The sequence below is a fragment of the Tasmannia lanceolata genome, unplaced genomic scaffold (genome assembly GCF_043159265.1).
Source record: "Tasmannia lanceolata isolate RefF3 unplaced genomic scaffold, GAP_Taslan_0.1 ptg000013l, whole genome shotgun sequence".
Lineage (NCBI taxonomy): Eukaryota > Viridiplantae > Streptophyta > Magnoliopsida > Canellales > Winteraceae > Tasmannia > Tasmannia lanceolata.
Window position 1 is genome coordinate 46,916,120 of NW_027518690.1, and position 72,089 is coordinate 46,988,208.

General features: G+C 37.9%; 2 protein-coding genes, 1 long non-coding RNA gene and 1 pseudogene across 7 annotated transcripts in view; 1 reads left to right on the plus strand and 3 right to left on the minus strand.

The window, feature by feature from the left end:
* Positions 1 to 4,519: 4,519 nt before the first annotated feature.
* Positions 4,520 to 27,089, minus strand: LOC143890329 (putative LRR receptor-like serine/threonine-protein kinase At1g07650). Of its 4 annotated transcripts, none has more exons than XM_077394975.1 (19): positions 26,869 to 27,089; positions 18,244 to 18,409; positions 15,736 to 15,807; positions 15,567 to 15,635; positions 15,416 to 15,487; positions 15,241 to 15,312; positions 14,851 to 14,922; positions 14,671 to 14,742; positions 14,494 to 14,565; positions 14,336 to 14,407; positions 14,170 to 14,241; positions 11,514 to 11,585; positions 11,336 to 11,398; positions 7,443 to 7,508; positions 7,263 to 7,298; positions 7,096 to 7,136; positions 5,784 to 6,163; positions 5,509 to 5,704; positions 4,520 to 5,059 (listed from the first exon to the last, which is right to left on the minus strand). In XM_077394975.1, the coding sequence occupies exons 1-19, from the start codon at positions 26,960 to 26,962 to the stop codon at positions 4,857 to 4,859; spliced, it is 1,962 nt and encodes a 653-aa protein (XP_077251090.1). In that variant the 5' UTR covers positions 26,963 to 27,089; the 3' UTR covers positions 4,520 to 4,856. The 4 variants fall into 4 exon arrangements, with proteins under 4 accessions (XP_077251090.1, XP_077251089.1, XP_077251091.1 ...); XM_077394974.1 differs by having other exon boundaries at positions 7,096 to 7,139; positions 26,869 to 27,088; XM_077394976.1 differs by lacking the exon at positions 14,494 to 14,565 and having other exon boundaries at positions 7,096 to 7,139.
* A 7,880-nt stretch (positions 27,090 to 34,969) lies between these two features.
* Positions 34,970 to 38,451, plus strand: LOC143891339 (serine/threonine-protein kinase PBS1-like; annotated as a pseudogene).
* Positions 38,452 to 51,717: 13,266 nt separating this feature from the next.
* Positions 51,718 to 67,197, minus strand: LOC143890332 (putative LRR receptor-like serine/threonine-protein kinase At1g07650). Its single transcript, XM_077394979.1, has 24 exons — positions 66,980 to 67,197; positions 66,508 to 66,679; positions 66,210 to 66,281; positions 66,039 to 66,107; positions 65,888 to 65,959; positions 65,714 to 65,785; positions 65,428 to 65,499; positions 65,230 to 65,301; positions 65,047 to 65,118; positions 64,886 to 64,957; positions 64,712 to 64,783; positions 62,841 to 62,912; positions 62,661 to 62,723; positions 58,768 to 58,833; positions 58,338 to 58,373; positions 58,148 to 58,191; positions 55,318 to 55,700; positions 55,043 to 55,238; positions 54,749 to 54,889; positions 53,714 to 53,832; positions 53,397 to 53,607; positions 53,050 to 53,287; positions 52,492 to 52,642; positions 51,718 to 52,113 (listed from the first exon to the last, which is right to left on the minus strand). Exons 1-24 carry the CDS (start codon positions 67,071 to 67,073, stop codon positions 51,742 to 51,744), a joined length of 3,003 nt encoding a protein of 1,000 aa, XP_077251094.1. The 5' UTR covers positions 67,074 to 67,197; the 3' UTR covers positions 51,718 to 51,741.
* Positions 67,198 to 70,524: 3,327 nt separating this feature from the next.
* The window catches only part of LOC143890333 (uncharacterized), a 4,922-nt gene continuing 3,357 nt past the window's right edge, over positions 70,525 to 72,089 (minus strand). For both annotated transcript variants that reach the window (XR_013255172.1, XR_013255173.1), the window contains exons 2-3: positions 71,104 to 71,252; positions 70,525 to 71,005 (exon numbers count right to left, since the gene is read on the minus strand). This is a non-coding gene — a long non-coding RNA (uncharacterized LOC143890333). The remainder of the gene's footprint in view (positions 71,006 to 71,103; positions 71,253 to 72,089) is intronic.

Genomic DNA, 72,089 nt, shown 5'->3' on the forward strand with positions numbered 1-72,089 from the left:
TACCTAAGGGGGCTTCTCAAGGCCAATAGAGGGGACCTATGGATGGTATTAGAGAAGGGATTATGGGCCCTCAAATGGGGTAGGAGAAGTACCCTTGGAGGGTGCAGCAAATCCAAAGATGGTGCTCAAGTTGAAAGGCATGGGTTTTCAGCTACAAAGAAGGGGTTATTAGTACCTAAGGGGGGCTTCTCAAGGGCAACCGAGGGGAGCTATGCATGATATTAGAGAAGGGATTATGGGCACTCAAATGGGGTAGAAGAAGTACCCTTGGAGGGTCCATCAAATCTAGAAGAAAGTCCTGAAGTTGAAAGTCATGGGTTTTCAGCTACAAAAAAGGGGTTATTAGTACCTAAGGGGGGCTTCTCAAGGGCAATAGAGGGGAGCTATGCATGGTATTAGAGAAGGGATTATGGGCCCTCAAATGGGGTAGAAGAAGTACCCTTGGAGGGTCCATCAAATCCAGAAGATGGTCGTCAAGTTGAAAGTCATGGGTTTTCAGCTACGAAAAAGGGGTTATTAGTACCTAAGGGGGGCTTCTCAAGGGCAATAGAGGGGAGCTATGCATGGTATTAGAGAAGGGATTATGGGCCCTCAAATGGGGTAGGAGAAGTACCCTTGGAGGGTCCATCAAATCCTAGAAGAAGTCGCCATAGAGGGGCCATCAACTGCCCAACATGGTCCCCAAGTTCACAGAAAAGGGTTTCCAGCTACCTAGGTGGGGTTACTAGTACCAAAAGAGGGTTTTCAAGGCCAATATAGGGGAGCTCTACATGGTTTTCAAGAAGGTATTTTTGAAATCCCATTTCTCCACTCCACAAATTGTAAAAATAAAAGCCTAGCATTAACATATGTACATGAAACGAAATCGCATTTCTCCATTCTACAAATTAACGTCAAAAATTAAACCCTAGCATCAACAAATACCGTAGCATGCAACTCTATTTTACTCTGTAGGTGGATACGCATATATGAAATGAAATCCCATCTCTCCATTTCACAAATTAATGTACATAATAAAACCCTAGAATAAATAAACAGCAGAACGTTTCTCCATTTCACAAATTAATGTCAAACATAAAACTCTAGCAGCAATAAACAACATTTACAAGCATTTACAACTATTTTACTCTGTAGGAGGAAATGCAGTAACTGACATGTATATGAACTGAAAAAAATTAAAAACATATTGCATGATTCCCCCCCCCTTTTGCATCTCTCTCAACCTCATTTTCCTTTTAAAAAGTAAATAAAAATGAGATTGAATAAAGTAAGGGAAGAAAACGACGTACCAGGCAGGATTTCCTTCAAATGCGAGGTTTGATACGTGCTTCCTCTTGGTCGAGATCGCCGTCGAGATCGCCGTAGTGATTGCCGTAGAGATCGCCGGAGGAGAGGACAAAAAACAGATGGTCGAGATCGCCGACGAGAGGAGAGAAGAGGGAAGAGAGAAGAGGGAAAACTTAAAAGCTTTTTTTATTTCTCTACGTCATTTCACTCGGTTTCTGCCAGAGGGGCATTCTCGTCATCCGAAATTTTCAAAACCAAATTTTGACCCCCTTCGGTCATTTTCAACAAACACTTGACCCCTCTGATATTATGCCTTTTATTTGTCCCCCTTATGTCAAATTTCCTAAATTATTTGATGTCAACGCATATAGATGAGATGATAAATTCGCTCCCCTACTGGATAATTCGCACCCCTTTGACATGAATTATGTGGCAGACTTGAATGTTTTTTTTTCATGTTAAAGAGGAGCAAATTATCCTACAGGGGGCGTGAATTTGTTATCGTCCTTTTCTAAAATTTGGGGGGCCTACCATAAACCCGGTACATCCAAACCATACACCTGTTACTCAAACCATGACCTGTTAATAAAGTATCCAATAATCATCCCTTAACATCCAACAAATTGGGTTACATAAGGCCGTGCATAGCTGCTGTATGAATTTTTAGGAAAAGTTACATAAGGTCGTGTGGAGAAAGAGATTTTATGGCTTACCGTGTATTTTGAGGGTGGTGGGGTATTTCGGTCAAAAAACGTGTCAGGAAAAGCAAAATTGAACCCCTTGACAAGTTTGAAATTCAGAGGGTCCATCTCACTATTTTACATTTTTAGGTACCGTTTGACCAAATTTCCTTATTAAAAAAAAAAAGCTTGCTTATTCTCTTCTTGTGTTATAATTTTGGTGGGCTGCTGTTGGATCAAATATCATGGGTGGATGCCCCCGCCAGTGTACTAACACACACAGCCACGCCCACGCCAAACAGATATCTATCTATATTATATAAGTAGAGCTGAATGTGGGAAGCTGAGGCTGTACCACGTGTCACGCCCACATTCAGCTTTACACCGAATTTATGTGTATAAGAAGAGAATTAATTAAAAACGTCTACAATTTATATAAAGCTTTCTATATATATATATAGAAAGCTTTATTTAATAGAGATATTGTAAACCTTGATTGTAGGCTTTTTTTTCATTTCATTTAATAGAGAGATTGTGATCCTTGATTTTATATATATATATATATATATATATATATATATATATATAGATCTTTTTTAGTTATAAATCTTTCTTTTTTTGGTCGCCCCATGCATCGCACGGGATTGCAACTAGTTTTTAGGATACTATGAGGGTTGGATGAGCTACGGTTAACTCCAAATGCGTCAAAAGTTAACGATTTCTGTTGGGGATATCACTGCCTTTTTTTTTTGTCCTTTATTTAATGAACTGGTAGGGGCCCTGCCAAAGATTTGCAAGCCACCTTCGAAGAAAGCCATTTCGCGCCCGTCCTTTGCATGTGATTACAACGGCCTATATTGACTTTGAGGCAGATTTTGTGGCACCTTGTCACTTTGGGCGAGGGGGGCTTATCTGACCTATAGATCACGCTAGATCACGATTCTACTGTTCATATCGTTGCTGAAGTGACTCTTGGTTAGGGGTGTAAACGGATCGAATTCGGAGCGGATATCGCTATATCCGAATTCGATTACAATATACACTATCCGAATTCAGATTTGGATTCGGATTCAACGGATATTTAATATCTATTACCGAATTCGTATCCGTCGGATATTGTTGGAATTCGGATATTATCCATACCTGTTTATCCGGTAAATTCGAACATTTTATTGCAGCACTTTATCTTTTTTCTCCTACTTACTCGAATGAATTTTCAAACCCTAAAACTAGGCCTCTACATTCTCTTCACAAAATTAACTCTCAAACCCTAAAATATATGAGATCCTCTTCTTCCTTTTAAAACAAAGGCAGAGAGAGAGAGAGAGAGAGAGAGAGAGAGAGAGAGAGAGAGAGAGAGAGAGAGAGAGAGAGATGTATGATAGTGTTGGTAGTGGTCTTTGGGTTTTTCCTTTTTTTTTTTTTTTGTATATGATGGAATGGGTTTGGGTTATTTTGATGGAATGAGTTTGGGCTATTTTTGTTTTTTTTTTTTTTTTTCTAAAAAGAATATTCACTTTTCTTATAGAAACAAAAGATATTGTGTCATTACTAAAAATAAATATTAATGATATTATTAATAATAAATAAAAAGGATTTACTTATCGGATTCGAATGTTAAACGGACCGGATATACCATTTACCAGATTCGCATCAGCTAAGAGCCGGATATCTCATAAACGGATTCGGATAATATCCTCTTGAAACGGATTCGGATAATAGTCGCTTTAAACGGATTCGGATGCGGACGGTAATCGAATTTCCGAATATCCATTTACACCCCTACTCTTGGCCTATGTAAAACCCTTGTCCTCCCCTATAATTGTTAGATCACGACCGATCGTCAATCTGTGGTCTTATTGCACCCGATTAACACTTGATTGTTATATGACTGGTCGTGATCCGATGATCAAGATTGCACCCGATCGAACATCGAGTGTTACCACAAGACCCGACGCTCGACACAGCACCCGATCGAGCATTAGCAATTGGAACACATTCGAGCGATCCTACGGTCTAGATAGCCGCCACCCTGGATCACCATCCGATCGAAGCGATCTTGATCCAACAGCTCAGATCAAATCTGAAAAACACGCACACGCACAACAGTCCCACCAACTTTTGCAAAACCCACATGTACTACAAAAGCAAAAGATAAAAGCGGGTCCTAAACCTTTTGGTTTCCACTCCAAAGAGGCATTATCAAAATAAAATCTTTTTTATTTACAAAACTATTTTCCAAAAACTCTTTATTTTGAAAATCTCTAACACGAACTTCCGGGCTTCAATGTTCTAAATTGCAAGCATCTCTGGGGCATGTGGAAAAGAAATGTAGTCGCAAAGCAGGACCTAATTTGAGGCAGAAGAATCTCGGCAACCAAGGGTAAGACTATCTTTCCTTGGGGATGTAAATTTTATGGCATACTTATATTTTCCCATTACACATGCAATTTATGATAAATTTGCAACAACATATTATTAGGTAAACCTGGCTTTTCTAGAGCTGGGACACTTGAAAAAATGGATGATAACTTGAGAAACAACGCTACATATATGTGAACATAACCATAAAATAGTGCACGTGAGAGAACAAAGTACTTTACATACGCTAATGCATATATGTGAACATAAATCATACAATAATTCGCAGGGGAGAGCAAAGTACTTAACATACTGATATAAGCTTAATATAGATGAAACAAAAGATTTGACACCATCAGGAATCAAGGTAAGCATTGTTATTCAAGAGCTTGCTAAGAAAATTGACTCCTTCTAATGCCACTGGTAGCTAATTGCCAGAAAAAAAACTTCCCAGCAAATGCACGATTTCTTCTTTAGTGGTTGTGATGTAGTACACTTGTTTCAGTCTCACCCTTGTGACTTTGCTTCTCAGGCAGCGTTTTCTCCAGAGAATACTTTGTAACGTAGTACACTTATTTCAGTTTCATTTTGGTCCCTTGTGACTTCGCTTCTCAGGCAGCCTTTTCTCCAGAGGATACCCAAAATCAAGAACACAATGCACAATAATAGAGCAACAATCCCAGCAATAATACCGATATGTATCTTCTTCTTGCCTTTCGGTAGTGGAAAGTCTGAAGAAGAAAAAGAAAATCATTATTAAGGTGATTAATGAAAGAAAAATTGACCAAGAAGATTAACCCAAGAACATAGTACCAAAAATGTTAGGATCAGACATGATTTAATGATCAAGTTGATGAAAATTCAATTGGAAAGAAGAACCTCAAATCCGTCCAAACTTAATTGGATTTAAATAGGCAGAACCAGATTTAACCTTTTTCCAAAAAACACTAGTATTAAAAATAAAAGAATATCATATAAAACTTTCAATATATATTTTTATCATTTGCATGATCTTCTATATGGAGTGGATCGAGATCAGCATCCTCCAAGCAAATAAGAAGGATTTAATGTAAACAGAATATATAAGACTCGTATTAGTCGAGTTAGTCTTTATTCATTGATTTGACTAAACGATAAACAATAATAAGAAAAAGATGCTGACACAAAACATGCTACATACCAGGATCCACCGAAATAGCTGATATGAGAGGACCATAGTTCCCTCTCTCAGGGATGCTTGTTGTTCCTTTTCCACCCCAATAGAAGCGGATCTCCAAAGAGTTACTACTCACATTTGCAGTAAAACTCTTCACAACTGCCTTATTAGAACCACCAGCTTCATCTTTAATATTGAAATCCTTAAGTACTAGTTTTCCCTGCACAACACACATCTCAGCATTTCTGAATTTGCAACCATAACATAAAAAAATGTTGTTTTTTAATGTGATTAGCTACCTGAATATAAACATCAAATATACGCTTCCCGAGGCTGCTAAATGTTTTGTCGTCCGTGAAGATTATCTCCGCAAAGTGGAGTTTCACAATGTAATTCCCATTTAGCAAACAAAATCCGTAATAAGTCAGGGAGAGTGGAGAAAGGCGTGCTGTACTGTACAATTCTGGATTAGAAATATTGAGTCCGGATTTAGCTGTTGTTGTGTAAATGTCATTATCCTTGCCATTGTCCAGGAACTGCCCAGTGCTACTAAATGCCCAATTATTTTTTATACTTAAAACAAATTCTGAAGCAGCACCTATGTGGTCATCTTTCTCATATGTGGCATTCCTGTCGATCACCTCATCTCCACCACAATTTATATGCAAAGAATAATAAACTGCCACAATGAGATCAAACTCCATATTAACAATAAATAAATAAGCGAAACTGAAAAATCTAATTGTTTCAATCAGGCTCTCATACTAGACAAATCAGATGCAGGACTTCACAAAAGTTTACCCTCTCTTTATTAATGTTTACTTTCTTTTCTAATTTCTAGGTATATTTAATTTAAATATAAGGTCTACAATATTTTAGGGATTTGCTAGGGACCATCGCAGAAGGCATTTCGTGGGCGGGCTGTTGCATGAGAGAGCAGCCACATGGGCTCAGATTTTGTCTTATTCATTTAATTCATCTGAGGTGGCTTTTCTCTCATGCAACAGCCCGCCCGCTAAATGCCTTCTGTGATGGTCCCCAGCAAATCCCATATTTTAATAACTTAATATTGAAAATCTCTAATTTGAACAGACTTGATCCCGCAGGAATATCTTATATTAATAGAAGAGACACTCCAAATGAGTGGAAAAATTATACAGTGTGCGCGCGTGCGCGTTGGTGGGTGGGGAGGGTGTTGTGTGTATGCATGGTTTTTCTTTTATTTAATAGTTCAGAGCATACTTTTGCTATTTTAAATTGCATTTCCCTCAAATTTTAGAAACATGCCATCTTTTGTTTCCCATGTGGCAGGGTTATTGTTAGTTCCATATTTGTGTGTGTAACACGGTAACTGTGATGTGTGTGTCTTGTGTTGGGTTATGAAACGTGTGTGTGTGTGTGCGGGGGGGGGGGGGGGGGGGGGGGGGGGTAGCTATGGTTCTGCTCTTCTTTATTAGTTCAGACCCGTTCCCACACTTTTATAGGTGTATGATGCTAATTGCACACTTTGAAAGAAATATCAAAGAATACAAACCCAAAGAAAGGTCTGTGGATCAAAAAGAAAACTACAAAGTACTACATCATGTTCCAATTCCAGAGCAGCATGCTTACAATGTTGACAAGGAAAGTTCTTTGAGCAATGAAAAACTCCACTTCTACACCATCAATATGCGGTCAAGAACATGTCAGAATTATAACATTATACTAAGTACATGTTCTATTACTCCAAATAATACAAATTATACTGAGATTTCACAATAAGGGGTTTAGATGCTTACGTAGTGCTCCCCGCAGAAGAGCTTTCAAACAAGTTGCTGTAGATACACTGAAAGTTTCAGTAATACAATATATATATATATATATATATATATATATATATATATATAGAGAGAGAGAGAGAGAGAGAGAGAGAGAGAGATAAAGCTGGAAAGTTTATTGAAAAACAAAACTTATCTTACACATTCCCTTGTTGACAATCAGATAATCCAGTGCTTCTCCATGTAAAATTATTGTATGAAAGATCGCTGCATGATTTGCAATATGAACCATCAATTCTTGAAAGGAAAAAATAAAATAGTTCTATACTCCAGAAGAAACACCCACCATATTGTTGAATTTCATCATTGAAGCTTCTAAACGTTTTATTCCATATTTCATACCATTAACAAGTATCTTGTTCCAATAAGTAGTTATATGGTCCCTTAAGTTTTGTTTCAAGTCTCTTAAGTCATATCACCCCATCCAAAAATTAAATAGAGTGCATAAAATTAGGTCAAAGGAACCAAAGTTACGTAAAAAAACATTTTCACTATTATATGTTTTCTTCCTCTAAAGTAAATTGCAATAAAATATTCAATGTTTGACGGATAATTCAATCTTCGATGTTGGTAAGCTTCATCGTGCATGAAGGTTTGTGTAGCCAGTGGCAAACAGATATATAGGTTATAATTGAAAATAAATTACAATGGCTGTAGGTTAAATTAACAATAATGTATTAGCAATAAGTGTGGCAATAACCTGGAAATATTATTTTGTTCACCTCATTTCTTATGTAGGATACTTGGGTCCAGTTATATTTCACCATATGTACTATGCTGTAGCACAGTATAATTCGAAGTGGTGAGGTAACTTTCACCATTTGGCATTCTCTATTTAAAGAAGATATTACAAGTGGGATGATAGCATCAACCCCACATAACTGTTAGAAAGATAAAAAATGTGACTGGTGGAAGAAATAAGTACAAAAACTAAAAACCAAGATACAAGATAATAACCCCTTGACGCCTGTTTGCATGAAGAGACGTCAACGACTTGATACTTTCATCTTATCGCATGGGAAACACCATGTGGCTGTATGTGGTGAATTATCCCTTATGAACCTCCCTCAACCACAGCGGGGTAGCAATGACGTTGAGTTTGGATTGCAATAACAAAAACCGTGAGAAGGCAGACCTTTGGTAAATGACTCTGCTAGTTGTTCGGATGTCGAAATAAAATGAACCCAAAGTGCAAACCTTTCCCGAACAAAATGATAGTCGGCTTAAAAGTGTTTCACCTTCACATGTAGAATCGGGTTGGCCATGAGATATGCGGCACTTATATCATCGCAAAGTAGCAATGGAGGTTTGAAGGTTTGCGGAGAAAAATGTAAAGATCACGGAGATGTTGAATCCAGCAGAGATGATGCCTTTAATATAAATGACGAATAAGTTTAACGGCCTCTAGATGGGTAGTCGTAGGAGCTTGCATAAATATAGTTGAAATCGACTGCATAGGGCTATGATGTCAAACCGTGTAAGTGTAAGATATTGGAGGGCACCGACAATGCTGCGATAGTGAATAGCATTAGTAACTATTGTACCAACAAATTTGCATAGTTTTGGCCAGCTAAGAGCTGGGGTGCTAAGGGGGGCTTAGCACCAAGCCTATCAATACATTCCAAGAGGTCCAATGCAAACTTGTGCTGGGTCATAAATATACTTGAAATCGACTGCATAGGGCTATGATGTCAAACCGTGTAAGTGAAAGATATTGGAGGGCACCGACAATGCTGCGATAGTGGATAGCATTACTAAATATTGTACCAACAGATTTGCATAGTTTTGGCCAGCTAAGAGCTGGGAAGCTGAGGGGGGCTTAGCACAAAGCATATCAATACATTCCAAGAGGTCCAATGCAAACTTGTGCCGGGTTAGACAGATACAATTTGAGGTGCGGGAAACTTCCATTCCTAGAAAATAATTGAGTGCACCAAGATCTTTGAGATCAAATTGAGAAGATAAAGTATTAATGAGACGATCAATGCCAAGAGAATCACTGCCAATAATTATAATATCGTCAACAAAAACAAGGGGAAGGACTGAACCAATAGAAGAATGCAGAAAGAATAGTGAAAGATTCGATGCACTATTGTGATAATCAAGCTCAAGAAGAAAGTCCTTGAAACGACTATACCAAGACCGTGATACTTGTTTAAGCCCATATAATGACTTGTGGAGTTTGAAGACAAAATGAGGATTGGATGGATCAACAAAACCAATGGGCTGCTTCATGTAAACATCTTCAGTCAAGTTGTCCCGCCCCGCAAGAATGCGCTCTAGCAATAGTGAATATGGGTGAAGCAAATGTGATAGATCTTTATATATTAAGCAAGCTAAGTCAGGCATGGTGTTGGTCTACGTATATGTGTATGATATTACAATCACAAGTAGTTACAACTTTGACACCCAGGGACTACAGGACAATTTGAAAGAGGCCTTTGACAAGAATGATATAGGAGAACCAAAGAAGGATTATGATCACATAAAAAATACAATGCAGATCTCCTGAACGGATTCGCATGATGAACTGCAAGCCAGTCACACCATTCCTATAGTGTATAACAACAAGATTAGTGGAAAGAAAAGCAGCAAGGTGAGAGATTCACACAATTATCATAGTATTGTAGGAGCCCTTCAATATCTTACCTTCACTAGGTATCGCATAACCTATGTAGATTATTACGTTTGTTGACATCTACATGATCTAAGAGTAGTTATTGACAGTCAAATAGATCGTGAGTTATGTCAGAGACACACTGGACCACAACTTTTTATAGAGTGCATCATGATAAGACAGCCGATGCGTATGGTTTTTTAGATGTTGATTGGAAAGGAGATCCAGAAACATGGAGATCAGTCACAAAGTTTGTATAATAGTGACATAATCTCTTAGAGCAGCAGGAGACAAATGATAGCGGTCAAATTTAGTCCAGAGGCCAAATATGGAGCTATGGACTCTACTGCAATAGAATTTCATTGATAAATATCTTCCAGGAACATAATTTGAGATCATGTAGACACATTCTATCATGACAACCTTAGACACATTCTATCATGACAACCATAGTGCCATCAAGCTATCTCCACATTGAGATTGGCCATCACTTTGTCCATGAAAAGGTTGGGAATGGTGAAGTTCATCCTAGTTTTGTAACCAATTGTGATCAAATTGCAGACGTTTCACAAAGAACCTTATTGTAACCACCATCACAACTTGGTAGATAACTGAACATGTTGCAAGGAAAACTCGAACTTGAAGGGGAAGTGTTAGAGCTGGTCGAAACTCATAAGTAGGGCTATTTTAGTCATTAAGACTTGTGTAGAAACGTCTTATGTTCTTTTGATAAATGGAAAAATGAGTTTGGATTCCTCTGTGTTAGGATCACTTTCCTTTTTTAGAAGATTTCCATATTGCACTAGATTTCTATTTTCTCATTTCCTATTCTCCTGATCTATATTTCCTATTTTGCTATCCTTATTTTCTATAAGATGTAGATGCCGTATGGCCTTTTGAGCAAGAAATAAAATCACGTTTAGTGCTTGGCACATTGGAGGTCGAGTTTCCTCGAATTAACTCATTGGAGGCCTGAATTTCCTCGAATTAGCTCACTTTCTTCTCTCTTTCCTCTCAATCTATCAATATTCTTCTTTATTTTTTGTTTGATAGAACGGTGTTCTATCACTCTGCATGAATCCCATTTCTCATGAGTAATACACTTCCATCTCATTATCATATTTACAGTAGATTTTAAAATTAATTGGAGCCATTTTTCTCCCATTAGCCACACATTTTATTGGCAAGCCAATCGGCATGGTTTCTGGTTTGCTTGTTATAACAATTCTTTATAGGTTCTGAATGCTTTCATCAAGAAGTCCATCAATAGAACCTAGGTCTTCAGTCAAATCAAAGACAACAATCATAGTGTCACTAAAGCAAAAAGGATACATGGATTAACAAAAACAATATATTACATGCATGGGGAACTAATATATCACCATAAAAATTATAACAAGCATGGAGAGAAACATACATGTTATCTCCTTTATGCATCCAGTCTGGTACCGGTCCAGTCAGCAAGTTGCTAGTAAAATACCTAATCAAAAGCCACAATGATTTACTGTGATTGAGCAGTTTGTGTAAAAAGAACACCATAATAGTTTCCATATAAGCTAGTTTGAAAATTTATTGTGATAAATTAGTCCACTCACATGAAATCAGATTTTTGTAGGTTTCCGAAGTTGCTTGGAATATTTCCTGTCAACTTGTTAAAGGTAAGATCTCTGCCAAGAAAAACACAAGGAAGATTAGATAAGAACAAGGTTCTGTCCCAAAACAATGTCTGCTAGGGCATTCAAGTCATTTATTGATAATCAACTGTTAATTCTTATAGTAGAAATTAATACTAAATATACTTCAATGTTGCAGTAAGAGCGTTCCAAGACAAACCTAACAAAATATTAGCAACATAAATAATTGAACATAAGTCACCGACGCTAAACATTTCCATCCAAATTGATGCATCAAAAAGCACCATAGTTTTAAAACTCCCCCGCATCATTGTGGACTCCCCCAAGTCGACTCCCTTTTTTCTTTGGTCATGTTCTACTTTTGCCGCCGCGATCCGCATTTTGCTCTATAGAGTTCATAAAAACTCCTTTGACTCTCACGAGTTATGACCGCATCAACCTGAGTACTCAGCCGTGTCAACCAAGTTACTCGACCACGTCGTGCCGAGTCGACTAGGATTTTCTTCGACCATGTTTTGGTCCACATCCGTATCTTGAAACACTGATAAGCACTACTAGGTTTATCTATGCAACATAAAACACATGTTGAGAAGAAACGAGTCCTTCTGTGGCTCACTTTCCAGAAATAGTGACTATGATTAACTCATGATGAGCATGGAAAGGTCAAGAAAACACAAATAAAAGCAGCATTTAAAACAGATGATAACAGACCAACACGCTAGGAAGTTGAGTCTACGCAAGGCTTGCCAAATGTAGTTGACTAAATGTTGAGAAAATAGAAAATAAACCTACAAATGTACAAAAGAGCATGACAAAACCAGCTCAAGACATCAGGGTTAAACTGACCATGTCTTGCTAGGAACTAAATGAATGCTAATTTTGAGGGTTCAATTGTTACACAATAAAAACTCAGAAAGGTATAAATGATTACTTCCCATTCTTCCTCAAGATAATACGCCAAGAAACAACATGAAGCTAACCAATTTAGAATAAATAATCCATTGATAATATCCTCAAGTTTAGTATTAGACTAGATTTCTTTTAAGAGAATGAATCTTATAGACTTAGAATACATGATCTTGGAAGCTTATTGTTCACCTGTATATGATGACTATAACCCTAGCACCCAGTATATTAGTCATTTTAAGCAAAAGCTCACTCCTGGACAAATGCTTATTAAGCGCCCCCCCCACACACAGGTTCATAAAGGTGACCTATTGGTTTAAGTGGAGCATCACTTGTGTTTATAATGGGGCATTACCCCAATGCATCCATCCATAGTTATCATTTTCGTTTCGTTTTGGTTGAAACATTTCGTCCCCTCCCCTTCCGGAATTTCAGAAAGGAAAACCACCAAATACAGTTTCACCCTGTTTCGTCCGAAATGGGGTGTTAGGGCAAAATGCCTTGTTTTGGCCAAAACAACCTTTTGGCTTTTTTTCTCCTCTTCTTCTTGGCTCTTATTAGTTGTCTTCTCTTCTTCTTGCCTCTTCTTAGAATTGGGTATTTTCATGCAAAATCATTTAAGTAAATGTCCATTTACTTAAGATTTACATGTAAATAGGGGAATGCCTTCCATTTGAATTTATTAAAAATAGTTTTAGCACCCACATCTAAAAGGATAAACAGTCAACTTCGCAGTCTAGTACAAAATTCAGCATTTTCGGTCATTTCAAGTCGGTCAAAATCATAACTGTCAAATGATGGGGTATTTTTCTAATTTTAAAAATTCATAAATTCTATCATGTCCAAACATTATTAAATCCTAAAAGTCCAGCCGAAAAAATATCATAATTTAGTCTCTAAATTTTTGTTCATCTAGTCAGGCACTGGTTAGTACAGGCATTTCAGATGACAAAGATTTTCCTTTAAGTAAATATTAGATCTTTACAACCTTGATGTTATTATGGATTGGATTGCATAGGATGACCCTTTTGTTTAAATTTTTAGGAATTTTTTATTTTTTATTTTTTTTAATTAACTATAAAAAAAAAGAGTTTTCGTAGCGTCTTTTCAGAAACGAAACGCCGAAGCGTTCCGTTCCACTGGCAAAAACGAAACGACGGATAAAACAGAATCGATAAGTAAGCATCCATCACTTGTGTTTAATTCAGTTTAGTTTTCCAGAGCTCTGTTGTAATAATAAACTGCATTTCTTGCAAAAGAGTATATCTTTTCTCTACACTTTTATTTTTCTGCATGAGATTTCATTTGGACCATTTCAACTTTATTAGCTGCATCTCTACTGTTAAAGTTCATGATTACCTGGGCTCCAGAAGTACGTACTTTTGAGCTTCTGGACGTTAAAAATAAGCAATGTGTATGACTCAGTTTGTGGAATCCAATTGATCATTCATTATTCCCACTTGATGTTTTAGGAAAGAGAAAAATACATGAAATTTCCTTCCTTAATTTGGTAAGACGTTATTCAAGGGACTCTAACTCAAGATCATGTTGCATAACAACAGCTCTCTTGGCACTAGAATGACTGCCTTCAAGGAATGGATCGGTACATGAATCTACGTTTAATGAACATATTCTCTCTACTAAAGCAAGCAGATAAGAAGACAACATCAGGTAAAGAACATCTTTACCTTCTCTAAAAGAATCAACTTACAAGGTTTTCAGTTTTGTCATTGTCCCAATATAGTCAGGGATTGCTCCAGAAAGATTACAATTCCTCAATATTCTGTAACATTGGATAAAGTGCATGCACTTCAACAACCCTGAAGAAAGATGAACTTCTGTACAACATACCAAAGACAAGCATTGATTCGACTCACAGTGTCCTCATGCCTGTCATCTTACTCAGTGGTGGAAACCCCAAAGATGGTCCATTTATGTCACCAATCCTCCTGCAAAAAAAAATCCACAAAGACTAATTACCAAAAATTGCTACACGAAACAATTAATGGTGCAAATATCAGTTGTCTCTACTCACAGGTCATATAAATTTTCCAAAAAGGAAATGCCAGAAGGAATAGGCCCCTGCAGACCACTTCCTTGTATTGCTCTATCATGGATGAAATTTGAAAAAAAAAAAAACAATAAGAAATAAAATTCAGAGACACTACTCTAGAAAAAAGAAACTCAAAATTCAAAAGAACAGAATGGTTACAATTTTTCGAGCTGCGTCCAGTTCTGGATGAAATCAGGTATCTTTCCAGTAAAGCGGTTATCCATTATCCTACTGCACTATGCCAAAAGAAAAGAAAAAAAAAAGAAGGAAAAGAAAGATGATGAATTTCATGTCCGTAGAACAAGACAAATAAAAAAATAGAAAAACAAGAAAACTTACAAATCCTTCAGATTTATGAGATTAGCAAGCGTAGCTGGCAACTCTCCCGTAAATTCGTTTGAGCAGATTTGACTGTAGTTCAAAAAACCAAGCACTGAATGGTCACGAATTCACGGTACATAAGGCCTCTTTAGATGGTACCAAAATTGGTCCTAATCTGTGAATAAAACTACTTAATTTTAATCTTATTTGTAAATTGGACATGAACACCTCTTTGGAAGCCATCAACTATATATTTCTAAAAATAATCATATTTGATTTCACAAACATTTGAATATATAAATAATCACTCATCTTCGCCTTACTTAATGGCAGGGGTCATGAAAATTTTTAATTTTTATTTCTTGGGAGGGGGAAATGAGTTCCCTCCTCAAGTTTGCAAGATCTTACATTCTCTCAATATTGACCAGCTTCCCAAGTTCTTGTGGAAGAGATCCAGAAAACCGATTGGCCTCCAGATTCCTGAAAATCCAACATTCTTTGTGATCATAACAGCAGGAAAAAGACCCATATGAAATTCGCAGAGAATAATGAGACAATAAAATAGAAAGAAAATGAAACGTACAAAGATCTGAGAGTAGTAATGTTTCCAAGCTCTTTTGGGATGGGTCCTGATAAGCGATTTCCGAGTAGAGAGCTGTAATGACATTCTCTCTCTCGTTAATTTTAGAAAAGTTGAAAGTTATTCGCAAGGGTGAAAAAAAAAAAAAACTTACACGTTCACAAGTTGCATGGTTCCCCATTGGGGAGGTATAGTGCCGTTGAGGAAGTTGCGACTGAGATCACTGTGACCACCAAAGAGGTCATTTTGGGCGTAATTCAAGCAAGTAATGTTGGGATGATCTAACTTGAGCTGTGGGCGTAAGTGTGAGAGAGAGGTCTTACAGTATCTGGAGGAAGGGCAGCCTGACCAGTTCTGGTGGAAGCACTCCTTGTAGATTTTGACCGTTGAGATATCTGCAATCCAAAACGGACAGAAACCGCTTATTAAGCTCTTTCAAAGCTCCAGAGGTGCTGTTTTTTGTTGTTGGGTAAGCTGGGGTTTAACGGAGACCCCTACCAATTTCTTAGATAAAGAGAAAGATGATACATTAATAATAGCACAGAACCATCCCTAACGTGCTAAAGGGGAAGAATCAACGCTGAACACATGTGTGACCTAAGAGATCTAAATGCTTGTGAATTATATAATCAACTAATATGGTAGGGGTATGATGGGCTCCTAGTGAGCGTCTTGGCCAATTTTTCTTGTGAATTTCCTGCCCTAATTCATTTGATTTCTCAAGTTCTGGATTCTCTTCTTCACTAATACCCTCATGCTCGATTGAGATCAGGTAGACTTTGATTACATTCATCCGCCCAGGATACCTTTTTTTTTTTTTTTTGAGATTCCTTGGGATCTTTTGTTGATGTTGGATCGTCCTCGTTTTCTGAGGAAGATTCTAAGGAGGAAATCTCTTCAGAGTCGGGGTCGTCGTCTGTTCGAGTGTCCTCACTCTCTTCATCATCTGTCTTTGCATCTGATTCTTGATTATCATTGTCTTGGATGACTTTCGAATCTAGGTCCTGAAGTATGTTGAATGGATTTTCTGCTAGGAGGGTTTTGGACCCGGAAGGAGTATTTGCACCTTTGTTTTTCCGAGGGCTTCTGTCCAGGGTATCACCAATCCGACAAGGAGCCTGAGAGATATTGTCTCTCTGGGCCAGATATGTTTCTTCAGTTGTAGGATTCAAATTTTTTTTTTTTTCAACCCATTCTTTTTTCTTCTGCAATGGGGCCGATGTCTTTGTTGGGTGTTGGGGGCATCCTTCAGTAGTATGATTGAAATCTTTGCAGGTTGTACAAGCACTGGGTTTCCAATCGTAAAGATGGTCCCAGAAGGAGTTTCAATTTCTACAAGCTCTGAGATGCTTTGAAAGAAGCCGTTCCTCTTTAAGTTACACTTTTCTAAACCGCTCTCTTATGCTGAACATCGAATTCACATGATATATTCTCCACATTTTCTTCCTTGGGCCACCCGTTTGTAGTGTAAAATGGTAGTCATAAATACAGTAGATGGACCGGCCCGAGGGAAAAAAAAAAGAGCTAATATCAATTGTCATAGATAAGAGTAGATTGGACTAGCCCCAGTGCCAGTGGACTGAGGATAATTATTCCTTTCAAAACCTTGGTGTCGTGTTTAAATGCACGAGCTGGCTTTATTTGATTTCTTTAGCCCAAATCTTTGGGGAAAGAACTTTCAAATGCCTTTTCAATTAGTAAAGATGTACTCCATTTTGAGTAATGTGCAAACTACAATCAAATGACTTTGGGTTCAATTGCCCTGTGAATTAGGACTTAACAATTCATATAGGGCATCACTAGTCAGGAATTTTTTTTTCATGATAAATTGGTGTCTCCAAGTGGCGAGAAAGGGCGTAAGGCGGATGAAGTTGCTGACTCAGGAAACTAGTCTCTCCAAGTATTAAGAAGTGGCTAAAAATAGGAAACAAAAAATTCTACTAATAATAGGATCGGCTTTTTTATACTTTTAGCCACTCCGCACCCTCATCTCAATCATGCCCTTGCAAATCTCTTTCCTCCCACTTCCCTAGCTCTTGGATAGCCGCTAGCTATAAATATTATAGTCTTTGTCGATGGTGAAAGCTCTATAGATCTGAATGTTAGAGGGTTGATCCTAACCTTCTATAGATCAGAGGGTTTATATGGCTCTAACTATAAATATTATAATATGTATCTATAATTGAAGCTCTCGGATTGCATTTGACTACGGATATAGTCACATAGCGTGCCAAACTTCATGCATCACGTGTGTTCTCGATTGAGGTTTTTTTGTTGCACCAATTCATTTTGTCTTTTATTATTAAAAAAAGGTGTCATAGGTTGTTATAGTTCCCAAAATCCCTCACAAGCCAACTAAGAAAAGAAAAGACAGGCTGTGTTTGTGGAATTATTAAAGGGAAATGATAAATACGCCCCTTTTCAGTACTTGGGACACCCATCGTATCTATGACTACAAAGGGCTGATGTACTTCACATTTCAAGGAGTGAACGCACCTGATTGCCACGTACAATGCAGCTGGGTGTCCCAAGTGATGAAAAGGGGCGCATTTATCATTTCCCTTATTAAAACATAGAAGTGCAAATATCAGTAGCCTTTCTCTCTCTGTTGGATTCCTATACAACCTACTTATGGGATTTGCTAGGGTCCGTCGCAAAAGGGATTTCACATAACGTCCTTCACATGAGAGAGCAGCCACCTTACGAATAAATACAAATTCTGTTGGAAAGTAAGCCTATGTGTCTGCTCTCACATGCAACCTTTTGAGATGGACCCTAGCAAATCCCTTCAAATGAAAAGAGAATTTAACAGTAGTTGGAAGTATACGTACATGTTTACGACATGACAGACTGCTGTGTTGTTGCAATTACATTCCACTGCAGTTCTGTTGCTATTGTTGGTGTCCACAACCCACCCTGATTCTCCACTACAAGGGTCTGCGCTGAAATCCCAATCCATTTTCCCCAACTTCCTACCTATTTCTTTAAGAGCGGCCACTGTTTATCATATTTAACAGAGAATGTCATTAATTTATTATAGCTTTACCTGGATTTGAGTATATGGTTTTATATGTTGAGAAATTGAGGGTACTGTTGTTGATAGAAAACAGAAACTTGTTGCTTCAAGGCTTGATATCACTTTCCTTAAGACAAGATTCGCCCCCACTAATAGTGTGCAAAGGGGATCCGCGAATTGCCTCCAAGATACAATGAAGCCTAGTATGGAAGACCTACTAATGTTTGATGACGCGTAGCACTAGCGGAATCAAACCCGAAATGCCCTTCTGAAAGTTCAAGCCTTAGAGAAATTTCTAAATAATGTTTCAGCAGAAAAACAGTATCTAGAATAGTAAACAAAAGAAAAACAGTATGTAGAAATACTTGGGGATTTTGTAGGAGTGTAGAAGAGAGTGTAAAGTCTATCAGAATTTCCAATTCGTTTTTCTATATGAAATAACCGAATTCTGCACATTTTGTAGACCACCTGGTGTCTTTTCAGTGTGAAAAACACCTCTACAGGTCACGTTTCCAGAATGTTTGAAATCTGACCGTTAGATCGCACCCATTGATATTGAACGGTCCTGATCGATCCTAGATGTGACTGTTGGTTTGAGTAAAACCTCTCTCAAACCCAGTCATCGTTAGATCAACCATCTATGGTGTGGATCGCACTCCCTTGGCACTTGACCGTTGGGGGAAGGGACACAACCCATTTGATCACACCCTTTGACCGTTGGAGTTATGGGCCCGTTGGGCCAACCATTAGGCCCGAACCGAAGCCCAACCCAACCGGTCGGCTTTATGGGCCTACGAACCATTTGACCCACCCATACAACCGGTCCACCTTCATCTTGATCCAACGGTGCAGATCAAATCTGGAAAAATTAAAGGCTCCAATCGCTCCTCGCGACGTTACATACGTGCAAAGTGCGCCTAAAAAGCGCCACTATGCGCCCTATAACCCATTGCCCACGCCGCGCGCGCGTGCGCGTGTGCGAACGGTGCGTTGCACCGTCCCGCGGGTCCAACCATGGGTTCAACCCAATGTGCAATCAAACAAGTAATAGAAAAGTGTAGTGCTTTATAAGCCCTTCTCTTTCTTTTCTCTCATCTGGTACGGGACTATCTTTTCAACTACACTTCTACATCCTTTTGTAAAAGCAAATCTTTCCAAGAAAGTATTTTCCTTTTCCCAAACGCTATTTATAAAACATTTTCCAAAACACTAATTCATGATTTTGAAAATCCAAAATCACTAACAATCCCCCACCATTTTCAAAATCAAATAAAATTTTCTCATCAGGCTTGGAAATCTTATGCATAGATGAAGGTATCTCTCGATTTGAACCTTCACTTAGTGAGGACACATCAAAGTTAACCAGAATTGCATAGTAGACGTATCTTTGAACTAGCTATTCTATTTGGTTAACCGGATACGTCTCACACACAAGATTTCACTTCTTTGGGCAATTTTTAAAACCGACACATGTACTGGCCTTGTGTCTATATCTTGGTTTCATGAGCGCTCTAGAGACTAGCCAGGTCTCATAGGAAGCGGCACCACTCCCACACTCACATAGGTAGGCTTATCAAGAGTGCCCATGTAACTAAAACACTCCAACATTATGTTATAAGCTTATTAAGAGTTTAAATACTCAGCCTTCTCCTTTTAAACATTACAGGTACCAAGCACTTTACCTTGCGATGGCAAATAATACAGATTATAGTGCTTGCAATCACTCCATATGATGTATTTGGACTCATTGAACTCAAGACTTGATGTTTATTCAAGTGTTGAGTTGAGGTTCCATCATTGGTGACTATTGGTTAATGGCTTTAACCCCATCCCTAATTATGTTTTACACACCAGATCTCTTGCAAGAGCTTTAGTGAATGGATCGGCCAAGTTTTGGCTCGATCTCACAAAATTAATAGTTACTACTCCATTAGTAAGTAACTCTCTTATAGTACTATGTCTAAGTCCTATATGTCTGGACTTACCATTATAAACATGATTATATGCCATTGATAGTGTGGCCTGACTATCACAATGGACATAAATCGATGGCATTGGTTTAGACCATAACGGAATTTCCAATAACAAATTGCGAAGCCATTCCGCCTCTTTACAGCATGCTGCCAGAGCTATAAACTCTGCTTCCATAGTTGAAGTTGTTATGCATGTCTGTTTCTTAGAGGCCCAGGAGACTGCTCCCCCACCAACGATGAAAATCCACCAACTGGTTGATAAATGGTCTATACGCTCAGTTATCCAACTAGCATCAGTATATCATTCTATTACAGTTGGATACCCACTATAACATAAACCATAGTCTATAGTTTTCTTTAAATATTTTAAAACTCTATAGACTGCATTCAAATGAGAAAAACTAGGATTACTGGTAAACCTACTAAGTTTACCTACAGCAAATGCTATGTCTGGCCTAGTATAAGCCATAGCATACATAAGACTACCAATAACACTAGCATACCCTAGTTGAGAAATAGTCCTGCCAGTATTAAGATACAACTTTATATTTAGGTCAAAAGGTGTTGAAATGGGTGAACATTCAAAATGGTTAAACTTTTTGAGAACTTTCTCAATATACTGTGATTGTGTTAGAATAAGACCATTATCCTGTCTTATGATTCTAATACCCAAAATCACATCACCTTCACCCATATCTTTCATATCAAAGTTTTGAGAAAGAAATAATTTAGTACTTTGAATGCTTTCAATATCAGTACTAAAAATTAACATGTCATCAACATATAAACAAATAACAACACCTTTGCCATCCTTAAATTTACTGTATATACATTTATCTGACTGATGTACCTTATAACCATTTGACACTAAGACTTTATCAAATCTTTCATGCCATTGTTTAGGGGCTTGCTTAAGCCCATACAAAGATTTGATAAGCTTACATACTTTATGCTCTTGGCCTGGCAGAATAAATCCCTTAGGTTGTTCCATATACACTTCTTCATCAAGTTCACCATTTAAGAATGCGGTTTTAACATCCATCTGGTGAATGTTAAGTTTGTATATGGAAGCAAGGGAAATCAACACTCTAATGGTAGAAATCCTAGCAACAGGTGCATATGTGTCAAAGTAATCAATACCGGGTTTTTGAGTAAACCCTTTGGCAACTAACCTTGCCTTAAAATTTTCTATGGTCCCATCTACTTTGATCTTCTTCTTGAAGATCTATTTACATCTTATAGGTTTAGACCCAGGTGGTAGATCAACCAAAATCCAAGTCTTATTACCCATGATAGAATCCATTTCGTCATTAATTGCTTCTTTCCAAAAAGTAGTATCTTGTGACTTTATGGCTTCTCCATAGCTTTGATGGTCACTTTCTATGCTTAAGTTTAACAAGACAGAACCTTGAAGTTTTTCTCTTGTCCCTTCTACCAGGTAGGTTACAAAGTCAGGGCCAAAACTCCTATCCCTTCTATCTCTTGAACTTCTTCTTATTTTACTAGGTTGTACACTAGGTTCACCAACTTCTGTTTGTGATTCTAAAGGATGATCTACAGAAGTTGTAGGTTCAATTTCTTTAGGAATTGAAGTGAACCTATATTCATAGAAAAAGGCATCTCTAGACTCAATTATGGTATTGACATCTATGAAATCATTAGGTTCTATAACTAAGAACCTATAGGCCTTACTGTGACTAGCATATCCCAAAAAGATACACTCAATACCCTTTTCACCTAATTTCCTTAACTTAGGTTTAGGGACTTTAACTATAGATCTACAACCCCAAACTTAAGTTACCTTAAGTTTGATTTTCTTTTCTTTCACAATTCATAAGGGGTTATATTAGATTTCTTACTAGGTACCCTATTCAAAATGTGACAAGCCGTAAGTAAGGCTTCACCCAAAAAACTCTTATTTAAACCAGAATTAACAAGCATAGCATTAATCATTTCAGTAAGTGTCATATTCTTCCTTTCTGCTACACCATTTTGTTGTGGTGTATAAGGGGCAGAAGTTTCATGGACTATGCCTACTGATTCATAGAAATGAGGAAAGTGATATTTACCACCGTTATCTGATCTGAGACATTTAATGCTTGTTATACATTGGTTTTCGACTTCAGTTTTATAAATCTTAAATTTTTCTAAAACCTCATATTTATGACTAAGTAGATAAACATAGCAGTACTTAGAATAATCATCAATAAATGTAACAAAGTACTTTTTACCTCCCTTTGTGGGAACACTATGTATGTCACATACATCACTATGAATTAAATCTAACAAGTTAGAAGTTCTATCTACTTTAGGAAATGACTTAGTGATTATCTTGGTTTGCATGCATGTTTTACATCTATCTACTAAGTTATTTTCATATTTAAGAATTAAGGTTAACTTAACCATATCATTCATTTTTCTAGTATTTACATGTCCTAAACGATTATGCCATAAAGATAAAGAAGAATCCAAAACATAAGCAAAGACATTCAATTTATTGATATTAAGTTTGAACATCCCTTCATACATATATCCCTTCCTAACAAAAGTACCCCCCTTAGAAAGAATGAACTTGTCAGATTCAAATACAAGTTTGAAGCCATTCTTGTTGAGAATGCTTCCAGACACTAAGTTCTTTCTAACTTCTGGTACATGGTAGACATCGGTTAGAGTGAGTCGCTTGCCGGATGTGAACTCAAGTTCTACCTTGCCCTTCCCTTTGACTTCTGCTGTCGACGAATTTCCCATGTATAACAAGCTTCCATCTTCAACTGTTTCATAAGTTGAAAACAGGTTCCTGTCTTTACAGACATGCATCGTCGCACCAGAGTCAATCCACCAATCATTGCCATCTTCAAGCATATTTGCCTCTGAAATCATGGTGACAAACTTTTCTTTGTCTGTTGGTGCACTCGACTTCTTATCCTTAAGAAGTCGGCACTCACTCTTGTAATGGCCTGGTTTGCCACAGTTGAAACAAGCACTCTTTCTTTTCTTATTCTTATTAGTCTTCTTTTCAGGGTGTTTGTTTCTCTTCCAATTGCCTTTTCCTTGTTGGTTCGAATTCTTGACATTTTCCACCAAATGAATCTTAGAGGATACAGTTTCATTTTCTTTCTTGTCTCTGATTCTTGACTCTTCCTCAATCCTGGGGCATTGAGCCAAGTCTTCAATAGACATTTCATCTTTCTTGTGTTTTAGATTTTTTCTAAAGTCTTTCCAAGTTTGTGGAAGTTTGTCAATAATTGAAGGGACAATGAAGGAATCATCAAGAAGGATGCCTTGCAAATGAATTTGACTAATTGCATGTTGTATTTCATGTAATTGATCAATAACAGACTCATCATCTACCATTTTAAAATTTAAAAATTGACTCACAGTGAATTTCTTGCTACTGGCATCTTCCGCCAAGTATTTGGCTTCAAGTGCATTCCAGATTTCACTTGCTGATTCTATGCCTTGATATATGTCAAATAGTGTATCTGACATAGCATTTAGGATGTGCCATTTGCAAATGTAATCATCATGTTCCTACTTCATCCTTGCACGAGCCTCCGCCAAAGTTTCATTTTCATTTGCTGCCGGTTTTAGAGTAGTGAGAACCCGGATCACTTTGAGTGATGTCAAAATGAAGTGCAGCTTCTTCTGCCTGCGCTTGAAATTTTCTTTGTCGAAACGTTCAAGTTTGACAAAGTCTTGGGTCATTTGACGAACTGAATAAAGTGCCATTGAAACAACAGTAGAAGATCTTGTCTTAATATTGTTGAGAAATTGAGGGTACTGTTGTTGATAGAAAACAGAAACTTGTTGCTTCAAGGCGTGATATCACTTTCCTTAAGACAAGATTCGCCCCTACTAGTAGTGTGCAAAGGGGATTCGCGAATTGCCTCCAAGATACAATGAAGCCTAGTAGGGAAGCCCTACTAATGTTTGATGACGCGTAGCACTAGCGGAATCAAACCCGAAATGCCCTTCCGAAAGTTCTAGCCTTAGAGAAATTTCTAGATAATGTTTCTGTAGAAAAACAGTATATAGAATAGTAAACAAAAGAAAAACAGTATGTAGAAATACTTGGGGATTTTGTAGAAGTGTAGAAGAGAGTGTAAAGTCTATCAGAATTTCCAATTCGTTTTCTATATGAAATGACCAAATTCTGCATATTTTGTAGACCACCTGGTATCTTTTCAGTGTGAAAAACACCTCTACAGGTCACCTTTCCAGAATGTTTGAAATCTGACCGTTAGATCGCACCCATTGATATTGAACGGTCCTGATCGATCCTAGATGTGACTGTTGGTTTGAGTAAAACCTCTCTCAAACCCAGTCATCGTTAGATCAACCATCTATGGTGTGGATCGCACCCCCTTGGCACCTGACCGTTGGGGGAAGGGACACAACCCATTTGATCACACCCTTTGACCATTGGAGTTATGGGCCCGTTGGGCCAACCATTAGGCCCGAACCGAAGCCCAACCCAACCGGTCGGCATTATGGGCCTACGAACCATTTGACCCACCCATCCAACCGGTTCACCTTCATCTTGATCCAACGGTGCAGATCAAATCTGGAAAAATTAAAGGCTCCAATCGCTCCTCGCGACGTTGCGTACGTGCAAAGTGCGCCTAAAAAGCGCCAATAAAGCGCCACTATGCGCCCTATAGCCCATTGCCCACGCCGCGCGCGAGTGCGCGTGCGCGTGTGCGAACGGTGCCTTGCACAGTCCCGCGGGTCCAACCATGGGTTCAACCCAATGTGCAATCAAACAAGTAATAGAAAAGTGTAGTGCTTTATAAGCCCTTCTCTTTCTTTTCTCTCATCCGGTACAAGACTATCTTTTCAACTACACTTCTACATTCTTTTGTAAAAGCAAATCTTTCCAAGAAAATATTTTCTTTTTCCCAAACGCTTTTATAAAATATTTTCCAAAACACTAATTCATGATTTTAAAAATCCAAAATCACTAACATTATATGGCTCTTGTTCTTTAGGCTCTGTTTCTTTCGACGTAAAAATGGAAGTAAAATTTGTTTTATGGTGTTAAAAATGAACATAAAACAAATTTTACGTCGAAAGAAACGGAGGGCGTAAAATTTATGCCTATTTTCAGCATGCCCCACTATGTGAAAGTAGGTCTCATCTTTGACTGATCTGAACCATTCATCTGGTACTCTTCACTTTGGATCTCCTATGGCCCGAAAGTCAAATCAATCATGCTATTGTAACTTCAAATAACATGTATTTTTTACAAACATCCCATCTTTGACTGATCTGAACCATTCATCTGGTACTCTTCACTTTGGATCTCCTATGGCCCGAAAGTCAAATCAATCATGCTATTGTAACTTCAAATAACATGTATTTTTTACAAACATCCCATCCCCCCCCTCCCCGTAACATTTTTCGTGAGAGTGGTTCACTGCACGAGGATAAATTCACCACTTTTAACGTTTCCTTTACCTTTGAAACTTAACGGAAAACGTCAAGGGGGGATCTCATCCATTGGGGGGGGGGGGGGGGGGGGAGGGTGATCACTGCCCTTTTGACTTTTGTTACTGAAAACGGACGTATGTATAATCAACGGCTCCCATCCAAGGATAAAAAATACACATAATTGTATGTTAGAATCGCTTGATTGTAGCCACGCCCCTGTTTTCTTTTACATAATTCTAAAATAGAAAACACTTCTAAAGCGGGATCCCATGCTGAAAATAAAGACGAAGTGAAAAGGGCCGATTCACTAGTTTGTTTGTTAGTTAGTTAGATTTTTTTATTTTTTTTGGGATTCCCACTCCCTTTGTTTCTCAACATGGGATACTGTGTTTATCTACCAAAAGAAATCCCGATTTGCTAGCAGCCCTAAAAAAAAGTACTCTTATCTAAGAAGTAAAATCTTATGGATCTTGGGCAAATAAAATACAGCCAAATAATTCATGTAATATCTGTGAAACTACCAATTACTCCAAAAGATTAGTGATGATGTTATTTAATTATTTATTCTCCAACACTCCTCCTCATTTGTGGCCCCTCTTTATTTTGGGTTGGCCGTGTGGCACATGTGACACCTCTTTTGGGTTGGCCTGTCATGTTGATTTTTAATACCAATTGAACAACCAATTTCTCCAAAAAGCTTAAGCTGTTAGAGTTGGTGTTATTTAATCATTTATACTCGAGCACTACGCTCACGTGTGGCCCCTCTATCATTTTTTGGGTTGGGGACTTAAACATGGAACATGTGTACCCCTCTTTAGGGTTGCCCTTGTATGGTTATTAGGGATGGTGTTATTTAATCATTTATTATTCAACAAAATCTCTTAGAAAATGGTATCCTAAGCTCGACTAGCAAAGGATGTATCCACAGGAACCTGGAGTCTTGAAGTGTTTCAAACCTTGTGAGAAATTTATATCCATGCATAACCATATAACCAGACACAAACACTAGCAATATTAAAGGAATCAGAATCTCATACCTTCATCAGGAGGAAGTAGAGTGGCTCCATATCCAAACCTTCCTAAGCAAATCAGTCCAACAACTGAAACAAAGAGGAAACGTCCGAAAAACATATTTGATAATCACAAATATCTTCTCCGGATTGAAAAATAAAAATCTTCTTCTTTTTCGCCTTTTCTGCTTCAGATCCGGAGCTCTTTCCACAACACCATAGAAATTAACTCAAGAGAAGAACATATATGTATATATATCTCAGTTCGTAGAGTGAGAAGAATGGCTGAAGGTAAGCTGGGATTAGGGAGGGACCCCACCACCCCTATCCTTAGAGAACATAATAACAAAAGAAAAGGGGGCAACAAAATGTAACCACTCATTTTAGTCAGTGAAATGTATGGCGAATTTCTCGAAGATGGTTTAGGTTGACCAATTACTCGGAAATAATTGAAAATTCAACGAACCTCATTCACTATCTCTATTGGTAGTCCTTTATACATCATCCTACAGGGAAGAGTGTCTATATCAATAGCCAACTTGGAGCCCGAGTGTTGGAATTTTCCAATAAAAAGAGTGAATGTAGAAGATGGACTTTTCTCCGTTCCAATATGGGGATTTGCTAGGGACCAATGCAGAGGTCATTTCGTGGATGGGCTGTTGCATTAGAGTGCAGCCACCTCAAATGAATTAAATAAATAAGACAAAATCTGAGCCTACGTGGCTGCATTCTCATGTAACCTCACCTTCTTTCAAAATTGAGAAATGTAAGGATACTGTGCCAACCACCTCAGACAAGATGTTCTCAAGAGTCAAGGTCCCCCCTCCCCCATGCGGAAGGAAATATCTTACCCTCTTCTAGTATTTTTTTTTGGTCTTTTGAAAGGAAAACACTTGGTCATCAATTTCAAAGTGATTTTTTTGGCTTTTATATGGATACGTGCCCCCTTCTTTGTCTTATTACATACGTGTCACAAGAGAGAGGCTCCCGTTTTTCTAGCAACCCTTTTTTTTAAAAGATGTTATTGTTAGGTAACATTGTCTAGGCAATTTTGCGGATGGGCCATGGAAGAAAAGGGTACAGAGATATCACTTCCCCTATTTATTTCCAGGGGATTTGCTAGGGACCTCGGCATAAGGAATTTTGCGGATGGGCTGTTGCATGTGAGAGCAGCCATCTCAGATGGATTAAATTAATAAGACAAAATCTGGTCCTTAGGAAATCCCCATTTCCAGTGTTAGTAAAGATTTTGAGGTTGCTTATGGCAACCACAGTTTTATGGTTATATATAGTAAAAATTATTTTTGGTAACTCATATCAGCACGACTATGTTTTGATAATAGGACAAATCAACTTGCTTTACACTTTATCTAATTGGCTGCTAAGAGCTTATTAGGAAATGCAATAGCTTTCGACAGATGCTTCAAAAGTACAAAACAAGGTGTAATTCGTCTCATTATCAAAACATCGTCGTGCAGATATCAGTCTCCTTTTTTATTATAGTAACCTGGCTTGATAATACCATTCACATATTTTGATGATAGCACTCCTTCTTGATAACCATTTTCTTCTTGGATGTTGACAGCTTTTGAGGAACTGCAACAGCCTATTTAAGAGCTAATTAGGAAAGTGTAAGTTGAAGAAATCAATGTCAATGGAAATATGAAAGTCGGGATATTATTTCCCTATATTATTATCATTATTTTAAATATTATTATCACATATTTTAAATATGAAGCCAAAACTGATTTTCAAATTAAACGTAAAGTTGAGTCCAATGATCAGTTTTGGACTCACAATTGGTTCTCAAAATCCAAGACAAACAAAGCCTAAATGATAGTTGCCGGAGCAGCTCGGTTGCAGCAGAATCAGTCATCCAAGTTATGTGAAAGGCTGAGGATAATAACAATATACAAACAGATTGACTTTCAACCATAAAAAAACACTTCACATTTTGTGCTACTAACTTCGTCGCTACAGATTTTAAATCACAATATCAAATGAACATAAAGAATTTTCTACTCTGTTATTACCATGTTGAGAATGCACATTGATCGGATAAAGATTCAAATGCAGGAGAACCAGGCATTGGCTGATGCATTGATGCAGGAGAACCAGGCATTACCATGTTGAGAAGCAACATTAATCATCCTAATTGCTTCTTCCTTGTTGAATTCAGATCCCAGTTTTGGATCAACTAGCTCGGGTACACTTCCCTCTCTTTCAGAACCTGTGCCTTCAAATATCCATAGTAACATGGTAACTTACTTTTCTTATGTTGAAGTTTAAAGCTAAAGACTGTGATAGAGATGCGAAATTTTAGGAGGAGATCTAAAATACCCAATCCAAAAGATATAAGTCATCATCCTTTGGTATGTAATTTGTGTTGCTAGTCCCACTGGCAATTTCCAACGCGACAACTCCGAAGCTGTACACATCTGCTTACTGTCTTTGATCCACCAACTCAAGCTACATTGAGGGGGGTCTACAGAGAAAAGATAAACCGTTGATTTTTGCTGTCTTTTATTTTACGTGTGGGATGTTTAAGATTAGGCTTGTCAGATGGCTTAGAAGGTCCAATGGATCGGAAGGATTCAAACATTAATGGATAGAATTTGAACACAACCCTGCTCATTGGATCCATAATATTTAGAGGTAAATGACATCAGCACAACTATCTTTTGGTATCTTCACAAACCATCTTGTCTTTTTGTATTTAAAGAGCTGTAAAAAGATTATTACATGTCCCAAACTGCTCTCAAGAGAGATTCAGAAACCATATAAATATCAAAATATGGTTGTGCTGATAACATTTCCCAATTTAAAATCCCTACTAAAAAAGGCAAACAACATTTCTTAATTTATTTTATGCTGAAAAGAAAAAATGCGAGAAATTGAGAGTTGATAAAATAAAAAATAAAACTCCAATAAACTAAACTATTAAATTTAATTGAGAGAAAAAGACCATTCAAAAAAATTGAGAGAGATTCAGAAACCATATAAATTATATGTGCTTAACGGAAAAAAGGAGTCATAAATAGACCCAAACCAACAATTAAGAGGATTCCATATCTAGAAAACACCTACCCAAAAAATAAAATATTACAGGGAACCACCCAGGAATAATTGAAGAGATGCAATCCGTCTCGCTTACATCATCATCTCGCCATACAGATGGAGAAATCGCATACCCATTGTTCGCACTATTCTTATCTCCAACCCCATCATCATTCAATCTGCAAGATGCCAATTTGCTACCATAATGAAGTTATTAACACAGAAGCAGAAGCAAATATGAGTTGATTTAGTAATATTTAGAAGCAGGGTTCTTATACGATGCATGGTCTCTACATATTGGGAAGGAAGAATGTCAAAACATTTAGTCTAATTCTTATACCATGAAGGGTTGTGCAAAAGAATTTTTTTTTTTTTTTTTTTTGAATAGTACTTAAATACCTCCACAGAGCATTAAAGTAAACACATCTGAAATTTTGAAATTCTAAAAAGAGAGGAGATACAAATATGTAAATAAAAGCATATTAAAGCATATTCCTTAATATGCAACAGATAAGAAGCCTTTCCATTCTCCAAGTACTTGAATTTGACAAACGAAAACAGCACAAATCAATAGCAAAATAAATTATAAAATTTTAAGTCTAAGTTCCTTAATCTGCAAATGAATGGATTAAATCATTTGAATGAGTTTATATATAATGCCAATACCTTCTATCTTCAGCCTCCTCTTTTTGAAGGCGTCACAGCAGCAACTGGAATGGCTTTGCAATCCCTTTAGGGACCCAGCACGCAGTCGCAATTATTTTGCACAGAACTATGCTGTGCGCAACAAATTAATTAGAGAACTAAATTTATGAAATCATAAATAGGTAAAAAAAAATCTAAAAACATCTTGAATAGCCAATTTAGGATATGATGTTGAGTGCAGTTCATCATAGAAACAAAGCCTTTCAAAACAGCCAGCCTTGCCCTTGAAAAGCAAAACTAATGTAGTTTTGCAAAACCAAATGTAAACTTGATCGAGTATTAGCAGATTTTTGAGTAGTTGAAAAAACTGACTGCAAACTTGAAAATTAATCCAAAAATTTGAGACCGCTTTTGTTAGAATATGTGAGATCCACCGTTGGATTAGGTGTAGATCTCACCGTTAGATCTTCCTGTGGGAGATTAGGCAAGTTGGTTAATGAGGCAACCCACTAGAATAGGCAACTAGATTTAATTAGTAAGTATATTAGATTAGAATATTTCATCATTATCTATTTCCATAGTTTGCTTGATCTCTTTCTATGTTTATCATGTATGTGCTCAATATAAGCACACCTTGAGCTCTATTGTAAATCATCCAAGAATTAGTGAAAATCTCCAAAATTCTTCATGGTATCAAAGCAGCCGATCCGGCCTTGATTAAAATTTCTGCAATTCTGATTTCCGGCGGACGGCTACATCGGCCGTCCGCCGGGCACTACAGCCATCAATCTCCATCACAAGCTAGCCATCCGCCTGCAACTCTGATTCGGATTTTTCCTCCATTGTCCCTCCCGATTTGTTCTCTTTTTTTTTATATCCAAAATCATGTATGATGGCTTCTGCTTACATATCAGAATCTCGTATGGAGGATTTTCTTCCCAATGCCGTTGGCCATGTTTGGATTGTTTGTCTCATCACCATGTTTGGATTTGTATTTTCAAAATGACGTAGCATCAAGTCTAGCAATGATGATCTTTCAAAGACAAGTCACATCATGTGAAAACTAATACCTCTCTTCTGTTTCAAAAACTCCTTTCATTAGTCTAATATTGAATACCTTTGTACTTGATAAAGGCACCCTCATTTACCCATCTCAATCTTAGGTAACATGCACCTCATTCCAAATTTGATAACCCTCCCCATATTTGTTACATGCACTCTCTTTTTTTACTCCCTGTCCAAAGTTTCGATGATTCTTATTTTTGTTTCCGTCATTATTCTCAATCGCTAGTGTCGCACTCCATTTTTCGTTCTCTCTCAATTTCTCTTTTTCCATCTCAAAACTTTTCTTATCTTTCGTTTATTTCAGTTGAGGTACCTCTTCTCTTCGAGGTGCGTGCCTGAAATTGATCGCTCTACTCAGTTGAGGGGCCTCGATTCTTTGAGGTTCGTGCCTGAGAGAGCCAAATTCCATGAGGATCGGTACTTGCCGACCCATGTGTGTGGCCCATTGAGGCCCATTCTTGCACATCGAGGCCCATTCTTGCACATTGAGGCTTTGGTCCACAGTGACCCATTTTCAGACGGTTCGGTATTTAAAACCGGCCTAAAGACTCACCCATTCCGGCTTGAGTCCAATTCAGTTCTTTGAGGCTTTGTGCGGCTCATCTTTCATGTGGCACATTCTTCAACAACAGGCGGCAATTCATCTTCAGCAATATCAACAACAGGGACATCAATCGTAGGACTGTGCATAAAAAAAATTTACATTTTGTATTGGGAATTTTTATTGTAATCAAACGTATATCGATTTTCAATCTATATACGTTTGAGGGGGCATGTTAGAATATGTGAGATCCACCGTTAGATTAGGTGTAGATCTCACCGTTAGATCTTCTTGTGGGAGATTAGGCAAGTTGGTTAATGAGGCAACCCACTATAATAGGCAGCTAGATTTAATTAGTAAGTATATTAGATTAGAATATTTCATCATTATCTCTTTCCATAGTTTGTTTGATCTCTTTTTATGTTTATCATGTATGTGCTCAATATAAGCACACCTTGAGCTCTATTGTAAATCATCTAAGTATTAGTGAAAATCTCCAAAATTCTTCAGTTTTAGCTTCTAAGACCAGAAGCAGTCATTGAGTTCATGATGGAATCAACTCAGTCTAGCCCTCTCAAGCAGGAAGAATACTTCAAAGCATGAGGTGATTAGTCATTTCTGATATTGACCCAAAAAGGTCAATCCTTTACAAAAAGTACCCATAGAAAAGTGGAGACTTAGTTTCTGTTCTAATGGTTGAAAACCCAATACTACGCAAATCATTTACAGTCACTATAGATACTTGCTTTTACAAATTGGCAAAAGAGTAAAAAGGAATTATTCAACAAAGACACTCTACAAATTGAAAAGCAAAACTTGCAAATAAATACAAATATTGCATTTAATTTTCTTCCACAATGGCATCCTATGTATCACAACTATGTGAAAAAGGACTCCTCACCCCACCCTGTTTGATTCAAATCCACCCCAAAAACCATCATAAATTTGACCTTTTAAACAAATAAAGGTATGATAATACACAAAACAGCAACTCAAACCATCACAGCAGAAAACATACTCGCACATACAACTGAAAATTCATCGACACCAATCATTAGAAGAAAACTAAAACTAAAAAACACCCATCAAAGCAAATTCCAATATGCCCAAAAACAGCGTGTTGTCGAAAATATGTATTTCATCATTACCTTTCCACTCTGTTTGCTTTACAGGGCACTTACCATCTTACCGATTTATAAGTCTCTAACCTTACAATTCAGTATTAGTAACTTCCAACTTCTCCAAATGCTCAAGATATTGGAGAAAGGCGTTATTTATCTTTTATACTTTTTAACACTCCCCCCGCACGTGTGGCCCACTTGGTGAACACGTGGCACATGTGGTCCCACTTTGGGCTGACCATCGCATGTGGATTTTTGCTATCCGGGAGGTTTGAACTCAAGACCTTTGGCTCTGATACGATGTTAACTTACCAACTTCTCCAATAGCTTAAGCTATTGGAGAAAGGCGTTATTTATCTTTTATACTTTAACAAGTATAAACACCAGATCCGAACCTCTAAACCATTGTTCATCAATGGATCAAAAAATACCGCCATACCTGACTCATTTTTTTAATTTAAAAAAAAGAATAGCAAATTAAAACTCATCATGTTTTTGGGGCAAACCTTATAAACGGTACAGAGACCCTCACCGTGGAACATTGCCGGGGCAACATGTCCAGCCGAACCCTGACCCAGTTGAATTGTCACCTGAAAGAAGAAAGAGAAAAACAGACATATAGAACAACTAAATCAAGATCAATTCAATTAAAATTTAATTCCGATAGAACCTCTCTCTCATTCAATCAAAAACACCAAATGGCTAAATGAACATCCGACCAAACATTACAGATCCCTGGATAAGTCATTTCCATGTCAAAAAAGATCCAAGGCATAATAGGTGGCCACGGGATTTCTTTTCAGTATGTTAGGAGGTCCACAAATAGTCTAGCTGACTAGCTTGCTAGGGAAGGCATCTCTAATGAGGTTTTGTAGGTGTTTGATTTCCTCCCTCTGGATTTGGACATTAACGCGGAGATGGTGATGCTTTATATTGTTGGCTTGTATTTTCTTTTTCTTTTTCTTTTTTTGTTATTGTTTAGAGCATCTTGGTCTTTTCTTATCAATAAATTGCTTTGCCATTCAAAACTAAAATAAAATATTGTGTATGTGATCATGGATACGGGTTAGATAGTGTAATTGAGGCATGCGTGCTAGTGAATGTTGTTTTTTTTTATGGAATTTATGGGATACCTTTTGCATATATGATCCACAAGATTTGAGAATGAATATCATGATATGAGAGTTCCTTGAATGTGAAAGAAAGGAAGTTTTTGATTAATTTTCTTTGAGAGGGAATGTGAGTGAATTCCCAGACATGATTCATGTGTTTGTGGGGGACTGATGTGTACTTGTGTCGCACCTCGCCTGTGGATTGTAGATGTAGGAAATTATCACGGGTAGTTACCTTTTCTTGTGCCTCTACCTTGCATTTTTTGCTATTCTCTTTGATGACTTCCATGTCTTATATAAACATGCTTCATACGAAGATGGCACAACTCGGTTTTTGCTTGGTCCAAATGGCCATTTCTCGAGGTTAACACCGCATGTGCCCAAAAGCAAGATGTGGAAGGAAGTTGCTTAGAGTATGATGACTGAGGAGCGGGTGATCATACTGAATCTCATGTGTCTCTAAGCTTTTAGCCTATTTATGTTTCCTCCTTGGGGGTTTCCTTTGTGCTTAAGAACTTGTATGCATCAAATTTTGGGTGAGAATAGGTGCCTCCAAGGTTGTTGTCTGAAAACCGGCCAACTTTATGATGGCCTCAAGAGATTGTAGGGTGATGTATATCCCCGCCAGTAGTCAGGCCTTGCCAGATTCTTTATCATTCGCACTTCAAGGTAGATGTTCGATGCCTGCTTCAATATTTAGGACCAATACTCTCCACACTTGGGTTGGTGAGATGACATTGATTCTGAGCAACATGGGAGACGAGTCTGTCTCCACGGAATGTGTTCCCATTGAAGGCCTCCGATATTCTAGGGGTTGAGTTCCCTCCTGCCAACACCTTTGGAGCGAGTTCATGGGCTGATTCTTCATGTTTTTATCTCTACACTTTCGGATTAGCAATCCACTCTCCCTTGACTACTTATGCTTGATCCACGAGTTTGATGTGGCATGTGCGTACAACTGGGATGCAAGCGTCATGACCCTCCTGTTTGAAACCATCAGCAACCTGTTCCTGTGGGAAATTCTAGCAAAAATGTGGATGGCATATGATTTTCTTTGCATCCTCGTTCATTTTTTTTTACGTATAGCTAATGTGAAGGGACTTGGGGAATTCTAGCAAAAATGTGGATGGCATATGATTTTCTTTGCATCCTTGTCCATTATTTTAAGGTATAGCTAATGTGAAGGGACTTGAGTTCTTGTTGAATAAATATGATGTAGAACTAATTGAGGGTAGTGTTTTGACCTTCAGTTATGCAATGATCCACCCAAATATTGTCGATTTGAGGTTTCTATGAACTCTCTAAAACAAGTAAATCTACATGTCGGAATTATGATAAGATATTTTCACATTATTCCTCCTAATGATAATATGATAACCGACGTATCTACAAGAACTTTAAAATTTGAAATGAACAAAATCAGATTAGTTCAAATTATCTGGGGATCGAGATGAATCAATCCAACTTTAAAATTCAAAATCAACAAAATCAGATTGGTTCTATATTGCTCTTTTTTTTTTCTGCACGGTTCGTGAAAGTTGTTAGACAACTCATCATCTGAAGACCACAAATCACGACAATCCCAAGTCCCAACTCCAAGATGTTCGGAAGATACTGCTTTTATCAATCCTAAGAGCCCTTTGTTTATATCATTTAACATATGCTATTGAATACCCCAAAAAAAATACTTGGAAAATCATTTAACATGTACTGTTTAAGTTCTGTGCATCAATAAATCGTTACCACTTTAAAAAAAAAATGGTATGATGATTCCAGTCTTGATCGAGTCTTCCAATTTAAATTTCTAGCTGTAGCTCTATTGATCTTCGGGCGTAAAACGCACTCTAGTTCACTCTGGGAGAAGGGTAAGGAAGAAAAGGGTGCAATATTTCAGAAAATATTTATTACATTTTCTATTGTCAAATGCCAAGAGTAATTGCAATTTTTTCCCCAGTATATATAGGAGTAACTGACAGAGAACGTAAAGTAGTTTACTATAGTACATTTAATGGCTAATGCAATCTGCAATAATCATCAATAGAATAGCTTGCAGTTGATTCTTTCTCATGTTCCAGCTCTTCTGCACAGGTGAAGATAATTTGCTTGGATAATCAATGTATCTATTCTTGTAGTTTATTTTGGCTTTAATTCTAATTGTGTATATTAAATTATTAATGGCCTGTAGTGGAAACATGCATTTCCTCCCAAGTGTTTCAGTAAATATTATAAAGTTCAAAGTTCTGCATGCATGTCACATGACTTGTCCGATAAGGGTAGTTCTGATTGATGTGCCTTTGTCCTAGTTGAATTTACTGGTCTTTTTTAGATTCACAGGTTCCTATGGCGGTGTTCCAAAGTTGGACTGGGAAACCAGAATGAGGATAGCCTTGGAAGCTGCCAAAGGTCTGGAATAGCTCCATGAACATGTCAGCCCACACATAATTCACAGAGATTTCAAGAGCAGCAACATCCTCCTTGACAAAAACTTCCATGCCAAAGTCTCAGACTTCGGCTTGGCCAAGCTTGGATCTGAGAAAGTCGGAGGCCATGTTTCCACCGGGTCCTTGGCACCCAAGGATATGTTGCCCCTGAGTGAGAATTACATATTTTACTTTTTTCTTGAAAATAAAATGTCGCATCTTGATTTGCTGTTTAGTTTTATTATTGAAATGAATGACAGTACTCTCTATTCTTTAATCTAGACACCTAAAATAATGTTATTTCAAACGATATTAAAAGGTGGAGCTTTCATTATGTGAACAGATATGCTTTAACTGGGCATTTGACAACCAAATCAGATGTATACAGCTATGGGGTTGTGCTTTTGGAACTGCTCACGGGAAGGGTTCCAGTTGACAAGAAGAGACCCCCTGGGGAAGGTGTTCTCGTATCTTGGGTGGGTATCTTCTTTCATCTTACCATCTTAAGTGCTGGATTTATGTGATTCCCATTACACTGAAAATTGCAGAAATAAACCCTTTTACTCTATGGAGCTGTCTGGTTTGCAGATAGAGTGGATGGGATATTGGAGATTCCCGGATCCCGCTTCATCCATTGTTTGTTTCATTTAAATCCCATGTGCCTCTATTTTCCGAACTTGACCCCCAAAAAGGTGTATGCTAAACTGCATCTCAGAGTGGGAGTTGCACTCCAGCTATTTTTTCGTGTGCCTAATTAGGAACCTGGACTAGATGAATTCCCCATTTTGGCTCTATCTTCTGTGAAACAACCAATTACTGCAAAAGCTTAAGCTGTTAGAGTTGATGTTAAAATCATTTATACTTTTAACACTTATACTTTTAACACTCCCCCTCATGTGTGCCCCCTCTTTTTTGGGTTGGCCGTATACGTGGCATATGTAGCCCCTCTTTTGGGCTGGCCGTACACGTGGATTTTTAACACCAAGGAGTTGTTGGGTTTTTAACCCGTGAGGCAATAGCTTCGGTACCATGGGAAACAGCCAGTTACTCCAAAAGCTTAAGCTGTTAAGAGTCGGTGTTGTTTAATCATTTATACTTCAACATGTTCAAACCAGACAGCCCCATAGAAGGTGACAATTAGATTTTTTTCCCTCTCAACTTAAGCGGACGAGATCTCTCCTACAACACCTATATTTAAATCATGTCAATCCATGAGGTCGTGCCAAATGGTGCTGTTTAAGTTGGCCCCTGGCTGTTTAGACTGTTTTCTCTGTCATTTTCTAGCATATGTGCCCCATAATTACAGTATTACTTATTCAAATTTTCATCTTTGTGCCTATGGCTTTGACTCGGCTAACGGACAGACAGAAGATTGTAGAGATAATGGATCCATCATTAGAAGGGCAGTATTCAGTGAAAGAGGTTATTCAGGTGGCTGCTATTGCCGCCATGTGTGTACAACCTGAAGCAGATTACAGGCCGGTGATGGCAGATGTTGTGCAGTCGTTGGTCCCTCTTGTGAAGCATCACCAACCAACTTCTAAGTAGGCAGTTGTTCTAGCTTTCATTCTAACATGACTCCCACTGCATCTGAATGTGCTAAAGCTGGTTTGCAAAAAGTTATTACTATACTATTTTCTCTGATTTAGGGTAGCCTACTCAGCTCTTTGCGGGTAAGAATCCGCAATTTCTTCCTAGGGCTGACTTTTGATTTTAGTTTTGTTAGTGGGATTAGATTAAGGAGTTAAGATGTACTTTCTGTTTTTCTGTATTAAAGCTTTATTGTAGAACTAACTCTTTAACTCATTTGATGGATGGTTCCTGTAGAACTTGATGAAATGGATATGCTATAGCTATTTTGCCTCTGCATTTCTGAGCAGGTCACCTAAAAAAGAGTGTTTTTAACAAATTTGAACCGGAGGTCTGCACTGCCTTGGATTTACAGAGGAGCGGCTATTGTCGCACTCTGTCCCCTCTCCATCTTCAATAAGGTTCCAATAAATACCAGCAAAAATAGATTCTGCAACAGAGTAGGCCTTGTTTGGATTGCTAGAATTTTATGGAAAGTTTGGAAAGGAAAAATATTTCTAAAAGTTCCTACTTTTTTTACACCCCCAAAAGGATAACTTGAGCCAACCCTATTCAACTTTTATGTGGAGGGACTTTTAATTTATAGTAATATCCCTCTAAATTAACCCTCTAAAACATCAGCTGGTTTTAAATTACCATACACTAGCGATTTTTTCTGCTCGCCGGTAGATATTTAATAAAAGAGGCTTACGTATACCAGGGGGTTTCTATAAAACAACTGGTGGAAAAAGATAACTGCCAGGAAAAACTATATTTTTTCTAGTGTTTTTTCTAATTTCATTAGTACGTTGCTCTCTCATTTTGAAGGCTCGCCTAAAAGCAGTCTCTAAAGCCCTCAACATTTCTTCTCACATCCTTTATTTTAAAATTCCTTCTGCCTCCGTGAAACAACCAATTACTGCAAGCTTAAGCTGCTAGCGTTGGTGTTATTTAATCATTTATACTTCAAAACTCGCCCTCAAATGTAAATGTGGCCCCTCTTTTGGGTCGGACTAATAACTTATAAGTAAATTTGGGAAGTGATATATCCACCCCTTTGGATTACTTGGGACACCCGGCAACAATGTATCAATGACTGCATAAGAGCTGATGTACTTCACGTCAGCAGGAATCAATGGGGGCTGATTGTAATGTACACTGCTGCTGAGTGTCCCGAGTAATCAAAAGGGGCGGATATATCACTTACCCATTGTGAGGCAATAGCTCTGATACCATGTGAAACAACCAATTACTTCAAAAGCTTAACACTTAAGCTGGTAGAGTTGGTGTTATTTAATCATTTATATTTCAACATCCTCATTGGCAATTAACTCACATAAATTCATATAATATCTCCTCCAAAGACCCCTCCCCCCTCCCTCTCTCTCTACAAATAGATAAAAACATAAGAAAAGGAAAGGACACTCCTCTCATTCTCTCCCAACAAAGAGACAAAGAGAATGGGTAAAAAAAATCTCCACAACAAGGCAAAACTTCATCCTTCAGGCATTCATCTGTGTTCATCGTACATGTCTTGCATAGCCCACCTCACTCCTCCACACACAATTGCTCCACCATCAACAATTGGAACGGCAAATCGCTAGGATCGAGGATGATCTAATTATGTCTTATTACTTCACAGTGTACTTTTTCATTCATGAGATTGCTTAGGTTTCAAGTAAAACGATAAATTAATACGAAAAATAGAAAATTATACATATACCTATTTTGAACTCTCTCTATCATGTCATGTGTACAATTAATTTTCCAACGAGACATGTGTGCGACAAATGTACAGGTAGGGCCCAAATATTTGGATGATCTAATTCATTCATTTATCGGTCGAGGATTAGGATTATCTTAGGCCCTTAGGATTATCTTAGGCCCTATTCGGAAAAAGTTTGGAAAGGAAAAATATTTCTAAAATTTCTTACTCTGCTTCAACACACAAAAAGGATAGCTTGAACTAACTCTGTTCATTGTTTATTTAGAGAGACCTTCAATTTATAGTGATATCGCTCTAAATGAAACATAATCTTATCATTTCGCTCTTAATTGTGGAAGGAGTAATATATTCTCGAGAAAAAAAATCAGTCAGAAATGTTTTTCTTGGAATCCAAACAAGCAAAATGATTTAGATCATCCAAATATGTGGACTCCATTTGTACTCATGCAGCTGCCGATGCAAAAATAGACTCATACATCATGCGAATGTTTTCTACCAGGAAAAAAAAAAGTACACCGAGGCCATGTTTGGCAACCATGATTTTTTTTTTCCATGAAATATTAGTTTATTAGGTGGTGAGAGAGGATAGGGCGGGTGGGAGAAGTAACTAAACAGCAATTAAAAAAAATAATTGTATTTTATTAGAGTTTTTTCTTTTCCTTGGTTTTTCAGCATTTTCACCCCTCGCCACTAATGCCCTCTCTATAGCTCTCCTTCTCCCACCCTCGCTAGATGTCTCGCACCATTTGATAAACTACAATTCCATAGAAAATATTTCATGGCAGCCAAACATGGCCTCATTTTTTTTTGGTCGAACATGGCAACCATGCCTCATACATCATATATGGCTATTGACCAATGGGGGCGCCCTTTCAGCCCTTTTTGTGCAAGGCGCCTGTGAGTCTAGCATCCCTCTAATTATAAACATTCTTCTTTGAATTCGATCGGTTATATTGGACTGCATCCGTTAGAATTTTCTATAAAGGGCTTCTTTGGATACTAGCACTATTAATATTTGCAAATAAGATTATTTTAATCTAATCTTATTTGCAAATAAGAAACTTAGGCCGCATGGGAAGCATTAATAGAGACAGATGTAGGGAGATGATATTTCCCCATTTGACGGATAAAATCTGTGAACTGAGCGAAATGAACAGAGCGAGGTGCGGCCATAAACTGACTAACAATTTGAACGGCATGACTGATATCAGGTCGGGTAATGGTGAGATAGTTGAGACTCCCGACCAACTGGCGATACAAAGTAGGATTAGGAAGAAGATTCCCATCAGAAGGTTGAAGCTTCACATTTAATTCAAGAGGAGTGTCTACTACCTTAGCATCAGTAATACCGGCTCGACTAATAATGTCAGATGCATACTTCACTTGCGAAAGAAAATATCCAGTGGGCATGTAATCAATTTCAATCCCAAGAAAGTAACGAAGAGTACCGGGATCTTTCATCTCAAAGCATTTGTGCAAATGATTCTTAACGTCAGTAATGCCGCGTAGATCATCACCAGTAATAACCATATCATCAACATATAAAAGTAAAATGACGAGTCCACGAGTTGATCTTTGGATGAACATAGCAGAATCATATGCACTTTAAGAAAAACCATGGTGGAGAATGGCAGTACGAAATTTCTCAAACCAGGAGCGAGGGGCTTGTTTGAGACCATACAAGGCACGACGAAGTTTGCAAACTTGTCGAGACTTGTGTGAAAGACCAGGAGGAGGCTTCATGTATACTTCTTCATGAAGATCACCATTTATGAATGCATTCTTAACATCCATTTGATGCAGCGACCAGTGTCGAGTAGAGGCAACGGCAATAAGTGATCGTACAGTCGTCATACGAGCAACAGGGGCAAATGTCTCCTCGTAGTCAATTCCGTACTCTTGGGTGAACCCTTTAGCAACAAGGCGAGCTTTGTCCTTTCAATAGATCCATCGGATTTGGTTTTGATCTTATAAACCCATTTACATCCTACAACAGACTTTCCAGGAGGAAGATCTACAAGATCCCAAGTATTAGTATTTTGTAAGGCTGTAAGCTCTTCTATCATAGCTTGCTGCCACTTTGGGTCAGAGGCAGCCTCTCGGTAAGATTGAGGCTCGTGGAGGGACAAAATAGTAGATAAAAAACAATGATAATCCTTAAGTTTGGCTCGAGGATGGTGTTCACGTTGCGGGTAGTGATGCGTATGAACAGCATGTGAGGGATCACTTGTAGAGGCAACATCGTTGGTATTCGGCATAAACTGGTCAATAGCAGAATCAGAAGCTGTAGGATGATGCGGAAGAATAAGGGAACTGTTAGGAGACTCACAAGAGGTGTCGGAAGGAAAATCAGGAAAGGGGTCTACAGGTTGAGGAGATTCAAAAGATGGATTTGAGGAGAGGGAATAAAATGGTATTTTTTCCCAAAAGACAACATGCCGAGAAACTCTTAATTTGTTTGCTTCAAGATCATAACAACGATATCCTTTTTGTTGAATGGCGTAGCCTAAAGACACACAAATAGCACTCCTTTTACTCAACTTATGTCGATCCGAACACTCGAAGTTCAGAGTAGTCGGGAAGAGAGTGATAAAGACGTTCAAAAGGGGACACACCAGCAGTGATGGATGAGGGAATCTGATCAATGACATAGACTGAAGTTTGAACGGCTTCACCCCAGAACTTACGAGGGACAGAAGATGAGAGAAGTAGTGTTCGGGCCGTCTCAATAATATGACGATGTTTCCGTTCCGCTATACCATTTTGTTCGGGTGTATCAGTACAAGACAACTGGAGAAGAGTACCTTCATTTTTTAGAAATGCATGAAATGTAGTTGACATGTATTCTCCACCGGAGTCGGAACGAAAAATTTTAATGGATTTGGAAAACTGAGTTTTTATCATAGTAGCAAATTCAATATAAACACGTAAAAATTCAGAACGGGACTGCAACAGATAAAGCCAAGTATAACGTGAGTAATCATCAATAAAACTAACATAGTACCGACTACCTCCCATGGAGGAGACATTAGTAGGCCCCCAAACATCAGAGTGTACTAAGTCAAAGGGAAATAAGGAAACAGAGGTACTTCTAGAAAATGGTAATGCTGGTTGTTTAGCAAGTTTGCAATTAACGCAACATAATTCTTTTTGTACTTGTACTGGTCCTAACAACTTTTTATTGATCATGTAACGGAGACGCGGTGCGGAAACATGATCCAGTCGAGAGTGCCATGACATGAAAGAAGAGGATCCTGGAGTGGAGGCAGCTATAAGCGAGGGACGGAGAGTAGGAGAAAGATGAAGTGCATCCAGGCGAAATAATCGACCAACTTTACTGCCTGTCCCAACTTGCTTCCCCGTCAAGTGATCCTGTACAATACAACCAGAAGAGGAAAATATGACATCAAAACCATGATCACATAGCTAGCCTACGGAAATTAAATTCATTGAGAGTTGAGGAACAAGAAGAACATCAGGCAAAGAAAGCATGGAAGATGAATTAATCGTCCCAATATGACTAGCAGTAATAGTGGATCCATTTGCAGTATAAATGACAGGAGAAGTAATCGGTCGAGGATTTTGGAAAGAGTGCATATCATAGGACATGTGATGAGAAGCACCAGAGTCAAAAAACCAATTATCTGAATAAATACCTGAAGGTACCGAGAGAGCAGAGACAGTAGGAGTGATATTACCAATCTGTGAGATAGCTTGTTGAATAATTTCCTGTACAATATCTGTTGTAAGTTGTCCATGAATGAAAGAAGGAGCAGATGGAGCCTTCTCAGATGAAGCCGCTGCAGCTAGACGAGTATCAGAAGCATTCTCAAAGCGAGTAATCCCCTTCTTTTTGTTGCGCATATTATTGGAAGTGGGTGAAGGGCAATTCTTAACCATATGTCCATACTCTTTACAATAAATGCATTGAATATGGGACATATCTTGATATCCCCGGGTGGATTTGCCCTTCGAGTAGTTACCTTTGGGATGAGAGGGGACAGCAAAGACTGAAACCGGATTATGAAGAAGACCTTTACGAGTTTCGTCAGCAAGTAACTCAGATAAGGCAACATCAACAGTTGGGAGGGGTGAGCGATGAAGAATAGTAGCCCGAATTGTCTCAAAGTCATCCTGAAGAGCCATTAGAAATTGTACTAAGTGCATTTCCTCTCGATAATTGTACCACAATTCTGCATCAGTTGTCCATTTAGGCTCCATAAGGGCTAATTCATCCCAAATTATAGCCATTTGGGAATGAAATTCTGAAACAGATTGGCCCTTTTGATGTCTCAGTAAACGAAGATCTTGTTCCAACTTATATTTCCGAGCAAAATCAGATTGCACATACCGACGAGATAAGAAATCCCATACATCTTTGGCAGTTTCAAATCTGCCAAACTGCATACTAATGGATGGTACGACAGTGTTGGTGATCCAGGTAACAATTTTATTATTGTTAATATCCCAATCATCAAATTTAGGATCATCCTTTGCAGGAAGTTTAAGATCGCCTGTGACATATTTCCAAAGGCCTTTTCCCTTTAAAAAACTCCGCATAAGAAAGGACCAATGGCTATAATTTGTTCCATCTAATTTAACTGCAACAGGTTGAGAGATTTCAGAAGCCATACCGTAATAATATTGAACCACGAGTAGAGAAAGATGTGGTTCACGTGATGACTCGTCAATCCAAGTGAGACAGATGCACAAACCCAAGCCGTATTTTCCCTTTAAATTAGTCGAACCGATTCAAGTGTTGCAAACGCCGTGTGCACAATTGATGATGTCTCGCAGAAGCCAAGCGTACCAAGTGTAGCATGCAAATACCCTTCGGTATATTGATATAGCCTTATTTCATAAAGGCTACAGTAAGGATATGTAAAAAAAAGGTAATGACAGATGAGGGTTGGTGGATTGATGACAACTTGCCTTATATTTAATAAGGCAATACAGAGGAGGTAGCTTGCCTTTATAAGCTAGCCAATCAGCTTTCAAAAGCATTTAATGCAAATATCTGTAATAAGACTTTTGCCTCCACAGTAGGACTTAGAGAACAAAAAAAGATAAAGGTCTTCAATGGAAGATGATTAGATGGTTACAAGACGAAAAACAGATGGTGTCGAGGAACTAGCTTGTGAAGAAAACAATGTTTTCCGCAAGATGGGAATAGTGACGGCAAGGCGGCAACAGAGAAAAGGATGATGGATCGAGCCTGGCTCTGATACCATGTGAACTGAACAAACAAGAAGAAGAAACTTTCTGTAATATCAATCTTATATTTCTCTATTCATGAGCTAGATGTATTTATAGATATTACAAAGGTATAATCCCTTGACTAAGGGAATACAAAAAGGAAAATGATCTCCTAAACAAGCAATGATCTATAAATGTGGGGAGGGATTTTATCCGTCAGAGGGAGGAAATATCATTTACCTGGATATAAATGTATTATAATCATTATTTGCATGTAAGGATATGCACCTAGAAATCAACCTTTCACTCTTTTTGTTAACGGCCAAGGTTTAAAAAAAACATGTTATAGTGAGATTAATCTCATCCATTCACAAAAAAATGAATGGTTGATTTTGGACGACGTACTTCGTTGCGGCCAAGGCATGCAAATAAGATTACCTGCACCTCAGATCATATGGAAATAGTTTAGAATAATTATATGGTAACCGAGTTTGGGACAGAGTGGAACCCAACAAGTAGTCTCTTAACACATTAGCAATCATTCACTTGATTTTTGGCTTTTTATCCATGAAATTGGCAAAACTACCTTTCGCATGCCACATGTAGCATATGAGGATTTGTTAGGTTCCACTCTCGGTCTCCCTAGCAACACTAATAATTGAGAGAGAGAGAGAGAGAGAAAGGACGGGATCTCATTTTTAATAATAAAAAAAAGGATTGAAACGGTGCAACATGTGTTGTTGGAGTTCCGAGTGAGAACCCGATGTGGATTGCTTATAAGGACTTGGGCACCCTCCCCTTAATAGCTAGCTTTTAAGGGTGGGTTCTACTCAGGACCCAATAAGTGGTACCAGAGTTGGGGCATGATAAACTCCTGTTTACCCCTAGGATGGTGAAAATCCTCTAGGATGGAGATCTCCTTGTTTGGTTTTCCTCCGAACGCAAAGACGCCACATTGGAAGGACTTATAAGGACTTGGGCACCCCTCCCCTTAATGGCTACCTTTTATGGGTGAGTTCTACCATGGTGTAATCTGGGCTGAATATGGTTTCCTAGAAAATAAACAAAATATCCTTGACCCAGCATTGACTGCCGGAGACAAGCTTTGTTTAAAGCTTTAACTGTTGGTTAAGGGTATTTCGGTCACCTTGCATCATAGTTTTATTTTCGAGGGCGGAGTTCGTTTTGAAAGTGTTTTAATAAAAAGGTTGCTGCTCTCTCATGCAACAAAGTTCCGCGAAATACCTTTTGCGATGGACTCTACCAAATCCCACAAAAGATTAGGGGAGAATTATCCTACTGGGGGTGCGAAGTCCATCCTCAAAAAGAGTTAAAAGTCTACCATTATTCACGTTATAAGGGTGCGAATTATCCGATAGGGTGTGCGAATTTATCAGCTCCCTAAAAATAAATGAACTTTGAAAAGATAAAACATGAAGCTGCTCAAAGCCTCGGTTTTCAATGACAGGCGGGTACACTACAAATTTCAGTCCTTTGCAGAAGGAAAGCGCATTTTTTTTTTGCCCGAAAACTACGGAAATTCCGAAAGCCTAAGACCCTAGTCCTAAATGACGAAACTACCTTTTAGGCTGTTCACGGGAAAAGGCGTAACACTACACCTTCAGGAGGGCATTTCCGTCATTTAAATTACTCATGTATCTTCTGTTTTTTATCTACTAGTAAAATATGCCCAATAAGGTATTTTACAATTTGTTTATTTCAATATTTATTAATGAATTAGTATAACTTTTTAAAAATATTGTTCAATATTACTACGTAATTATTGTTAATTTCAGAAGAAATTTTATATTAGAATAATCAAAGAAATGGCAACATGATCAATTAGTAGAAGAAACAGGGAAAAAATTTCTTTGAAAGAACAAATAAACTTCTTTGATTTATTGGAGGAAGAAATAAATGTTGTGGGGTGGTATGGATCGAATGTTTGCCTGAAACTGAGTTTTTCCAGAGGCTCCCTTCAATTCAGCATTCTTCTTGAAATAAAGGGGATATTTTTTTGCAAGGAGGAGAGAGTGTTTGAAAGGCAGAGAGATAAGACTGTAAACGTATCATATACATATCACAAACCTAAGCAAATCTGCATCAAGTTTCGAATCTATAAAAAATCAAATCATAATAATAGTTCCAGCAGAACCTAATTCTATCATTTCAGCAACCTATCAACATGCAATTCTCCAATTGTCAGCTTCCACCACCGAACAAGATCTCGCTATCTAGCGGTTTCTAAGAACCAAAGAACAAAAAGCATGATAAAAATTTTCAAACCCTATTTCAAAACATCAGCAGAACACGACAACTCTTCCCGAAGCTTTTGATCCATCGGAGAAACTGAGCTCTTAGTAACAATTTTATCTACTAAGATTGATAAAAATAAAATGTAAATCAATTTAGAATAGATATTATACAGTCTATACGGATTTTCTTTTGAAAACCATAGGCACCTGATCAGGATTTCCGACTGAGAAATAAAAAAATATACAGAAATAAGAATTCCCACAAATAACATGGTAAATGGCAGGGACATTGCAACAGTGAAATGGCGAAAGTACCCTAGTCGACATTGAGTTTAATGACTAATTATTTATATATTGCAGGTTCATTTTGGGAAATCGTATATCTGGTCCAATTCCAAAGGAAGTTGGAAAACTTACCACGCTCATGACGTTGTATGTTGTTCAAAACTCATCTCAAAATAGGCAGATAAATGGCATTTAATTATGATTATTTATTGTAATTCTATTTTGCAGGATCGTTGAGGCTAACCAACTTGAAGGACCTCTGCCTCCGGAGCTTGGTGACTTGATCAACTTGGAAAAATTGTAAGATCCCTGGCAAGGGCGCTTCTTCCTAGCGGCTCTCTTTGTTTATGATCAAGTTTCTCTCTTTTTAGGTTATTGGGACGAAATCCAATGTAAATTTCATTTTCAATTGTACAGCCAAGCATCTTCTAATAACTTCACCGGAACATTGCAGAGACGTTTGGAAAGTGGAGAAACCTGACAGATATGTATGTTAGTATGTCTTTCATTTCAAGTAGGTAAGTCCAAGGATTTAAATGTTGGTTTCGACCAGTTTAGGTCGAAATTATGTTAAAAAAAAGATAATATTTCGGTTTTCATAAAATTTCCACCAAAATTTTGGTAATTTTGGTGGTTTAAAATCTCAGTTGAAATGTTTAACATTTCAGAGGAAATTTCGTAGGAAAGGATGAAAAACATTGGCGGAATCCTGTAAAATTAAGATTCACTGTGAATTTCATTTCGGCCTTGGCCGAAACCAAAATTTTTGTTACTCTCCTGATCCTTAGTCCAAGAAGCCTAGAAGCGGCTTGCATCAATTTCGGTTGAAAATTTTTAGAGGAAATTTTGTAAATAAGGGTGAAAAACACCTCTAAAATTCCGATTCACTGTGAATTTCGTTTTGGCCTTGGCCGAAACCAAAACTTTTTGGCCGAAATTTAAAACTATGGGTAAGACCACCTACTAGTGTCTCTAAAATTCAGTTTCTACTTGCAGTAGTATAGGTGGGTGTAGCATCTCTGGGCCGATTCCTGATTTCATTGGAAACTGGACAAAACTCAAAAAGTTGTATGTACTTTATTTATCTGTACTTAACACAATAATTGATGCTACAGAAGAAAAAATTATATGAACTGTAAGTTTGAACCTTGGCAGATATATACAAGGCACGTCTATGCAGGGACCTATTCCTTCTAGCATCGGTCTCTTGGAAATGTGAGGCATCTTCCATGTTTTTTACTTTTGAATTCTTAAGCTACTTTGGTGGCATCTCCCGGGATTTATATCCATTATTCTAGAATGAAATGAATCAAAAGTTATTGCATCTAACATATATTTTTCTCCAGTAGGACATGGGTTTCCCTCCGTTGAAGAGTTTGACAGAAATGAAAATTTTGTGAACTCTTTGTGGCATAGACATTTCAATCTATTTGTTCTTTCGTTTGCTCGTGAAGTTTGCCACTTGGTTGAATGTTGCAGGGCACTGAGAAGTTGCTTGATTTTTGGCGAAATCCCATCATATATTTGGACGAGAAGTTTAAAATACTTGTAAGTTACTTTAGATGAAGTTTTCTGTCATACTGATATAGAGATTTAATATGATCTATGGGCTTGGATTTCTATGGAAATACATCGACTTAAAAAATGTATAATGGTGCCCACCTATTTGGATATCTAACTGTTTATTTGGTGGTCCCTTGTCGTAGATAGGTTGTGCCCCAAAAATCTTCTCCATAAGATGATGAGAAGGGTGGATACTGGAGAATGAAAAAATAGGCAACCTTGTTGCTGATATGAGCGCGGGGGCAGTGTAGGCAAGGTTTTAAATTTCGGACGAGAATGGTTTAAGCACAAATAGATACTTAAAAATCATCACATAAGCTAGACAACCATTCGCAATGGTTTAAAAACATCGAACACCTAGTAACATGAACTGTCGTGCATGTCTGATAATTTAATGCATACCATATTTCACATATAATTCGTATAAGTATTTATACATAGTACTAGGGCTGCAACAGAGTCGAGTTTGGTTGGGTTTTTCAAAACCCTAGCCCAACTCTGGATCCCATTATCTTGGCCCTGACCCGCCCTGACCCTAAGCCAGGGCCGAAAAACCTCAACCCATTGTCCGCCCTACAGGGCTTAGTGCTAGCCCTGGCCCGCCTGATTGGGCAGCGCCGGGCCGGCCCGGCCCTAATTGACCCTAGTGCAAATACTTGTTAAGAGTGCCAAAAATAAAGCAACCACTTATCATATAGAACAAAATGATCAATAAATAGAGAAAGGGAACAAAATAAGACAATATGAATTCAACAACATGAAGGGCAACAGAGACAATTAATAATAATAATCTAAAGAAACATCAATCCAAGATAATATAAAACATTAGCAAAAGAAACATGCACAGATGGTTCAATTCTATAATAGAAAACTTAGGGTCAGGCCGGGTCAGGGTACCCGAGGCATTAACCTAGAACCCGACCCGACCTGAGTCAGGGTCTAAAAAAATGAACCTTAACCCGCCCTCAGGGTTGGAAAATCCAGCCCTGACCCTGTTTGGGCTCAGGGCGGGTCAAGGCTAACAGGGCCAAACTTGCACCCCTATATAGTACATACATCACATTTCGCATGCAATTCATATAAATCTAATCATGTAAGAGATACTGATATAGTATACCACTATTACACTTAAACAATTTTGGTTTATGCATTTTGGTCATTTCAGTTTCTATTTTGGTGGGGTTCATATTATGTTATTTTATAATGAGTTACAACCCTAATTGCCAATTTATATAATAATACAAGTTACACTAATTACAAAATAGCTATTAGTAGAGAGTTGTAATGAATTTTAGAAAAGTCGAGCTTTGATTTGCCAAAGTTATTCGCGATGGTGAAAAAACTTACATGTTTCTCACTCTCATGGTTCCCATTGGGAAGGTATAAAGCCGTTGAGGAAGTTGCAGGTGAGATGTGACCACCAAAGAGGTTTTGGGCCTTGAGAAATCTGAAAACCTAGACAGGTAGAAACTCCCTTTTTATTCCTTCTCAGGCTACGGGACGCCTGGACCCTACTTTCCAAAGGAAAAATGATATGTGTACTACCATTGAATTGATAATGGCACTCCTTTCTTCGAGTTACATTTTTTATAACGACACTAGGCTAGCCATTTCGCCGCTCCACAGGATCTTCCTAACCCTTCGATTTGTGCACGGACCGTCAACTGAGGGGGGTACACATTGAAAAATTAGAGGGTGTAGTTGATGAGTTTGAAACTATAGGGTTATCGTTGAATGTGTCAGAAAGTAGAGGGGGTGTAACTGTATTTTTCCCATTAAGCTAATAAGATAAATCTGCTAAAAAGTGAGCCTGTGTGGCTTTGTTTCCTGCTAAAGTGAGCTTCGAAGTGGCTTTCTGCAAAATTGCCTCGCATTCCTTTTACCAATGCTGATTTTTCCTAAGATCTAGAAACCTAGGAGCTACAAAACTGAGGCCTCCCTATCCTTATGCTGCTTTAAGTAAACTTTCTTGTCTGCTTTGTGGACACCAGGTATGATGCAACAGTGGCACAAATGCATGCTTCAATAGGGTGCAACCACATTGTAAAACAATGAGGTATAGTTGGTCCCACCTTTGACTGACCAGTCCCTCCATTCGATGGGTGTTGCTCTGGAATTAATCCAATTTTACTTTAAAAAAAAAATTACATCTTTTTTTTTTTTTTACTTAATAAAAATTTATTAATTATTATATAACAACCATTATCTGCCCCTCCGGAGCAAATTCCTGCCCCAGTCCCTGACGTCAACCATCATTTTGAGTCCAATGATCATTTGGACTCATAATCGGTTCTCAAAATCCAAAAAAAAAAAAAAACATGGCCTTAGAATTTTCTACTCTGTTATTACCATGTTGGGAATAAGTCATGATCAGATAAAGATGAGTAATTAGGAGAACAAGGCATTGGCAGATGCATTGACATAGCTAGCGGGCGATTCTTGTCCAGGCTCCGGTTGCTTTGTTGATGATGGCTACTAGTGCCTTTAAATCTCAAATCAACGCTTGAGAGGCTTGGTTGCGAAACAAGTTCCTGAACAACTGCACGGCCTTCGAGCATGTTCACCACAGCAGACATAGTAGGCCTAAGCGTGGAGGATGCATTAGTACATAATAAAGCAACATTAATCATCCTCATTGCCACTTCCTTGTTGAATTCAGATCCCAGCTTTGGATCAATTAGCTCCATTAAACGTCCTTTCTCTTTCAGAACCTGTGCCTGCAATATCCATAGTAGTAAGATACCTTCCTTTACTCATGTTGAAGTTAAAAGCCAAACATTATTGTGAGACGACCAATTATTCCAAAAGTTTAAGCTGTTGGAGAAGGCGTTGTTTAATCTTTTATACTTTAACACTCCCTCCACGTGTGGCCCCTCTTTTCAGGGTTGGCCTACACATGTGGCCCCACTTTTGAGTTGGCCATTAGATGTGGATTTTTAATATCAAGGAGTTTTGAACCCAAGACCTTTGCTTTGATACCATGTGAAATGACCAATTACTCCAAAAGCTTAAGCTGTTGGAGAAGGCATTATTTAATCTTCTACACTCAACAATTGTAATAGAAATGCAAAGATATAGGTGGGGAACAAAAATACCCAATCCAAAAGATAGAAGTGATCATCCTCTGGCGTGTAATTCGTGTTTCTAGTCCCACTGACAATTTCCAATGCGACAACTCCAAAGCTGTACACATCTGCTTTTTCGGTGAGGTAACCCCGTAGTGCATATTCTGGTGCCATATATCCTCTGCAACATCAAGACTATTGTTAATTATTTGTTTGTGAACAGTGTAAGCCAATATAGTCGAGCATGAATAGTTCATATTTTGTTTGGAAAACAGTATACTTTCTAAATAGAACCAAGAACCTAATTTTTGCTTGGAACATCAATGTTCGTAAATTTTGGTAACAGGCAAAAATATCTTGGTAATTAAAAAGGCTAGAATACATTTGGAATTTGCGAATTCATCAAACATATAAGCCTCTAATACAATGAATTGAATATTGTGGATCCCTAGTGGATTCCAAGGATGGGTTATACCCAATTTAGTACCAGTGCACCACAAGATTATGATTACTACTAAAGGATGAAAGTAGAGTTTGCACTTACTATAACTGATGAGAATAGGAGGAAAATAAATAATAAGGGCTCACATTGTTCCAGCTATTCGAGTGCTAATGTGGGTTTTCTCCTCTTCACGAAGCTTAGCCAAACCAAAGTCGGATATCTTGGCGTTAAGATTCTCATCAAGCAATATATTGGTGGCTTTGATGTCTCTATGAACAATTTTCATTCTTGATTCTTCATGGAGAAAAGCCAAACCTCTTGCAATCCCAACACAAATCCTGTGCCTCGTTACCCAATCAAGTTTCAACTGACAGTCTCTGTTGCCTATAAATCATCCAATTAACAAAAAATTGTCATGGGATGTCTTTTATCTAGGCTGTACTCATATTGACATAAGAAAAAAAATGCATTAAATAAAATAAAGTGAGCTTACCAAACAGGGCACGGGCAAGGCTATTATTTTCCATGTACTCGTATACTACCAACAACTGATTTCCTTCGATACAACATCCGTAAAGCTTCACAAGATTTGGGTGTTGCAAAGAAGAAATCATGCCTATTTCATTGATAAATTCATGTTTTCCTTGACTTGATTTGGGAGAAAGCTGCTTCACTGCAATTATAGTACCATCTGATAATAGACCCTGCATTGGAGTAGCTATGAGATATTTGATATATATAAGCTTAGTTGGAACATGTTGAATTGAAAGGAGATAGAAGATCGAGATAAGTAGAGCGGACACAGAATACCTTGTAAACAGGACCAAAACCACCTTCTCCAATCTTGTTTGAAATGTCAAAGTTGTTAGTGGCAGCTTTTATCTGTCTTAACGTAAAGGAACCAGTCTGCAGATCTAAACCTCTGAGATCTGTCCACCAAGAAAAGTTAGACAAGAAAGCATTCCTTGATAAGAAGATAAATTGCACTTCACTAGTGACATACATTTTATAATTTATTAACTACAATGTGAACCAAAAGCAAGCTTTCCAAGGCATGTGAACAGAAATGGAGTTGCAAAGCGAGACCTAATTTGAGACTAAGAAGAATCTCGGCAACCAAGGGTAAGACTATTTTTCCTTGGGGAAGTAAATTTTATGGCATACTTATACTTTCCCATTACGCTGCAATATGTGCAACAATATATTATGAGGTTAATAATATGATCTAAAGCTTCTCAGAAATGATTGGTGCATCGCTCTTTCAAAGAATACGATAAACCAGGCTTTTCTAGAGCAGGGACACTTGATCTTCGGAGGGTGGCATAGTAACCTTAAACTTCTATCAAAATAGATATTTAAAAATGAGAACGAATATCCTGATATTTTTGTAATGAATAGATTTCATAAACAGGAAATCACAATTTTTTATATTATGGAAAAAATGGGCTGTCATTAGTTCAATAATTAATTTTTGCGTCCACATGTCTCGGGAAAAATGGAAGATACCGAGAGAAACAACCCTACATATTTTCAAATAGTTGGTGTGTGGATGCATACACTGATGCATATATATGTGAACATAAGCATAAAATAATGCACATACGGTATATGTGAACATAATCATACAATAATGCACAGGGGAGAGCAAAGTACTTCACACACTGATATAAGGTTAATATACTTGAAGGGATGAAATACAAGATTTGACCATCAGCAGACAACAAGGTAAGCAGTTTTATTCAAGACCTTGCTAAGAAAATTGACTAATTCTAATGCAACTGGTAGCTAATTGTCAAAGAACAGAACTTAGCAGCTTATGATCTAATACACTTGATTCAGTTTCACCTTGGTCCCTTTTGACTTTGCTTCTCAGGCAGCCTTTTCTCCAGAGGACACTCAAAATCAAGAACATAATGCATAATACTAAAGCTACAACCCCAGCTATAATACCGATAGGTATCTTCTTGCCTTTCGGTACTGGAAAGTCTGAAGAAGAAAAAGAATATTATCATTAAGGTGATCAATAAGAGAAACATTGACCGAGAACATAGTATTAGTCGAGTTAGTCTTTCTTCATTCATTTGACTAAACCATTAGCAATAACAAGAAGAAGATGCTAGCACAAAACATGCTACATACCGGGATCCACTGAAATAGCTGATATGAGAGGACCATAGGTCCCTCTCTCAGGGATGGTTGTTGTTCCTTTTCCACCCCAATAAAAGCGGATCTCCAAATTGTTACTACTCACATTTGCAGTAAAACTCTCCACAACTGCCTTATTAGAACCACCAGCTACATCTTTAATATTGAAATCCTTAAGTACTAGTTTTCCCTGCACAACACACATCTCAGCATTTCTGAATTTGCAACCATAACATAAAAAAATGTTGTTTTTTAATGTGATTAGCTACCTGAATATAAACATCAAATATACGCTTCCCGAGGCTGCTAAATGTTTTGTCGTCTGTGAATATTATCTCCGCAAAGTGGAGTTTCACAGTGTAATTGCCATTTAGCAAAGAAAATCCGTAATAAGTCAGGGAGAGTGGAGAAAGGCGTGCCGTATTGTACAATTCTGGGTTAGAAATGTTGAGTCTGGATTTAGCTGTCGCTGTGTAGATGTCATTATCCTTGTCATCGTCCAAGAAGTGCCCAGTGTTGCTAAATCCCCAATTGTTTTTTATACTCGAAACAAATTGTGAAGCAGCACCTAATTGGTCATTTTTTTCATATGTGACATTCCTGTTGATCTTTACCTCATCTCCGCCACAATTTATATGCAAAGAGTAATAATCTGCCACAATGAGAACAAAACCATATTAACAATAAATCAATAAGCAAAACTGAAAAAACTAATTGTTTAAATCAGGCTTTCATGCTAGCCAAATCAGATGCAAGACTCCACACAAATTTACCCTTTCTTTATAATTGTTTACTTTCTTTTCTAATTTCTAGGTATATTTAATTTGAATATAAGCTCTACAATATTTTAATCACTTAATGTTGAAAAGCTCTAATTTGAAGAGCCTTGATCCTGCAGGAATATCTTAAATTAATAGAAGAGACACTCCAAATGAGTTAAAAATTTATATATATATATATATATATATGAGAGAACGGTTTCTACACACAAGTGTAGATAAGTTATCTACACACTAACTTAAAATACAGTGGGGGCCCACATTGTTTGGGTGATCCAAAGCATTCATTTGATGGGCCCTCACATAGACAGGGTGTGCCCAAAAAATCAGCTTCATAGGATCATCCTAACCAAGGAAGCAAGATTCGTTCCTGGAGGTGGGGATTCGCGATTCCCTGGAACGCGAATCCGATTCGGGATTCGATTTGAATCTCCGAAAATTGGGAATTGGGGTTCGGATTCGTCGGAACCCCGATTCCCAATTTTGGGAACCCTGATTCCCAATTTATGGGAACCCCGATTCCCACTTTATAGGAACCCCGATTCCCAGGCGATTCCCTGCGAATCCCCAGTGAATCCCAACTCCCCAGCGACTCCCAGCGAATTCCCGACGAATCTCTGGCGAATCCCCGACGAATCCCCAGCGAATCTCTGGCAAAGCCACGATTCCCGCTTCCAACCATCCCTGGAGCCTTCGATTCCCACCCTGGCAACCTTGATCCTAACCCTTCAAACCGTGGAGGCAAAAAATGGACAGATTTGTGAAGGTTTATACACGTTCATTTTATCTCCACAAATCGTAGGGTTGGGATGATCCTATGAAGCTGATTTTTTGTGGGCACCCTATCTATGTGAGGGCCAATCAAATGAATGGTTTGGATCACCCAAACAATATGCCTTCCACTCTATTTTAAGCTAGTGTGTAGATAACTTATCTACACTTGTGTGTAGAAACCGTTCTCTCTCTCTCTCTCTCTCTCTCTCTCTCTCTCTCTCTCTCTATATATATATATATATATATATATATGATCACCATAGAAAATGTGGGACCCATGTGATTGGGGTGCTTAAGCTCACCAAACTTATGGTGAGCTAGCTTGCCCAATCACATGGGTGCCACATTTTGGGGAGTGATCCAAACCATTCATTTGCAAGGCCTTATCATAGATAGGGGGTGTACCAAAAATCAGCTCCATAGGATCATCCTAACCCCTCCATTTGTGGAGGACAAAAATAGGGCAAATTTGTGTCTGTCCATTTTTGTCCTCCACAAATGGAGGGGTTAGGATGATCCTATGGAGCTGATTTTTGGTACACCCCCTATCTATGTAAGGGACTTTCAAATGAATGGTTTGGATCATCCTAACAAAGTGGGCCCCCATGTGATTGGGCAAGCTAGTTCACCATAAGTTTGGTGAGCTTAACAGTTTGCTCTATATATATATATATATATATATATAAATATATATATATATATATATAAATATAAATGTCTCTGAGGGATATCTTAGATAGCTTATCTGAGCTGTCGATTAGAAATAGGGGTTGGTGCACATGTTTTTTGGGTGATGTTAGATATTGATTCTATAGGACCTAACATTGATAGAGAGTTCCTAAAAAATCATCTCCATAGGATCATCCTAACCTTTGATTTGTGGAGGTTTAAAATGGACAGCTATAAAATGGGTCCACTTTGTGCCTCCACAAAGCGAATGGTTAGGATGATCCTATGGAGATGATTTTTTTAGTAACACAGTTAGGATGATCCTATGGAGATGATTTTTTAGGAACGCACTATCTATGTTAGGTCCTATGGCATGAATGGGTTGGATGAGTCAAACAACATGGGTGATGCCCTATTTATACTCGACTGCTCAGATAAGCTATATGAGATATCTCTCAGATACATCGCCCCCATATAGCCTGCACCTGTTGGGGGGGGGGGGGGGGGGGGGGGGATGTTGACTTTATGCATGGTTTTTCTTTTATTTAATAGTACATAGCATACTTTTGCTATTTTAAATTGCATTTCCCTGACATTTTAGAAGCATGGCATCTGTTGTTTTTCATGTGGCAAGCATACTGTTAGTTTCCATATTTGTGTGTGTGTCTGTGTGTGGTGGTGGTGGGGTGGGGGGGTTCTAAATATGGTTCTGCTTTTCTTTAGTAGTTCAGACCGTTCCCTCACTTTTTATAGATGGATGATGTTAATTGCATACATTGAAAGAAACATCAAAGAATATAAACCCAAAGAAAGGTTTGCGAATAAAAAAGTAAACTTCAAAGAACTACATGTTCCAATTCCAGAGCAGCATGCTTACATTGGTGACAAGGCATGTTCTTTGAGCAATGAAAAACTCCACTTCTACACCATCAAAATGTGGTTAGGAACATGTCAGAATTATACCATAATACTCAAGTACGCGTTCTATTACTCCAAATATACAAAAGCAGGTAATTTACTCTTACACATGATTCTGAAATTTCACAATAAGGGGTTTAGAAGCTTACTTAGAGTTCCTGGTAGAAGAGCTTTCAAACAAGTTGCTGTAGATACACTGAAAGTTTCAGTAATACCAAAAAAAAAATGTAGAGAGACACACACGCACATATTGTGAAAAAACCAGTTACTCCAAAACCTTAAGCTGGTGGAGATGGCATTATTTAATCTTTTATACTTTATAACACTCCCCCTCACGTGTGGCCCCTCTTTCTAGGGTTGGCCCACACATGGCACATGAGGCCCCTCTTTTGGTTTTGGCCATTGCATGTGCATTTTTGCTATCAAGGAGGTTTGAACTCTGGACCTTTGCTCTGATACTATGAGAAACAACCAGTTACTCTAAAAGCTTAAGCTGATGGAGACGGCGTTATTTAATCTTCTATACTTTTAACATATATAAAGCTGGAAAGTTTATTAAAAAAACAAAACTTATCTTACTTATTCCCTTGTTGACAATCCGATAATCCAGTGCCTCCCCATGTAAAATTATTGTATGAAAAATCACTGCATGATTTGCAATATGAACCATCAATTCTTGAAAGGAAAAATAAAATATTTCTATAATCTAGAATAAACACCCATATGTTCTAGAAATAAGGAATGCCATGTTATTAATAAATAGTATAAAATATGGAATAAAATGTTTAGAAACTTATCCTATTGGTTGATCTTCTAACTTCAAGAGACTTACTTTACCCAAGAAAACTCTAATGCTCTGTTTGGTTACGTTTTTTTGAGTAAAATAGTAGGGAATTCTCCTAATTACCCGAGGGGTGTTTGGTAGGGATTTAGCATAAATTGGAATTTTGACCGCCGGTTATGTCGGGCGCTTGTCGGGTGACGTGGAACCCTCAAAATTCGCCGGACTAATTTCTCCAAATCGAAGGAAAAATTGAAGAATTTCTCAGGGAAGTTCTTTTTCACCGTAATTGTCATAACTTTATACTTTTGCTTGTAGTTTTTTCCGTAATTGTCATATCTTATTACATTTTGTTGGTATTTTTTTCGTAATTTTCAAACTTTATAACTATTTCTAGGTAATTTTTCATTTAAAACTTTATAACTTCTATTTTACTTTTTTTTTTTTGCTTATTTTTGCTTTTGCTAGCAGTCTTTGCCCATGTGCGCATCTTTGCACAAGGATGGCCACATGCCGAGAAGTGGCATAGGAGAAGTTTGCTAGCAAATTCCTATAAAAAAAAAGAAGAAAATGTTATCAACACTGCTGTTTTCTTACGAGGGCACTCTCATTTTATTAAAAGTACGGTATGGCCCACACCATAGGATGATCCAAACCGTCCATTAGATGGGCCATAGCCAAAATAGGTTATGCTCCAAAAATCATTTCCATAGGATGATCCTATCCCTCCAATCTGAATGTTAGAGGGTTGATCCTAACCCTCTATAGATCGGAGGGTTAGAATCAACCAATGGAAATAATTTTGGGGCATAACCTATTTAGGCTATGGCCCATCTAATGGACGGTTTGAATAATCCTATGGTGCGGGCCATACCGTACTTTTTATAAAGCGAGGAATGCCCTCATCAAAAAATAGTAGTGCTGGTAACATTCCCCAAAAAAATCTTAAAAAATACGGTAAAAAAACTCCTGCACATCTCCTGCCCCAACCAAACAACGTCCTCCCGGTTGACTGATTTCACAGAGCATAAAGGTAACCATGATAATAATTTGTTGATAAGAAGACCCGGAGCTTGTTGCTGAAGAAAGGAAGCTTATCTTAGGGGGGTAGTACGTGTTGCAAAAGAATCTGTTTCAACCATTCCATGGAGACTAATTTTATCAAAGGCACCGACTTTCTTGTGATTAGTCAGATTTAATATTGTTGGTTATTTGGAGGAAACTAGTGATGGAGAGTCTAGAAGATCTGGGAAGCCGTTCGGATAACCAGAGATGGAGAGTCCAGAAGAAGAGAAAATCACGAGTGCACGAAAGAAGAAGATTTGAAGATAAGGGGGATTGGAGATGTTGCAGATGCAATTTTCGGAATTTTCGTAGGCGCAATGAATGCTGGAATTGCGGAAAGGTTTGGTCCTCTTTGGACTTTTAACTTTCCCCGTATTGGAGTTGGTGAACAGCAAGATAGGAATGTTACAGCCTCGGATCGGAATGAGAATATGGTGAATGCAGATCAGCTAGGCCAGAAAGTCATCGAAGGTCATCCAGAGAGCCCGGATATTATGTTTTCAATTAATAGAGCCTTTGGGGAAGAATATGTTCTAGCTTTGAAAGCATGGCTTAGAAGGAGAAGTGATATGTGAAAGATCCAAATCCAAATGGAAATCAACTACTAATACTACCTGGGCAGAGGTCTGGATAGGGGTAGCAGAAGCTGCCCAAAGGGAAGAACAAAATTAGTGCTTGTTCATAATGAAGATCTTATCCTGGAACATAAATGGGTTGGGCGCCCTTGATAAACAGACCCAAATAAAGGAGCTGGTACGAAAGCAAAATTCGGATGTGATATGCATTCTTGAAACCAAAATGTGCAACATCAATAAAGCTTTTTTCAGATCTATGGGGATTAGACCCAATTGGGACTTCATTTCTTTAGATGCTGAGGGTGCATCTGGAGGAATTCTTCTGGCCTGGGACCAATCAAAATGGGAAGTGCAACATTTTTGGCAAGGCAGATTTTCATTGTCAGTTGTCACTCGGAGTAATGGTGATAATTTTTGGTGGACTTTCACAGGAGTGTATGGGCCAGTTCGAGAGCGGAAAAAGTCTATTTTGGGCTGAACTGATGGCGGTTGGACAGATGTGGAATTTTCCATGGTGTATTGGAGGGGAATTTAATGAAGTTAGATCCATTGAAGAAAGACCAGGATGCAACAGGGTGTCCCAGGGTATGATTGACTTTTCAGACTTCATTGCCTCCAATGAATTGGTGGATTTGGCTTTATCTGGATCTTCTTTCACTTGGTCTAGGGGCTCTAGCCGCAGCAGGCTAGATAGAAAGCTCTTACCCATTCTGTGTCAATCATTGCCCAATTCTTCTTGATCCAAGACTGGAATCGTCAGAAAGCTCTTATTTGCCCCCGTTGCCTAGCCTCGGTCCCTGATGTCTGTCAGAAAGCTCTTACCCATTCTGTGTCAGATCATTGCCCGGTTCTTCTTGATCCAAGACTAGAATCGTGGGGTCCTTCGCCCTTTAAATTTGAGATTGCTTGGTTGGAAATCCCAAGGATGGAAGAGAAGTTGGGAGGGTGGTGGGTTAGCCATAAAGTTGAAGGTCCAACGGATGTAGTAACCGGGGAAAAACTTCATTTTGTTAAGAAAAAGCTGAAAGAATGGAATGAGGAAAGAGCAAAGTTGTTTAATGAGAGGAAAGTATGGTTGGAGACCAGAATGGAAAATATAACTTCATAAGAGGAAAACAATTTGGCCGGTGATGAGGAAAGAGAGGAAATGGGTAGACTCAAGGAAGAACACAAAAGACTATTATTACAAGAAGAAATTTCTTTGCGGCAAAAGTCGAGGGCAAGATAGTTGAAAGAGGGTGATAAGAATACGGCTTATTTTCATGCCATTGCTAGTGCTAGAAGAAGAAGGAACCAAATTGAGTCTTTAGAATTGGATGGAGCTTTATCCACTAGTAATGAGCACATCATCCGTGGGATACTTGGCTTCTATGATTCTCTTTACTCATTTGAGAGATGTTTCCGTCCTGCTGATGTGGAGTTCAGTATCTTGGAGGAAAGGGATAGAGATACTCTGGAAAAGCCATTCGAAGAAGAGGAAATCGAAAGAGGGTTTTCTCTATTGCTAGGGATAGGGCCCCAGGCCCCGATGGATTTTGTCTTGCTTTTTTTCAAAGTTGTTAGCAGTATGTTAAAGAGGACATTATGAAATTTTTTTAATGAATTTTTTGAGGGGATGGATCTAGACCAAAGTACAGGAGCTACCTTTATAGCCCTCATTCCAAAGGTCAATGGTACATCAAAAGTTTCAGAATTTCGCCCTATCAGCCTTGTGGGGTGCCTATATAAGATCCTTGCCAAAGTGTTAGCCGAAAGACTTAAGCATGTTCTCCCATCCATCATATCAGAAAATCAGAGTGCCTTTGTTTGCCAGAGACAGATCTTGGATTTCTCCTTGATAGCCAATGAATTAGTGGGGTAGCGACTCGGATTTTGGAAAAAGAAAAAATTTATGTCTAAAAATTTGCCCCAAATCTAAGTCATTATAATATCACTAATAAAGCAAAAAGGATACATGGATTAACAAAAACAAAACTCAAGAATGCATATTGCATGCACAGAGAACTAATATATCACCATATAAATTATAACAAGCATGGAGAGAAACATACATGTTATCTTCTTTATGCATCCAGTCTGGTCCCGGTCCAGTCAGCATGTTGTTAGAAAAATACCTAATCAAAATCCACAATGATTTACTAGTGATTGAGCAGTTTGTGTATAAAGAATGCCATAATAGTTATCATATAAGCTAGTTTTAATTTTTTTTTGTTATAAATTAGTCCACTAACATGAAATCAGATTTTTTTAGGTCTCCAAAGTTGCTTGGAATATTTCCAGTCAAGTTATTGAAGGACAGGTCTCTGCCAAGAAAACCAAAAGGAAGATTAGATAAGAATAAGGTTCTGTCCCAAAATAATGTCTGCTCGAACATTCAAGTTATTTATTGATAATCAACCTTCAAATCTTATAATAGAAATTAATACTAAATATACTTCAATGTTGCAATAAGAGTGATCCAAGACAAACCTAACAAAAATATTAGCAATATAAATGATTGAACATAAGTCACTGATGCTAAACTTTTCCACTCAAGTTGATGCATCAATAAGCACTACTAGGCTCATTTATGAAACATAAAACACATTAAAAAAGAAACAAGCCCTTCTGTAGCTCACTTTCCAGAAATAGCGACCGTGATGAACTCATGATGAGCTTGGAAAGGTCAATAAAACACTATTAAAATCAGCATTTAAAACAGATGGTAAGGAACCAACACGCTAGAAGTTGAGTCTACTCAAGGCTTGCCAAACCTAGTCGACTGAATGCTGAGAAAATAGAAAATAAACCTACAAATGTACAAAAGAGCAAGTCTAAACCAGTTCAAGACATCCGAGAAAACTGACCAAATCTTGCTAGGAACTGAATGAATGCTAATTTTGAGGGATCAATTGTTTCACCATAAAAACTCAGAAAGGTGTAAATGATTACTTTCCATTCTTCCTCAAGATGATACGCCAAGAAACAATGTGAAGCTAACACATTTGAGAGTATCCTCGATTTTATTATTTGGCTATATATCTTTTACGAGCACGAAGCTTATAGACATAGAATACATGATCCAGTGAGAATCACTGGAAGCTTATTGTTTGATTGTATATGATGACTGTAAAGCAAGGTTTTAAATGTCAGTTTCGGCCACAACCATTCGAAATTTCAGCTGAAATCATGTAAAATTCTGGAAAACAATTTTGCTATTTTACAAGATTTCGGTGGAATTTTGGAAATTTCGGCAATTTCAGTGGAATCTCAAAATTTCAGGGAAAAATTTTAATATTTCGGTGGAAATAATTTCGGATTCAGGTACTTTCGGTGTCGGTCTTGGTCGAAATCCGAAATTTCTGACCGAATTTCGGACGAAATTTCAAACCATGCTATAAAGCTACACAGTAGCACCCAATATATTAATCATTTTAAGCAAAAGCTCCCAGCTGGACAAATGCATATTAAGGGCCCCACCGGATACAAACCGGTGACCTATTGGTTTAAGTGGAGCATCACTTGTGTTTATAATGGGGCATTACCCCAATGCATCCATCACTTGTGTTTAATTCACTTTAGTTTCCCAGAGCTCTGTTTTATATAATAAACTGCATTTTTTGCAACAGATTGTTTCTTTTCTCTGCACTCTTATTTTTCTGCATGAGATTTCATTTGGATCATTTCAACTTCATTAGGCAAATCTCCATTGTTAAAGTTCATGATGACCTGGGACTACAGAGGTACCTACTTTGAGATTCTGGATGTTAAAAATAAGCAATGTAAGACTCAGATTGGGGAATCCAATTGATCGACCCTCAATGGATTATTCATTATTCCCATTTGATGTTTTAGGAAAAAGAAAAATACATGAACTATCCTTCCTTAATTTGGGAAGACTATTGCGGTTAAGGAAACTGGAACCAGCGAACTCTGATGCTATTATTCAAGGGACTCAAACTCGAGATCATGTTGCATAACAACAACTCTATTGGCACTTGAATGGCTGCTTTCAAGGAATGGATTGGTAATTGCATCCACATTTAATGAACCTGTTCCCTCTACTAAAGCAAGCAACATCAAGTAAAGAAGATCTTTATCTTATCTAAAATAATTAACTTACAAGGTTTTGAGTACTTCCATTTCCCCAATAAATGGAGGGATTGGTCCGGAAAGATTGCAATTCCTCAATATCCTGTAACATTGGACCAAGTGTATACACTTCAACAGCACTGAAGAAAGATGAACTTCTGTACAACATGCGAAAGATAAGCTTTAATTCAATAATTCAACTCACAGTGTCTTCATGTTTTTCATCTTAGTCAGTGGTGGAAAGCCCGAAGATGTTCCATTTATGTCACTGATCCTTCTGTAAAAGATTCCATAAAGACTCATTACCAAAAATTGATACTTGAAACGAAACAACTAATGGTGCAAATATCAGTAGTCTCTACTTACAGGTCGGTTATTTTTTCCAAAAAAGAAATGGTAGAAGGAATAGGACCCTGCAGACCACTTCCTTGTATTGCTCTGTTATTGATGAAATTTAAAAAAAAAGAAAAAAAAGGTAACAAAAAAAATTAAATTAAGAGACTAATCCAGGGAAAAAAACTCAAATTTCAAAAGAAAATAATTTTTTACAGTTTGTTGAGCTTCGTCCAGTTCTGGATGAAATCAGGTATCTTTCCGGTAAAGTTGTTATCGCTCATCCTACTGCATTGTGCCAAGAGAAAACAGAAAAAAAAAAAAAAAAAAAAGAAAGAAAGAAAGAAAAAAATGAACTTTATGTATATGGAACAAGGCCAGAAAAGAAAAAAAATGAAAATTAAGAAAATTTACAAGTCCTTCAGATTACTGAGTTTAGCAAGTTCAGCTGGCAACTCTCCCGTAAATTCATTTGAGGAGATTACACTGTAATTCAGAACGCAAAAAAAAAAGCCATTCTATATCATTTCTAAAGCTAATATAACCATTATTTGCAAACAATCATATTTCATTTCAAAACCATCTACATACAGGATTACATGCAAATAATTTTTAAAGGTATCCAAAGAGGCCCTAAGACTCCAATTCAAAAGCTACCCAGAAGCCAAAAACACATTTATATGAGAAGGGAAGATCTTACAGTCTCTCTATCTTGACCAGATTTCCAAGCTCTTTTGGAAGAGATCCAGAAAACCTGTTGGCCTCTAAAGTCCTGAAAATCCAACCTTATTTAAGAAAAAAAGTGAACGCATATGAAATTCACAGAGAATATATAATCAGACAATGGGATATTGGGGAGAGAACCAAAACGTACAAATCTAAGAGAGTAGTAATGTTTCCAAGCTCTATTGGGATGGGTCCTGATAAGCGATTTCCGAGTAGAGAGCTGAAAAAAAAAAAAAAATTCTCTCTCTCGTTTAATTTTAGAAAAGTTGAAATTTATTCTCAATGGTGAAAAAACTTACATCTTGGTCAGTTGCATGGTTCCCCATTGGGGAGGTATAGTGCCGCTGAGAAAGTTGCGGCTGAGATCACTGTGACCACCAAAAGAGGTCATTTTTGGGTGTAATTTAAGCAAGTAATGTTGGGAGGATCTAACGTGAGCCGTGGGCGTAAGTGAGAGAGAGAGGTCTTACAGTATCTGGAGGAAAGGCAGCCTGACTAGTTCTGGTGGAAGCACTCCTTGTAGATTCTGAGCCTTGAGATATCTGCAATCCAGAACATTTTAGCACAGCCTATGTTGTGCTCCATCAAATGAACGGTTTGGATCATCTTATGGTATGGGGCCGTATAATACTTTTTATGAAATAATGGACTATACGGGCTTACACCATATAAAAACTCAGTCACATTAGGTGACAATGTCCATCATTTAGATTCGCATAGAAACTATTCAATAAACAGAGAATTAATAGTAATTGAAGTAATACGTACATATTTACTACATGCCGCACAGTGTTGCTGCGGTTGCATTCCACGGCAGTTTTGTTGTTCTTGTTGGTGTTAGGCACAACCCAGCCTGATTCTCCACTACAAGGGTCTACTTCTGCTCTGAAATCCCAATCCCTCTTCCCCAACTTCCTCCCTATTTCTTTAAGAGCGGCCACTGATTATCACATTTAACAGAGAATGTCATTACTCTATTATGGCTTTTCCCGGACTTGAATATATAGTTTTACATGGCTTTTTTTTTTCTTTTTGATAATGGTAGCCGATTTTATTGAAAGAAAAAGACCGTGGGGGTCAAGATACAAAGCAGATACGAAGAAACAAAAATTAATAACGAGAGAAATTATTAAAAACAGACAGCCAAAGCCTATATAATGATCAACGGTTCCACATCCAAAGATTAAAAATACACATAATTGTATGTTAGAATTGCATGATTGTAGCCATGTTCTCATACCTTCATCATCAGGAAGTAGAGTGGTTCCATATCCCAACCTTCTTAAGCAAATCAGTCCAACAACTGAAACAAAGAAAAAACGTCCGAAGAACATATTCGATAGTCAGAAAATCCTTATATAGATTGAAAAAACCTTCTTCTTCACATTCAGAGCTCTTTCCACAACATGGTAGAATCAAGAGAAGAACAGATCACAAGTGGTGGGAGTGATAAGAACATTCAATCCCACTTATGGATATACAAGTGAATGTATATACTACTAACCAGTGATCGTAAAAAGTCTATCAATTACTTAACTTATGAACTTTTCTAATAAGAAACATTCAATGTAGTTGACTGACTTTTCTCTCGCTTCTTATTTCTCTCTAGCTTAGTGGTGGACAATTATCATAAGTTTACTTTGCCAACGACTTACTCCTTAGACAGTACGTTGCCCCTTATAGATGCGTACATATAGATAGGGTATAGACAGGGGCGGAGCCAGGAATTTCCTTGAGGAGGGGCAGAACATGGGTGAGGCCCATTACCCTTTTACACTAGAGGGTTTCTCCCAAGTAAAAAAGGGGGCTAGTATAACTTTTCCCTTACATTTCATGTAGTGGGGCCAAATTATATTACACATGTTTTGATGGGTTGGGCCCACTATTTAACACTCCTAGCATGGCATGGGTAATTTGTTTTGGGATGGTGAAAGTTTTTTGTAGTCTGATATCATTCAAAAAGTATTGTACAACTTACCATATGATGATCCAAACCGTTCATTTGATAGGCCACAATGTAAGGGTATGCCAGAAAACTCATTTCAATAGAACGATCCTAGCTCTGTGAAAGGTCTCCATAATATGCAATTCCAATACAGATCGTAGAGCTAGGATCATCCTATTGAAATGTGTTTTTGGGCTATGACCCTAACATCGGAAATACATTGCACCCCAAAAACCATTTTCATTGGGGTGCAATGTATTTACGATGTGGCCTAGGATCATCCTATCGAAATGAGTTTTTGGGCTATGACCCTAACATCGTAAATACATTGCACCCCAAAAACCATTTTCATTGGGGTGCAGTGTATTTACGATGTGGCCCATCAAATGGACAGCTTGGATCATCCTATGGTAAGTTATACAATACTTTTTAAAAAATAATTTGAACTATACGAGCTTACACCATATTATAACTGATATCTTTTGAGCATATCAGTGGAGATTTTATATGGTGTGTGTATGCGTGAATTCCAGTTTTCTTCTAGGTCCCACTTCAGAGGATGATCGAACGGTTCATTTGTGGGCCACAAATCCACAATGTCATAGGAGATTTTTAGTTCGCTGGAGAGAGAGAGAGAGAGAGAGAGAGAGAGAGAGAGTCAATTTCTGACGATTATAAATTTGGACAATTTTGGACATAGATTATTCGATGTTGAAAAAAACACTATGTTCGCATCCCCTCACTTTGTCCATACTTATATAGATCCTGAGAAATTGAAAAAATTTCAATTTTGAGGGGGGGGGGGGGGGGGGGGGAGTGTGGCCCCCCTCTGGCTCCGTCCCTGGGTATAGATGTGTACATATCCATCAGAGGGCTTCGTTTTCAACATGCATGCAAACAATTTCAAGTGTCAACATTCTTTCGCGTGGAAAGGCAAACAAGAGTCTAACCCAAATTAAATCAGGGCTTCGTTTTCAACATCAAGTTTTTCCTCTATTTGATTTTATTCCACGTATGAATGTAGGGATTTGCCAGGCAATTTCGAGGAAAGTTATTTAGCGGCTTACTTTTACAAGAAAGAACACCCACATAGGATCACTTTTGGGCAGTTACGAAAATACCCCTGCTACTCTGCGGCCAGTACAACTCCACCAAACCGGTCTCTCTCTCCACAATCCACATGAGCATGAAGGGTTGGTCGGCCAAACAATTAATTTGTTTAAATCGCTGAGCAAGGTACGCCCCACCCATGTTTTTCAAAATGAACAGTACGGCCTACACCATAGGATGATCCAAACCGTCCATTTGATGGGCCGCAACGTAAATAGGTTGTATCCCAAAAAATCATTTCCACACGATGATCGCAACCCTCCGATGTACAAGAGAAACTACATATTATGGAAACCTTATACATCAGAGGGTTGCGATCATCCTGTGGAAATTATTTTTGGGGCACAATCTATTTACATTGCAGCCCATCAAATGGACGGCTTGGATCATCCTATGGTGTGGACCGTACACTTCATTTTAAAAAATAGGGGGACTTGCATCAGCCCACGTCTCGATAATAAGACAAATCAATTTGCTTTACCCTTATCTAATTTGCTGCTGAGAGCTTATTAGGAATTGTAATAGCTTTTGACAGCTGGTTAGTGGTTAAAATTTTAAAACAAGGTGATTCGTCTCATTATCAAAACATTGTCCTGCGGATATCAGTCTCCCTTTTTTTAAAGATAATCTGGCATGATAATAGCATTCACACAGTTTGATGAGAGGACTTACCTCTTTAATAACAATTATCCGATTGGATGTTGACAGTTTTTGAGGATTATTGGGCCCAAAATTAATGTAATTCTGAGTCCAATAATCGGATTGGATTGGGGTTGGCAATCGGTTGTCATAATCCCATACGAACAGGGCATAAGCAATTAAGGCCCTGTTTATTTTGAATTTTGAGAACCTATTGTGAGTCCAAAGCTGATTATTGGACTAAAAAAAATTTTTGAATGGTAATAATTTCATTAAATAATGGGGACCGAGATGGTCAATTACAAGTATACAAAGACTCGCAGAAATCAATCCGACTAATACGAAAAAAGATCGAGGAAGAAGATCATATTGCTCCAAAGCTTCCATCTGAACCCCCTTTGCCAATCTTCGAACATGTGAAAGGAAATAGAAGAGGAACAAAACTATGTCTTGTATTTCCTCAAAAAACGGGGCAAAGCGCCATGGGTAAATTTGAGAATCACTACATCAACACCTTATTAAGGCCCACACCTGCTAGGAGTTTAAGGCCTTGGAACACCGCTCTAACCTCTGCTTCATTGGAATCAACAACGCCAACGCCCACAGGTCCTGCAAAAGCCTAAATCACAGAACCTGACTCATCTCTAAGAACTCCCTCTATTCCAGCTGGACCAGGGTTTCCAAGACTTGATCCATCGAAGTTTAATTTTAGAAAACCGAGACCCGACGGTTCCCAAATTTGCAATTATGTTCAAGGCCCTGCTTGTTTTGAATTTTGAGCAACGATTATGAGTCCAAAGCTGATTATTGCACTCAAAATTATGCTCAAGGCCCTGTTTGTTTTGGATTTTGAGAACCGATTGTGAGTCCAGAACTGCTAATTGGAATGTTTTGAGTCCAATAATCAGTTTTGGACTCACAATCAGTTCTCAAAATCCAAAACAAGCAGGGCCTTGAACATATTTTGAGTCAATAATCATTTTTGGACTCGCAATCGGTTCTCAAAATCCAAAACAAACGAGGCCTAAATGAGAGTTGTCGGAGCTCCGTTGCAGCAGAATCAGTCATCCAAGTTAAGTGAAAGGCTGAGGTTAATAACAATATACAAACAGATTGACTTCCAACCATCAAAAATCAATTTACATTTTGTGGTACTAACTTCGTTGCTACAGATTTTAAATCACATTATCAAATTAACATAAAGAATTTTCTACTCTGTTATTACGATGTTGAGAATGCACATTGATCGGATAAAGATTCAAATGCAGGAGAACCAGGCATTGGCTGATGCATTGATGTAAATGGCTCTGGTCGCTTTGTTGGTCATAATGCTCACTACTGGCTTTAAATCTCAAATCAAAGCTAGAGAGCCTTGGTTGTGAAACCAATTCTTGAACAATTGTATGGGCTTCGAGAATGTTCACAACAGCAAACACCGAAAAGCGCGGAAGACGCATTAGTACATAACAAAGCGACATTAATCATCATAATTGCTTCTTCCTTGTTGAAATCAAATCCCAGCTTTGGATCAACTAGCTCTAGTACACTTCTCCTCACGTTCAGAACTTGTGCCTGCAATATCCATAGTAACATGGTAACTTATTTTTCTTATGTTGAAGTTTAAAGCTAAACACTGATAGAGATGCAAAATTTTAGGAGATCTAAAATACCCAATCCAAAAGATATGTCATCTTCCTTTGGTATGTAATTTGTGTTGCTAGTCCCATTGGCAAAATCCAACGCAACAACTCCGAAGCTGTACATATTTGCTTTGCCGGTTAGGTAACCCCGTAGTGAATATTCCAGTGCCATATATCCTCTGCAACATCACGACTATTGTTGATTATATATTGCTTGTTGTAGTCATTGTAAGCCAATATAGTCGAAATTGTTCTCATTTTGTTCAGAAAATAGCATACATTCTATATATAAACAGGAACATTGTTTTTTAATAACGCATCACAGTTCTTGAGTTTTGAGAAACTGACAAAATATCTTGGTAATTGAAAAACCTAAAATACATTTGAAATTTGTGAATTTGTCAAGCATATAAACCTCTCAACAGCATCGCTATAAGAGAAATACCATTATCTGAAACAATAGACAGTTTCTAGAATTAAATTGTTTACCATACTCAAAAAGCATAAAAAAGAATGATATCAATCAGTATGCCTACCACTGGCAACAAACAACTGTTCACCAATCATGTACCAAAAAAATTACTAACAATCATATCTAAAAAAATGAAGATGACCATTTCCAATTAAAATATGAAATTATACAATACGAAAATCGAAATTCGTACTATATTCTTAAAATTCGTACTATATCGTCATTTCAAAATAAAAAATAAAATAAAATCATACTATATTCTTAGTGCTACAGTTGTAGAGGCCAAGATCCTAGAATAGGCTTTGATGACTTCAAACAACATTTTGCCTTCGATGCAAAATGGAACCTCGAGACTGGTAAATGTCTCACAATTACGTCCGTAGGCACATAATCTACCTTCAGTCCATATTGTCAAAATTCTCACATTCACCCATAAAACTTGAACATAAATTACATCACTTGAGTGCTGGTGAATGAAAGTACGTACTTTGGTCCAACTGACATCCTCCTGATATACCCATTTCGTAGTAGGTCGTGTATAATC

Bases quoted from the DNA above. Each gene is read 5' to 3' on its own strand.
- LOC143890332 (XM_077394979.1), bottom strand. From the start codon at position 67,073: ATGTTCTTCGGACGTTTTTTCTTTGTTTCAGTTGTTGGACTGATTTGC. The intron at 65,786-65,887 runs GTACGTTTTGGT...TTGGATTTTCAG, and splicing joins ATTACTACTCTCTTAGATTT to GACTTTAGAGGCCAACAGGT. The intron at 52,643-53,049 runs GTGAGCCCTTAT...TTGATGTTGCAG, and splicing joins ACTCGAATAGCTGGAACAAT to AGGATATATGGCACCAGAAT.
- LOC143890329 (XM_077394974.1), bottom strand. From the start codon at position 26,962: ATGTTTTTCGGACGTTTCCTCTTTGTTTCAGTTGTTGGACTGATTTGC. The intron at 15,313-15,415 runs GTACGTTTCATT...TTGGATTTTCAG, and splicing joins ATTACTACTCTCAGATCTTT to GAATCTGGAGGCCAATCGGT. The intron at 6,164-7,095 runs GTAAGCATGCTG...TCATTGTGGCAG, and splicing joins GAACTTTCCTTGTCAACATT to TTTATTATTCTTTGCATATA.